The sequence below is a fragment of the Lathyrus oleraceus genome, chromosome 1 (assembly GCF_024323335.1).
Source record: "Lathyrus oleraceus cultivar Zhongwan6 chromosome 1, CAAS_Psat_ZW6_1.0, whole genome shotgun sequence".
Classification (NCBI taxonomy): Eukaryota; Viridiplantae; Streptophyta; class Magnoliopsida; order Fabales; family Fabaceae; genus Lathyrus; species Lathyrus oleraceus.
In genome coordinates this window covers 317,189,563-317,261,651 of record NC_066579.1, presented here as the reverse complement: position 1 = coordinate 317,261,651, position 72,089 = coordinate 317,189,563, and positions in this window count along the sequence as shown.

Genomic DNA, 72,089 nt, shown 5'->3' with positions numbered 1-72,089 from the left:
GCTGGCGAAACGCCTCTGCCGAGGAGAAGGAGACAACCGCTCCGTTGGGGGAAGGAACTAAATATCTTCAACACCAACCCTGCTAGGAGGAAACTATCCAAGAAGGAGGAAGCAAATATATCAGGCTCGGATCAGGAAACTCCCCTGGGGAAAGACTGCTGACGACTGAACTGGGGATAACCTGTAGGCGATCATGCTGGAGATAATCTGATGGCGATCCAACTGAGGGGAAGTCTAATGTGAGCAATCCTACTGAGAATGAGTGATAAGAAAACTTGCTGAGGGGAAAAATTGATGCGAATCCGCTGGGGGTAAACTATAAACCAACTTGCTGAAAATTTCCACTCATGCTGGGAATTCCTGCTCAACTCTGCGGGAGATATCCACTCATAATGAGGGAAGACCAACTTCCTCAAAAAGATAGCATATCAACTTTTATCACTCTATAGGGGATTTTAGGTCAGTCCACACAAGGGATGACAACCATATATTTGATAAAACACAGATGCTAGACTCAGACTCTCTGGGGAGTTGAGGATATTAGAAGACCAAGACCAAAATTCCAGACTTTCTGAGGAGTTTGGTGGTGTATCACCCTTCTCTGCGCTCACTGAGGAGACAAACCTGAAAGATGATGAAAAAGATACAAATATGCTAGGAATATGACCAAATATCTTACCCTTTTGGAGATCGTACTATCCTTGGGAGAGCACTGAAGACATTCCATTTATCCTTTCAGTCATTGTGAATGTTCACTTTGTTTAAAAACAGTTTATAAAAACTATATTTGTTTAAAATAATGATATTTATCAATTATAACATGCAAAAATTTGTTGAGCAGAAACAGATAAGAGTACAAAGAATTGGATAAAGGCTCAAATTTATTTGATGGGATGGTAGTCTGCAAATGGTAAGTGTAGCGGGGTATTCGTTACCTTTAGATTTATTGACTAAATCAGATGTAAACCATACAAGTCGAGTCTCCACCGCACTTCTATTTATCCAAAGGAATGGTTAGAAAGCGAACAAAAACCTAATAGTTTTATCGAATCAAAAATTAGTAAAAATGTCAGAGATCGGGGTAAGAGGGTTAGTTATGCAATGGGAAGGTGTTAAGCACCCAAAACATCATAGGTACTCCTAGGGAGCCCTTTTCACACTTGTTGTAAGGTTGGTATTTTGTGAAAAATTTGTTTGTGCAAACATGATTGGGGAGATGAGAGAAGAATATACAAGTTATTTACAATTTTTTGTGTTTGAATGGATAAACCCATTGCCTACATACCATCTTAAAAAAGATTAGGATCAAAACCTCATAGTTCGGGGTAAAAGTCTCAAAAAACAAGTTGGTGAATTGATTGGTCCAAAAGCCTTAAGGTCTTTTGTTATCCAAGGGAGAAAACTCAACCTAAAAACCACAAATCCACCATGTGAGGATAGCTTCAACATGCTAGTGAGGGGTTAACCCTATAATAAGCATGGAAGACTCATTGTCCATCACTAAGGATATAGGTGAGTATTACATCTACCTCAAGGATAACTCAAACCTAATAGCTATTGGTTATGAAAAGTTTTTGATAAGAAAGTGGCCATTGAAACCATAAAAGTATTTGAGTGGGTTATATTTACCAATGAAAAGTATTTACAAATATGGTCAAAGTTGACTTAAAGATTCAATTCAAAGTAAGTGTTATGAAAAGAAGGTTTGAAAATCAAAAGCATAATGCTTAGGTTTCTAATATTTGAAAACAAATGTTAAATGTTTGCACAAAAGTTTTGGCTTGGGTTAGAGTGGAGGGAAGAAGAAGAATGGCTAAAGTCCTAATCATACAAGAGATGAAGGAGAAGAAATAAGACCACAAATGGAGTTCCTCTCTTGAGATCATAATGATGATCCAAGTAGCTCCCATCCTTTGGAATAAGCAATCAAATAAGTGTAAGCTCAAGCAATCAAATCAATCAAGCAAGCTCTTAGAAGATCCCCAATGGCTCTTAGATCTCTCTCTTTAGAAGCTCATGACAATGGTTCTTCACTTAGGCTCAATGTTGTAATCCCTAACACAAGAACACACATATCAAAAAGTTCTATTAAACAAAAAAAGAATGAACAAGAAGGAGTTTAGAAATTGGTCCTCTCAAAGTTTCTTCAACATTTATAGCACTACAAAGGCTCAATGCCTAGTTGCTCTTTGACTTTTATAGCACTCTAAAGGCCCAATGCCTAGTTGATCTTTGACTCCAATTTTGCATAGGGAATGTCCTAAAGTCTAAGTCCTTTTTGTCCATTTTGGCATTTGGTTCACAACAATCAAACAAAACACAAGCACAAAAGTATATACACAATTATGTGCTCAAGTGAGCAAAAGGCAAATTGCATTAACATAAACATGTGCTCAAATGAGCAATGGAAAAAAGCAAATGAATAATATGCACAAGAATAGTAAATTTCATAAATATAAAGTGCAAGAAGTAAATGTTAATGGTTAATGGTTAGTGTTAGAGTTAGTGTGCCATAAGGCAATTTAGCGCTATGTTAAGCAATCGTAATTGGACTTATGTAGAAGTTACAACTATCTGAGGCCGGTCAATAATAATGTAGGCAACAACACAAGTTAGAGATTTTGATTAGTGAATCAAACTCCTACAACTTGCCATGCCAAAAAGAAGATGAGAAATGATCTTGTATTGATTTAGGTTCTTTGCTTGATTAGGAAGCAACCTATCCTAAATGCAAAGCCATTCACTTGATCCATGATCAAGTTGAATTCGATTTGAATCAAGGAAGGTTAAACCTCCCATGTATCAAGGCTAACCACCGATCTTTAACTCATTGATCAAAAAAGAAAAAGAAGAAGAAGAAGAAGAAGAAGAATATTAAAGTACATTAATGGAAATGAAATGAAATAATCAACAAGCATTGACCAAAGATAGAGAAGATCAAGGTCAAACAATAGTAAACAGAAGCAAAATGAAGATTAGAAGTCAAGAAACAAATAAAATATTTTTGGTATTTTTCAAAATTAAAATAATACTTGAATTAAAATAATAAAGAAAAGCCAAACTTCAAACTCACTTCAAATCAACTTTGAAAAGTCCAAGTGAATTATCCTAAGTTTAACAAGGTCAAACAAAGTTTGACAAAATTTTTTAGCATTTTTAGAAGTCAGAAACTATTTTTAATCAATTAAAAATGCATAAAAATAACCTAATTGAATTAAAATCTCAAATAAATCTCAAATCAATTAATAAATTGATGAGAATATTTTTCATAAATCTATCATCAATCAAAGAGGTTGGAAACATATTTTTGTATTTTTTGAATATCAAAAACTATTTTAAATGAATTAAAAATAAGCAGAAAAGAGAAAATTCCTAAAAAATATCAAATGATAGAATAAAAAATATTAAAAATCATTTTTAGAAACTAGAAATTAAAAGGAGAAAAATGCAATTGGTCTCACATTTTTTGGACCAATAATGAAGGAGATATGAATTTTTAAAATGAAATGGAGTTTAAAGAAATAAAAGGAAATAAAAATCAGAATTAAAAAATGTGAAAAAGCATGGAGCGTCTAATCTGATTTCATCAATTGACGTGGATCATCACGTGGCCAGGAAGCGCACGCTCACCATACACATGAGTCAATTGAATCACACACAGCCAATGGAAAAGTCATAACATGGGACGGATGAGATCTGATCTGGAAACACAAACGCATGGCTCAGATTGAATCTGCAGATTGGACGGTGACCTGCGCCACCGTCTTCTCCGGCCAGCTTCCGGCAAGGGTCAAATTTGCAGAGAAATAAATGTGCATGAAAAGCCACGATCCAGGTACCAAACGAAAGCTGGGGTGATGTACATCACCCCTGTGCCAACCAAATCCACTCTAGGTTTCTACATTGAGAGAAATCAGAGGTTGAATTTCTATGGTGTTCAACTGAACTTATTGGATTTTGAAAATTCAAAGCTCAAATCAACTGCCTCTATGTAGAGGACTTCATATGACACAGAAACAACAAGAAACAAGCAATGTATGAGTAAATTCGAAGAAAATAAAATCAGAAGTAAACCTCTGGTTTGCAGAGCTTGGAGACACAATTTCTTGATGTTAAGGCTTGTAGTATGCTCTATGAATCAAGGTAGTGAGGCTTAGGAACTTTAGATCTAAAATCAATCAATGCAATTGAAGTTTAGATCTGAAAATTTTTAGAGAAAAAATGGTAAGTTCCTTTTGAGTGTGGTTGAGGGATCAATTGTGCAGCATTTAGCGCGCCTTTAGGTTAGTGAAATGAAGAGCATGAGGCATGTATTTATAGCAAAAGCAATGGCTGAAAGCATGATCAAAACTTTGCATGGATGGAAAGGGCCTCCACGCATGGGCCTGTACATGCGCATGGAGGGCCCAATTCCACTTGGATTTGCAAGCTGATGCTAATTGGAATCAAATTGGTCATGCAGATTATGTATAATCATCTCAAGCAATGCAAATATAAATGGTTTCCAAAAATGCACCAATTTGTTCATGCTTTCGAAAATCCCATGTCCAAACATGAAACACAACCTTATGAGTAATGGTTGGAAAGCTTTTTGCATTAGGATCATTTGTTATGTTGATCAAAACTTCATTTGACAGTTGAAAATTGATGAAAAATGATCATGAAGTGTAGGGTGTAAAACATGTACATGTGAGATTTTGAAAAATGGCCAAACTTTAAGCACTTCTGTTTCAATGATGCAAGCTCCAAGTGACAAAATCTTCAACATCAAAGTTGTAGATCTTTTCAAGGAAATCAATTTGGACTTAAATTTTGCATCATTTGTATTTTTGACGAAGAAGTTATGGGCACATGAAGTTGGACTTTTTCACATTTCAATGCCGTTGGTCCAAAGTGACCTATAATGTTTTGCATTATCACATGTATTTCTTTTGGGATTTTGAAATTTTTCTCAACATAACATTTGAATTAGACATATTAAGCTTTCCAATTCATTTGATCTCACCTCAAAATCATGAAAAATGAAGGAGTTATGTCCTTGGGAAGTTAACCCAAAATTAGGGTTTCAGTCAAAATGACCTATAATGTCTTGAAATGGATGACGAACTTCCAAGATTCAAATCAATTTTTGATGAACATGAACGTTGTTCATATGGTTCTTAAGAACATTTTTTATCTTAGGGTCATCTCCATTTGACAAACACATTAAATGTTAGGTCTCAGTGTACTTCAAAATAGTCAGATGAATTTATTGATCAACTTCTCAAGTCTATACCTCATATCTTGATGAATTAATGATTGAGGACACTCATATAAGCTCAAATATGCATGAAATGATGAATTAAAGATATTCTCTTGATTGCATTTGATCAAAGGTTGAGGTTGCTTCATGAGTAAGGCACAATTGTTACATAGATGAATTAGGGTTTCCTTGGGAAACAAACCTCAAACCCTTTGGTTTGCTTTGATCAAAGTGATGAATTGAGAAACTTGGGAGGCATATTTGAAGGAGGAGAGCTTTGGGAACCATTTCCATGCTTTCCTTCATCTTTTCTTGGCCATATCAATGCACATAGGATCTCCTAGAAGCTTTGGATCTTGTGACTGCTCAAGGTACAAACAAAAGATGTTAGTGACATATTTTTGTGCTTTTGGTTGGTGAATAAAATGAGAAAAGAAATAATATACAATTCAAGTATGCTTGGTGATCTCAAACCAACTCTCTAAAGTTCCCACCAAAGGTAAGGAGCCAAGGTGCTTATGATCCTTGAGGCAAGATGCAAATGCAATGTTATGATGCCATGAGGGATCTTAGGGTCAAAATTAGGGTCTTACAGTAATACTCCATGGATCGTTACAAATTTGAAATTGGTGATATATATTGGAAAAAGGGCTACATTGAACATCATGACCATTTCTCCACCAACTCTGAATCCAATGTATCTGAAGCTTCAGTTGATGATGACTGAGCGAAAATCTTTGACAGATGACGGTTGTAGGACAAAGTCTTGTCAAGATGCAGTTACTTTCCAAATCCCTAATTTTTGCCTAGATTGCCCCAGGGTGAGGTACTCAATCTAGCGGGATATATATTCATTTTTTTATGTCTCTAACTTTTGCTTGGATCTCCCTTTCGGGTTTTCAAACCACTGAGACACTCATTTTTGCCTAAGTCGCCCTTTCAGGTTTTCAGCTTAGCGAGCTATTCTATTTTTATTTTAGGCGAAGTATTTCTTGACTGCATCTGAATTCACTGGACGAGTGAAATCCTCCCCATCCATAGTTGTAAGTATCAAAGCACCGCCTGAAAAGGCTCTCTTAACAACATATGGACCTTCATAGTTTGGAGTCCACTTGCCCCTGGAATCGGGCACGAAAGACAAGACTTTCTTGAGCACGAGGTCACCTTCTCGGAACACACGAGGCTTGACCTTCTTATCAAAGGCTTTCTTCATCCTTTGCTGATATAACTGGCCATGACACATGGCAGTCAATCTCTTCTCTTCAATCAAATCCAGCTGGTCATAACGACTCTGGACCCATTCAGCCTCAGTTAACTTGGCTTCTATCAAGACTCTCATTGATGGGATCTCAACCTCCACGGGGAGCACAACCTCCATGCCATATACAAGGGAGAAAGGGGTTTCCCCTGTTGAAGTGCGCACAGACGTACGATAGCCATGCAAAGCAAATGCAGCATCTCATGCCAATCTTTATACGTAACAACCATCTTTTGGATAATCTTCTTGATATTCTTATTAGCAGCTTCAACAACCCCATTCATCTTGAGTCTATAAGGAGAAGAATTATGCTGCGCAATCTTGAACTCACTACATAGCTCTTTCATCATCTTGTTGTTCAAGTTAGATATATTATCAGTAATGATCTTGTCGGGCACACCATAACGGCATATGAGTTGATTATTGATAAACTTTACAACCACCTGCCTGGTCACGCTTGCATATGATGCCGCTTCAACCCACTTGGTGAAGTAATCAATTGCTACGAGAATAAATTTGTGACCATTCGACGCCTTTGGCTCTATCATGCCAATCTGAGCAGAACCATGTCAAAATTCCTCTTATAAAGCACATCTCCATTGAGGTAGAGACTTCCAGATAATCTCCTCAAAGTCTTCTTGTCTTTAACAGATGCCCCAAGCGGGTAAATCTGACTCTGAAGAAAACACTTGATATCATAATACCAAGGCTTATCATCTTTCACTTCTTCAACTACAAATACATGAGCTGGTCTATCCAAGCGCATCACAGTGATATTGGGGACTTCATTCCAGAATATCACCATAATCATCGAAGCAAGCGTAGCAAGAGCATCTGCCATCCGATTCTCATCTCGAGGAATATGATGGAAGTCAACCTCGGTAAAGAAAATTGAAATCCTCCTTGCATAATCTCTATATGGGATGAGGCCAGGCTGATTTGTCTCCCATTCACCCTTAATTTGATTAACAACAAGGGCTGAATCACCATAAACATCTAGATGTTTGATCCTAAGATCAATACATTCTTCCAATCCCATAATACAGGCCTCATACTCTGCCATATTATTCGTGCATCTGAAAGTTAGCCTTGCTGTAAAAGGAAAATATGTTCCGTGAGGAGTAATAATCACTGCCCCAATACCATTTCCATATTGATTTAGAGCGGCATCAAACACCATGCTCCATCGGGAACCAGGCTCTTCCCCTTCATCGAGCGTAGGGTCATCACAATCTTTCATTTTCAAATACAGAATCTCCTCATCAGGGAAGTCGTACTGCACAGACTGGTAATCCTCAATTGGTTGATGTGCCAAGTGATCAGCCAAGATACTACCTTTAATAGCTTTCTAAGCTCGATACTCAATATCATACTTAGATAACAACATCTGCCAACGGGCAATCCTCCCGGTTAAATAAGGCTTCTCAAAGATATACTTGATTGGATCCATTTTGGATATCAACCAAGTCGTATGATTCGACATATACTGGCGTAAGCGCTTAGCAGCCCAATCCAAAGCACATCATGTCTTCTCAAGCATTGAGTATCGAGACTCACAATCAGTGAACTTCTTACTCAGATAGTATATAGCATACTCTTTCTTCCCTGATTTGTCTTGCTGACCCAGTACACAACCCATAGAGTCCTCAAGAACTGTTAAGTACATAATCAAGGGTCTCCCTTCCACAGGCAGAGACAGAATCAGAGGCTCAGACAGATACTCTTTGATACTGTCAAAGGCCTTCTGGCAATCCTCGGTCCAATCAGGACACTGATCTTTCCGGAGGAGCTTGAATATTGGCGCACATGTGGCAATCATGTGAGATATAAATCTGGAAATATAATTCAAGCGGCCAAGAAAACCTCGGACTTGCTCTCTGTTTTGGGCGCAGGCATCTCTTGTATTACTTTGACCTTTGCAGGATCAACTTCAATACCTCTTTCACTAACAATAAACCCCAATAACTTTCCGGAACTTACTCCAAATGTACACTTGTTCGGATTCAGACGGAGTTTGTACTTCCTCAAACGCTGAAAAAGCTTTAACAAGTGCTCTACATGTTCAACTTCCGTTCTCGACTTTGCAATCATATCATCAACATACACCTCAATCTCCTTGTGCATCATATCATGAAACAAGGTAGTCATAACTCGTTGATACGTGGCTCCGGCGTTCTTCAAACCGAAGGGCATCACTCGATAACAGAATGTTCCCCAAGGTGTGATGAATGTTGTCTTCTCCATATCCTCGGGTGCCATTTTGATCTGGTTATAACCGGAAAATACGTCTATAAATGAGAAGACATTGAATTTAGTTGTATTATCTACCAACATATCAATGTGTGATAGAGGAAAATCTTCTTTCGGACTAGCTTTATTCAAGTCTCTAAAGTCCACACACATTCAGACTTTTCCATCTTTCTTAGGCACGGACACAATATTGGCCACCCATTGAGGATATGTAGAAGTCACCAGAAACCCCGTATCAACTTGCTTCTGAACTTCTTCTTTAATCTTCACTGCCATATCAGGATGAGTTCTTTTGAGCTTCAACTTCACAGGCACGCACTCAGGCTTTAAAGGCAGGAAATGTTGCACGATATCAGTATCCAGACCAGGCATGTTTTCATACGACCAGGCAAAGTCGTCGATATATTCTCGTAGCAACTCAATCAACCCCTTCTTCGACCGTATGGATGAAACCACCACTCTGAAACAAGCCACGCTCATTGAAAGTGCCTGATGAGTACCATATGCCATCCCGGGATTTATTGTCTTCCAGCTTAATCATTTGTCCCAAACCAGTAGTTGCGCCATGCTCAATGGCCAACTTCGCATCACTGTAGGAAGCAAATGAAGAAGTTCCTTTCTTTAACGGCTCAACAAAAGATAAGGCTTGGAACGGAGTCCCAATCTCATCCTCAGCATCTATGTAAGAAAAGGAAGACAAATGGCTTACCAAGAGATCTTTCTCTCCCCCTACCACCACCAACTTCTTATTCTTGACGAATTTTAACTTTTGGTGTAGGGTGGATGTCACGGCCCCTGCCTCGTGAATCCATGGTCTGCGAAGCAAGCAGCTATGTGATGGGTGGATATCCATGACCTGAAAAGTGATCTAGAAATCACTAGGTCTGATCTTGATTGGGAGCTCAACCTCACCAATCACAATTTTCTTGGATCCATCAAAATCCTTGACTACCACTCCACTCTGCCTCATGGGAGGCCCCTGGTATGAAAGTTTCGCCATAGTGGATTTTGGCGGCACATTTAGCGATGATCCTGTGTCTACCAGTACATTAGACAAGGCATCATCCTTGGAGTTCATTGAAATGTGTAGAACCAAATTTTGGTCTTTTCCCTCCTCGAGATAATCAGCATCGCAAAAGCTCAAGTTGTTACAAGCAGTAATATTTGCAACAATGCTATCAAACTGTTCTATTGTGACATCGTGATCTACGTATGCCACGTCCAACACCCTCTGTAAAGCTTCACGGTGTGACTCAAAATTCATCAACAAAGATAGCACAAAGATCTTTGATGGCGTTTGAAGCAGCTGATCTACAACATTATAATCGCTCCTCTTGATGAGCCTCAGCATCTCATCATAGTCCTCTTTCAACATGCCATTCTGGCCAACAGGGGCAGGAGCTCTAGCAACGACGGCAGGTTTGTCAACAACAAGTGCCGGATTCGGAGAAGAAGAAGAAGAAGTCCCCACAGGACGGACAACATTATCAACAACATCAATTCTTCTCATGTCGACTTAGGGTTTCGGCGGCGCCGAGAATACACGACCACTGCGGGTGAAACCACTGACATCATAGATACTTGTAACAGAAGTGGAGGGAAAAGGCACCTCCTTCCCATCTTCTAATGCAACCGCATTATATTTGTAGGGGACAACCTTGTCTGAAGAGTATGGAACAAGACCAGCTGGCTTGATAACGAGAGTAGGAGAGGCCTTCTTCTTGCCGCCATCATATCTGACAACAACAGGTTCAAGTATTCTGAATACAGGGGATATAACATTAACTTCGTCCTCATCACGATTCTGAAGTATCTCGATTACACCGCGATCCAGCATCTCTTGGATGTCTTTCCTGACTTGGCGACATCCTCTCTCATTGGCAGTGCATACACGACAGCTGTCATGGTCATGCTCGTAGTGACTGTATCCACATAACAGTCTATGCATCTCGACCAATGATTGTCTGACATGGCTGATATATCGGACTTTGTACTTGCCAGGGCAACCCTGAACCATGTTAACTGCAGCCTTCCCATGCTCGGGCAATGGGTTCTTCTTAACATTAGGACCTACGTCCTCAAAGAACAAAATACCGCTTCTAACAAGGTCCTGAACCTTGGTCTTGAGAGGATAAGAGTTCTCCACATCATGTCCGGGAGCATCGGAATGATAAACACAGTGAAGCTCGGGCTTGTTCCACCACTGAGGGTTGGTCGGTACAACAGGTGGGTCACGTGGAGTAATCAGCTTCCTTTCAATCAATGAAGGATATAACTCGACATAGGTCATAGGAATCGGATCACAAGTGACCCTCTTCCTATCATAGCTAGTGCTGGTATTATTGTTGTTTCGAGGCTGGTAGGCCTAATATTACGGACGATGCTGTTGTTGTTGATATTACTGATGTTGCTGTTGCTGGTGCTGATAATGTTGATTTTCCCTGAATGCAGGCGCTATATGAGCCACCTGGTGCTGGTTACTGGCAGGGCGCACGGTCTTACTCTTCACGGAGGGTCTTCTTTGTTTAGTATGGGAGGACACGGCATGTGCCTCTCCATCTTTCTTCTTGGCAAACGCCGCATAACGTTTGACAGAAGAGCCTTCTTCTCTGGTCAGGCGTCCTTCCCTGACCCCTTCCTCTAGTCGTATCCCCATGTTCACCATTTCGGTGAAGTCAGAGGGAGCACTAGCGATCATCCGCTCGTAGTAGAAAGAGCTTAAAGTGATCAGAAAGATCTTCGTCATTTCTTTCTCTTTGAGCGGGGGCACGATCTGTGCATCCAATTCACGCCACCTCTAGGCGTACTCCTTAAATGTTTCCTTCTCCTTCTGGGACATAGCCCTCAGTTGGTCCCTATCATGAGCCATATCAATGTTGTACTTGTACTGCCTGACGAAAGCTTCGCCAAGGTCGTTGAAGGAGCGGATGTTCGCACTATCCAGACCCATGTACCATCTCAATGCGGCACCGGACAGGCTGTCCTGGAAATAGTGGATCAGGAGTTGATCGTTGTCAGTCTGAGTTGACATCTTGCGTGCGTACATCACAAGATGGCTGAGTGGGCAAGTGTTCCCCTAGTACTTTTCAAAGTCAGGTACTTTGAACTTGATGGGAATCTTGACATTTGGCACGAGGCACAGCTCAGCAGCAGATTTACCGAGGAGGTCCTTCCCTCTTAGAGTTTTAAGTTCCTTGTGCATCTCAAGGAATTGGTCATTCATAGCATCCATTTTCTCGTAGACATCTGGGCCCTCAAATGGCTCAGAGTGATAAATGGTGTCATCAACTCTCGGCAAAGTATGCAAAACTAGAGGTGGCACAGCAAGGACCGGGCTAGATGCCGACAGAGAAGCAAAAGTAGGGGCGAGACCCTCTGGAACAAAATTAGCGGGCATCCCCCAAGGAAACCCGGCTGGCATAGCAGGCGGAGCAAAATGAGCACTGGCAGTAGGCACGGTAGAGGAAACTACTTCTAAAATGACTGTCCTCTGGGGAGGAGTTGAAGGCGTTGGAGAAGACTGGCTTTGGGCGGCGAGGAATGACTCCATCAGGGCAGTGAACCTAGCCACTTCCTCCTCGAGTTCTCTGTTTTCTTGTTCAAGGTGATCCATTAGCTTTGAAGAGTTGGCTCTGGTGTTTTACCAGTGCGTCAGCTTGTCTTCAAAATAAATGAAGAACACAGAGGTAGACCACTGATCAAGAAGCCCTGAATAAAACCTGCTTATGCACATGATGCATGCAATGCTTGTGCATATGATTTATTTTTAATCAGAGGAACTTTTAGAGTTCTATTTGCAAATATTTGGAAATATTACTCTTTTAGACATATAATGGAATAATCATATCAATAATATTCTGGAAAAAATTTTACACCAAAGAAGTACAGTCTTGGTAACCAAATAGAATACAAGAGAGAAGGAAAATGAACATCCTATGGAACCCTAAAAACAATCGTCCAAAGCTCTCGAGACCGGAAGATAAGCTGCACGAAGCCTCTTCACCTCTCTCTCATAGGCTGCCTCCATATCTGCCTTCTCCTTGGCGAGTCGATCATACTTCCTCTTCCAAAACCTGGAAGACTGAGGAAGAAGAGAAGTCACCACATCATCAGGCTCATCGATAACCTGATGCTCTAGGAACTCTATCAAAGCATCCTTATCTCTAAGCTGGTTAAGTAGCTCCTCTCGCTCACGGACCCAAGCACGCAAACGGTCTTCATCTCTCAACTCCTCTACTCCTTGGTTAGGGAGGGTTGAAGGCCCAACCATAACCATAGGTGTAGGTCTCGGGTAATCATAGGGCATACGGTACTCAAAAGCTCTCTTCCTCACCCACGAGGTGTAGGGTTCCAAAGCTATACAATTCTTCTGACCAAGCTCTTTCCTTCCCTTCCTATGAATCTTGCGCCAAGCGCGGACCATCCTGCCCTTCAAGTTTTGGGGATCTTTACCCTCTTGAAAGAACACACCTTCTAACAAAATGTTATTAGGTTTATCCTTTAAGGGGAACCCAAGATGACGACATGCCAGAATAGGGTTGTAGTTAATTCCACCACATGTACCAAGAAGAGGCACATTGGAGAATTCACTACAAGAGTCAATAATCTGCACACCATCATACACACGGTTATACCTAAAGATATCGTCATTAGTGAGAGACATAAGTCTCGTGGACCACCGTAGACATCCTTTGTTCTCCTTGAAGGCGAGCGTCTGTGGCAAGTGCGAAATAAACCACTTGTACAACAGAGGCAAACAGCACACAATGGTACCACCACCCTTTGCATTCATCATATGCAAAGAGAAATAAGTGTCACCCAATAGAGTAGGAACGAGATTAAGAGTAGAGAAAATCCTAATGGCGTTCACATCCACAAAATTGTCGATGTTGGGGAATAACACTAGCCCATAGATGAGAAGTACAAATACGGCTTCAAAGGCGTCCTCACTCATGGCCTTCCCAAAATAAGTAGCTTGAGCAATGAGGAAATCAAATGGGAGACCTTGAATTCCACCTTTGGTAGTCATATGAGCACCAATATCAGATTCATCTATGTGCAACAGATCAACAATTTCCTGAGAAGAAGGAACTCTCTCCAAGCCACTGAACGGCAACTGGTCTAAGATAGGTATACCCACAAGATAGGCATACTCCTCAAGCGTAGGCAAAAGCTGGAAATCCAGAAAAGTGAAGTAACGGTACAGAGGATCATAGAACTGCACCAACACACTCATCAGACCTTCGTCCACCTGAGTAGCAAGAATAGACAGAAGCTTCCCATGGCGAGGTTTGAACTCCAAGGGATCTAATACATAGGATGTCAAACTCCTTAACTCTTTCAAGTCGGGTTGTCTGAAACTGTACTTCTTCGTATTCCTTCTTTGTTTATCCATGTCTGAAAATTTGCAAATAGACCTCTTAAGTTCCTTGAAAATTTTCTTGTTGTTAATGATATGGATGTATATGAATGCATGAATGCATGGATGCAACAATCATCCTTAATATCAATCATCCATTTTGGTGGATTATGGTTTACACCTTATTAACACCCAAGTTCCATTGATATTAAGGATATACGAGAACGGATCAACCGCGAATCAAGGGTTTGTTGCAAGTCACGAGCATGGAGTCTCGGTTAAGAACCACCCAAAGGGAGTGTACTATGGTTAAACCTGACAATCATGTTCTACAAGAGGTTCCCATAGTCATCATCCCATCTTTCGGATATTATCGGATAAATGACTACTCGTATTCCAAAAATATTCTCAAGAGAGACTCTTATGAGTGTAGTATCGCGTAACAATCGTATCAAATCTTACATTTGAATGACCTTCGCGCTACATCCTAAAATAGGCCAAGATGGGCTAGGTAATCTAAAGTCCTTGGTTTCTAAGGCATATATTGGAAAGAGTAATGCCTAACTACGACTACTCGTGTGACATTATTGATCCCAACATAACCTCCACCAAGTGAATGGACTTGCAAGTCAACTTCTAAGGAATAACTCCATACAAGTCAACAAGACTATGCCATTCTCCTATCATAAGTGCACTCGAGTTCGGGTATAGAACTCATCTCACAAGCGACCACCAAGCACACAAGCAATTGATATATATCAAGCAATTCATACATTACAAACAATACAGTCATCCCAAATTTGCACAAAAATATGTCACAAATAAACATAAACATACAATACAACAAAGGCAAAAAGTAGGCAAAACCCACTAGGAAAGCTCTTTCCCCAACAGAGTTGCCACTTTGCTGTAGCAGGGTATTCGTTACCTTTAGATTTATGGACTAAATCAAAAGTAAATCATACAATTCGAGTCGCCACCGCACTTCTATTTATCCAAAGGAAAGGTTAGAAAGCGAACAAAAACCGAGAAGTTTTATCAAGTCAAAAACTAATAAAAATGTCAGAGATCTGGGTAAGGGGGTTGGTTATGCAATGGGATGGTTTTAAGCACCCAAAACATCCTTAGTACTCTAAGGGAGCCCTTTTTGCAAATGTTGTATGGTAGGTTGGTATTTGTGAAAATATTTGTGCAAACATGATTGGGGAGATGAGAAAAGAATATACAATATTTACAATTTTTGTTGTTTGAATAGATAAACCCATTGCCTACGTACCATCACAAAGGTAGGACAAAACCTCGTAGTTCGGGGTAAAAATCTCAAAATAAGTTGGTGAATTGATTGGTCAAAAGCCTTAAGGTTTTTTATTATCAAAGGGAGAAAACTCAACCTAAACCACAATCTACCATGTGAGGAGAGCTTCAACATACTAGTGAGGGATCCACCCTATAATAAGTATGGAAGACTTATAGTCCAATCACTAAGGATAAGGTGAGGTTTACATCAACCACTATGATAACTCAAACCTAATAGCTAATGTTTATGAAAAGCTTTGGCAAAGTTGGCCATTGGAACCACAAAAAGAATTTGAAGTGAGTTGGATTTTACCAATTAGAAGTATTCACAAAAAGAAGTCAAAGTTGACTTAAGGTTCAATTCAAAATAAGTATTATGAAAAGAGTTAAAAAAAATCAAAGGCATAGTGCCTAGGTTTCTAATTTTGAAAACAATGTCAATGTTTGCACAAAAAGTTTGGCTTGGGTTAGAGTGGAGAGAAGAAGAGAATGGCTAGGTCCTAAACATGCAAAGATGAGAGAAGAGAAATAAAACCCTTGGATTTCCTTCCTTGAGATCATAAAGATGATCCAAGTTGCTCCTTTTCTTTGGACTTAGTAAGCAATAAGCAATTAACTCAAGCAATCAAGCAAAGATTCAATCAAGCTCTTAGGATCCTCCCATTTGGACTTGTCTCTCTTATCTTGGATGCTCATGACAATGGTCCTTCTAATTAGCTCAAGTTTGGGATCCCTATCACACAAGAACAAACAAATCAAAAAGTTCCACAATGCAAGAGAAAGTATGGACAAGAGTGAGTTTAGAATAGGAGTCCTTTCAATCCAACTTTCAAGATTAAGCATTCTAAAGGCATGAGGCCTAGTTGCTCTTCAACATATTTAGCATTCTAAAGGCCTGAGGCCTAGTTTCTCTTGAAATTCCATTAAGCATAGGTGAGGTCCTAATTCTAAGTCCTTTCTCCATTTTATATTGGTTCACACAAACAAAATAAATACAAGGCAATAATATATACACAATAATGTGCTCAAGTGAGCAAAAGGCAAATGGGATAAACATAAACATGAGCTCAAGTGAGAAAAGGGCAAAGGCAATATGAATAAATGAGCAAGAAATTAAATTGCATTAAAGTAAATTGCAAGAATTAAATGCTTGAATTAAAAGTTAGTCACTAGTAGTTAGGGTTCGTGTGCCATAAAGCAATTTAGCACTATGTTAAGCAATCGTAAGTGGACTAATGTAGTAGTCATACCTATCTGAGGCTGGTCAATAAAACTATAGGCAATTAAACACAAGTTAGACATCATGACTAGTAAGCCAAGCTCCTACAACTTGCCATGCCAAAAGAAAAGAAGAATGACCTTGTATGGATTTTAGGTTTTTTGCTTGACCAAGAAGCAACCTATCTTTGACACAAAGAAATTCACTTGATCTTTGATCAAGATGAATTTGATTTGGATCAAAGAAGGTTAAGCCTCTCATATTTCAAGGCTAACCATAAATCATTAACTCATTGGTCAAAAGAAAAAGAAGAATATGAAGATGGAAATGGAATGTACAAAGTTGAAATTCAAATGACATAACCAAAACACATTGATCAAACATGAATGGAATCAACATCAATCAATGGTAAACAGAAGTGAAATGAAGATTGGAAGTCAAGAAAGGTCAAACATATTTTTGGTATTTTTTTGAATTAAAATAATGCATAAAATAAAATGAACAAATAAATGTCAAACTTCAAATCAAATTCAAATCAACTTGGATAAGTCCAATTGGACCATCATAAGTCTAACATGGTCAAACAAGGTTTTACAAATTTTCTCAACATTTTTTGAAAACAGAAACTATTTTTAAACAATTAAAAATGAAGAAAAATAACGTAACTGGACTAAAATCTCAAATAAATCTCAAATCAATTAATAAATTGATGATAATATTTTTCATAGATTCATCATCATCCAAAGATCTTAAGAAAATATTTTTCGCATTTTTGAATATCAAAAAGTATTTTAAATGAATTAAAAACAATCAGAAAAGAAATAATTCAGAAAAAATATTAAATGGAATCACAAAAATAATTAAACATCATTTTTAGAAACTAGAATTTAAGAGAAATTTTTTGCAATTGGTCTCATATTTTTGTGATTCCAAATAAAGAAGTTATGAATTTTTGAAATAAAATTAAATAAAAGAAATTAAAACAGAAATTATAAAATAGCAAAAATCCACAAGCGTCGGATCAGCGCTCATTAATTGACGTGGCTGATCAGATGGTTATGAAGTGCGCGCTCATTGTGTGGACGAGTCAACATCGAAACATATTGCATTAAATAAAGTCATAACAATCAACTGCCAAGATTAGATCTGGAAGACTGGATCCAAGGGCCAAGGTTTGGACGCGTGGGGATGATGGTGGAAACCACCGTCTTCTCCGGTGAGAAGGCCTGAAAACACCAACAGTTGCAGGTTTTACAACCTCAACCATAACACGCGATCCATATACCATTTGAAAGTTGGGGTGATGTACATCACCCCTGTGACCTTAGTTTCTTCTTAAGATTCTTATGGAGGAAGAAATTTGAGGTTGAAATATGAGGTGTTCAATCTGAAGTTAACTAATTCTCAAAATTAAAACCATAAATCAATTGCCTCTCACATGAGGACTTCAGAAATGCCACCCAAACCAAGCAATGCACAATAATCAGAGAGATTCGAATCAAAATAGTTATGATATCAACCTTTGAAGTGCAACTTTTAAGAGCTTGATCCAATCTAATCCTTGAGTGCAACTTGATCTTGAAGTGACAATGAAGCAAGGCTAAAGAATTTAGAAGCTAAAGATCAACCACGGAAGTTGAAATTTAAGCTTGAAAAGTGAAGAGAAAATTCAGAATTCCTTTAATGAAGGGTTGGGGAATCAATTGAGAAGAGCTTCAGGCGCCTTCAGGTTGAGAAATGAGCAAGGCAAGGCATTCTATTTATAGCCACAGCTGATGCAAGGAAGTAAGAAACTCATGTGCATGTGAAGTTGGTTCCTCCATGCATGGGCCTATACAGGTGCATGTGAGGCCCAAAAGCAATTGCATTTGAGTGTTGAACACTAATGAATGAAGTTTGGACATGCAGATGGCAAGGCATTGGCTTGTGCACAAAGATTTCACTTGGTTCCCATAAATGATCACAAAACTTCGCCTCTTCGAAAATGCCAATTGGAAAATTGAAACATAATCATGTGGGTAATGGTTGGAAAGGTCTTGACATAAGGAACAAATATTATTTTGAACAAAAATTCATTTGGAGTTTGGAAAATATTGAAAATTGGCCATGAAGTTCAAGGTACAAAACATGTATTTGAAAAATTTGCCAAAATGGAGCAACTTCAAGCCCTTCTGTTTCAATTATGCAAGCCTCAAATGACAAAACCTTAAACATAAAAGTTTTAGATCTTTTCAAGACAATCAGTTTAGACTTAAATTTTGCATCATTTGGATTTTTTATGAGAAAGGTATGGGCACTTGAAGTTGGACTTTTTCACATTTCAATGGCTTTGGTCCAAAGTGACCTATAATGTTTTGTATTATCACATGTGTTTATTTTAGGATTATGAAACTTTGTCCAACATAACATTTGAATTAGACGTCTCAAACTTTCCAATGCACTTGGTCTCACATAAAAATCATAAAAAATGAAGGAGTTAGGTCCTTGGGAAGTTGACCCAAAATTAGGGTTTCAGTCAAAATGACCTATAGTGTTTTTGAAATGAATGATGACCTTCCAAGTTTCCAATGGATTTTTTATGAACATGAAAGTTGTTAATATGGTTCTTAATAACATTGTTTCTCTTGGGGTCATCATCATTTGACAAACACATCAAAAGTGAGGTCTCAGTGGATTTCAAAATAGTTAGATGAATTGACTGATCAATTTCTCAAGTCCAAACTTCAAATATGGATGAATCAATGATTGAGGACACTCACATAGGCTCATATATGCATAAAATGATGAATGAAATAACTTACCTTGATTTTATTTTATAAGAGGTTGAGGTTGCTTCATGAGCAAGGCACAGTCAATGCATAGTTGAATTAGGGTTTCCTTGGGAAACAATCCTCAAGCCCTTTGGTTTATCTTGATCAAATTGACAAATTAAGATACTTGGGAGACATATATATGATGATTGAGAGCTTTGGGAACCATTGTCATGCTTGCTTTCATCTTCATCTGGCCATATCAATGAGCATAGGGGCTTCCTATGAGCCTTGGATCACATGACTGCTTAAGCTTCAAAACAAACGAAGTTAGTGACATATTTTTGTGCTTTTGGTTAGTAAACAAAATAGGAAATGCAATAATATACAATTCAAGAATGCTTGGTGGTCTCAAACCAACTCACACAAGTCACATCCCTAGGGTAAAGGAGCCAAGATGCTATGATCCTTGAGGCTGATGCATAGAGCAATGATATGATGCCATGAGGGATCTTAGGGTCAAAATTAGGGTCTTCCAGATAGGGTCTAGGGAGACCTAGTTTTGATCAAATGAATTCATCTGGCCAACCACCATTAACCAACTTGCTAGCTGGAAATTCTCTTGACTTTTTAGGCTCACGATAGATCATATATGCATAAGATGATGAATTTTGAAGTGTCCCTTGAGAAACTTGATCATTTGGTGAAGGATCTTGTTGAAGAAGTTACACAAGATACCTAGATGAACTAGGGTTTCCAAGGCAAACCAATTACAAATTATTGAAGAATACTTGATCAAAATAACATGTAGAGATCATTGGGACTCATATATGATGCTTAAAGCTCTTGTGGATCATTCCTTGGTTATGCTACTAGCAATGAGGGTCTTAAACCCTAGATGTGAACTTGATAGATCAAGATGATTATGCCCTACCTACAAAAGAATTAGGCAAATTGAAATACATATTTTTGGTATTTTGGTTAGTAAAATGATAAAATACAAGTATGATACAATCATATGGTGCTTGGTGATCTCTCCCAAAACAAACCCAATGAAAGAGGGGTAAGGAGGATGCTAAGGTATGATCTCAATGCTAATGCTTATGATGTAATTGCATGAGGGATCTTAGGGTCAAAATTGGGGTCTTACAACTGCTAATTGCTTATTGATTATTGCTTGATTCAAAGTCCAAAGGGAAAATGGGTTTTCTATATGACATTCTTGTCTGTTGGATTGCATCCCATTGGTCAGATCTTTTCAACTCTCAACTTTTAATTTTATGCTTAGGGTAGCCTCTTCATCTTCTCCCACTTCTTAAATTTCAAAATCACTCCCCCTTTTCAAAAACTTTCTTTGCTTATGATTTCAAACTTAGACCTTATTTTAAATAGAAACTTTGGCCTTATGCCAATGAATTTTCAAACTTTTTCTTAAATCAAATTTGTAAATAAACTTAATCATATTGACTTAAAATTTCGAAATACAAAAATAACTAACAACTTCACTCAATTTTTGTCCCTTTGTGCCCTTTTCATTTAAACTTTTGTTAAAATCAATTCACTAACTTTGAAATTGTTACCACGAACTACGAGGTTTTGATCCCTCATTTTTATGTTAGTACGTAGGCACAAGTCCGAAGGTCTTGTCAAACACAAAAATATAATTAATGAATTCTTTTCTCACCCCCACACTCTAGTTTTCTCAAACATCTTTTATACCAAACCAACATGCACACATAAAAAAGGGCTCCCTAGGAGTACCTAGGACACTTTGGGTGCTAACACTTTCCCTCCGTGTAACCAACCCCCTTACCTGTAATCTCTGGCATTTTATTAGTTTTTATTTAAAAACTTCTTATCTTTGGGTTTTGTTCGTACTTTTCCCTTTTCCTTTGGAAACAATAAAAGCGTGGTGGCGAATCTGGTTTTATTGGCTTTAAGCTTACCCATAGCTTGCTGTTCATGAATTTACCGCTACACGCTCTAGGATGTGAGTCGACTCAAACTTCTTAGACTATTAAAAAATGATTTTTGAGACATATTTTTATCATTTGAAACCATTATTTTATGAACCTAAGGTACTAACGATGATCAAGTGCTTTATTCAGGTTAATGAGATGCTCCTATATGCATGGACACATATCACTTATACTTTGAGCATGTTGGAGGATGAATGAGTTTTATGATATGACGACACCGTCCAAAGCACACGTTTTGAGCAACTAGAAAGGTTTGACATCATTAAAATCAGGCCTAGTAATCTTTGCCCTCACAGAAACTTGCTGAGGAAGTCGCACAAGATACCTAGATGAATTAGAGTTCCCAAGGCAAACAAGCTTCAAACTCTTGATGATTTCTTGATCCAAATGATAAGTGTAGAACACGGGCATCCATATATAATATTTAGAACCATTGGGAACCATCTCTTGATTGTGATCCAAATGATAAGTGAAGAACACAGGCATCCATATATAATATTTAGAACCACTGAGGGTCTCAAACCCTAGTTGTGAGCTTGATGAGGTATTGGTGGATGCACACACTACCTACAAAAGAAACAAATCTATTCATAGACATATTTTTGGCATTTTGGTTAGTAAGCAAAGAAAAATAAAGTATGATACAATCAAATGTGCTTGGTGATCTCTCCCTATGCAAACCTAATGAATGAGGGCTAAGGAGGATGCCAAGGTGTGATCCCAAAGCCAAAGCAAATGATGGTATAACATGAGGGGTCTCAGGGTCAAAATTGGAGTCTTACACATGACTTCTGCTATTGAAGTTTCTATGGCTCAACCTGTGATGTCAGTACCACCTCCCGTGGTTCATGTTGTTCCTTATGTTGAAGAACTTGTCTTTCATGCTGACCAAAGCGAGACAATTCGTGTTTATGAAATAATGGACGAGTTCCAAGATCAGTTTCAGGCTATGCAGAAAGAGATTTAAGCTTTGAGGGGGAAAGATCTATTTGGGAAGAATGCTCATGATTTGTCTTTAGTTTCTAATGTGAAGATTCCACACAAGTTTAAGGTTCTAGATTTCAAAAAGTATAAAGGAAACTATTATCCTCTGAGTCATCTGGTGATGTACGCTCGTAAGATGTCGATTCAGGCTGACAACCATCAATTGCTGATCCACTATTTTTAGGATAATTTGACTAGTGCTGCTCTAAAATGGTATATGAGGCTCGATAGCACTCAGATCCGAACATTCAATGACCTAGGTGAGGATTTTGTTCGCCAGTACAAATATATTGTCGACATGGCACTAGACAGGGATCAAATCCGTGCTATGTCCCAAAAAGGTAAAGAAACTTTCAAGGAATACACGTAGAGATGGCGCAAGATCGCTACATAGGTTAGTCCTCCATTGGAAGAAAAGGAAATGACAAAGTTGTTTTTGAAGAAGTTCAGTCCATTCTATTACGACCGAATGGTTGGAAGTGTGCCTAGTGACTTTACTGAAATGGTAAATATGGGCTTAAGATTAGAAGAAGGTGTCCGTGAAGGACGATTAAAAGAAAATGGTTCGGGCGAGAGTTCCAGAAAGTATGGTAATGGTCTACCCAAGAAGAAAGGATATGATGCCAACTCTATCTCACAAGAGAAACGTAAGAGGCTTCCAAGGAACAGTCAACGTCATCAGCATGTGGCGTATAAACTCCAGTTATTAATTCTGCTTCGTTCGTTTAAGTAGCACTGAGCCATTAACCGCATCTTCAACAACATACAAATCAACAAAATCAACAGAATCGTGCCCAGAGGCCTGCACAATTTGACCCAATTCCAATGACCTATACATAATTATTTCCTGCTCTAATTCAAAATAATTTGGTACAAACAAGAACCCCACCTGCTGTTCCTAAAGAGCTTCTGTGGTGGTATAAGCCTGATCAATATTGTGCATTCCACCAAGGAGCGCCTGACCATGATATTGAGAATTGTTTCACTTTAAAAGTTAAGGTGAGAAGGTTAATGCAAAGTGGTATCATGTCATTTGAAGACTCTAGTCCCAATGTACAAGCTAATACGTTACCCAAACATGACAATGCAACTGTGAATATGTCGAAGGATGTCCAGGAAAGTACCGAGTTTTTGACATCAATCTAATTAGAAGATCCTTGGTTGAAATGCACGCTACTTTATGTGAGTTGAGCTATTATGAGCATGACCATGCTTCCTGTCAAGTTTGTTCTAGAGATCCCCAAGGATGTGTTATTGTGAAAAGAGACTTACAAGAAATGCTGGATCAAAACCTTATTCAAGTTACAAGGGATAGAAATGAAGATGATCATGAGATAAACGTCATAGTTCCCTATTTTAATCTCCCATAACCGGTTGTGATTGCATATGATGCTCAGAAGACTGTTGTTTCTCCGTTGGTTATTCATTTGGCGGGTCCTACGCCTTACGAGTCTGATAAAGTTATGCCTTACAAGTATAATGCTACCATAGTGGAAGACGATAAAGAGGTGCCTATTCCTTATTTTTCGTCTGTTGTGAACATTGTCGATGTAAGTGGTGTGACCCAAAGTGGTCGGATATTTATTGTTGCAACTCCTAAGAGAACTGAAGATGTGGTGATAGAGAAATCAACTCCAGAGAAAACTCCTATTATGCAAGTCAATCAATCCAACAGTGTGAATCAAAATTTTGATCAAGATGAAGTGTTGCAATTGATTAAGAAGAGTGATTTCAATGTGGTAGACCAGTTGTTGCACACTCCGCCCAAGATATTCATATTATCTTTACTAATGAGTTTAGAAGCTCATCGAGAGGCTTTGCAGAAGGTCTTGTAGCAAGCCTATGTGGACCACGACGTGACGATCGGTCAATTTGATGGAATTCTGGCTAATATTACCGTATGTAACAATCTGAGCTCCAGTGATGAAGAGTTGGCCGAGCAGGGGAGGAACCATAATTTGGCTTCGCATATCTCTATGAATTGTTAGGAAGATGCCTTGTCCAATATGGTGGTGGATACTGGTTCTTATCTAAATGTTCGGCCTAAGTCCATGTTGTCTAAACTTACTTATCAAGATGCTCTGATGAGATTCAATGGAGTTATTGTGAAGGCTTTCGATGGCTCAAGGAAGTCTGTAATTGGGGAAGTTGATCTCCCAATAAATATAGGTTCGTTCTTATTTTAGATCACTTTTTAAGTGATGGATATTCATACCGCCTACAATTGTCTCTTAGGACGTCTGTCGACTCATGAGGCTGGGACAGTTACATCAAGTTTACACTAGAAGCTGAAGTTTGTAAAGAATGAGAAGTTAGTAACTGTGGGTGGAGAGCATGCCATGTTGGTGAGTTATCTCTCTTCATTTTCATACATTGACGCCGACGAAGCTGAGGGGACGTCGTTTCAAGCCCTTTCTGTTAATAATATTGTTGTTAAGAAGAATGAGGAATCCATGTCGTCATTGAAAGATGCCCAACATGTGTTAAAGAATGGTCAATCTGCTAAGTGAGGACAAGTTATTGAGCTTGCTGAGAAGAACAACAAAGCTGTTTTAGGTTTTTCACCTGGTGCAACTGTAAGACCCGAATTTTGACCCTAAGATCCCTCATGTCATCTCATCATATGCATTGGCATTAGGATCACACCTTGGCATCCTCTTGACCCCCCATTCATTGGGTTTGCATTGGGAGAGATCATCAATCACATTTTATTTTATCATACTTCATTTTTTCTTTATTTACTAACCAAAATACCAAAAATATGTCAATGTATGGTTTAACTCTTTTGTAGGTAGTGTGTGTGCTCACCTATGCTCTATCAAGCTCATATCTAGGGTTCAAGACCCTCAATGCAAGGAGCTCAATCAAGATAAGGTTTACATTGGCTTTAAGTATTAGATATGGACCCCCATGATCTTCACATGTTATTTTGATCAAGAAATCATCAAAAGTTTGAAGCTTATTTGCCTTGGAAACCCTAGCTCATATGGGTATCTTGTGTGACTTCTTCAACAGGTTTCTTCACCAATTGGTCAAATATTTCAAGGGATACTTCACATTTCATCATCTTATGCATATATGATCCTCCATGAGTCCCAAAAGTCAAGAGAATATCAAGCTATCAAGTTAGTTCATGGCGGTTGACTAGAGGAAATCAACTGATCAAAATTGGGATTTCATCATCTTAATCGATTTTTAATTGTTTAATTGTGAATAATTTGTGTTGAGCTATTTTTATTAACTTGTGAAGTTTGACTATTGTGTTTAGGCCTTGGTCAAGGTTGATTTGACTTTGTTGGATTAAAATCATTGGATTTAGGGGATTGATGAAATGTACACTTCATCTCCTAAAATGAATGAATGATTTTAATTTGATAAAAGTCCTCACATGACCAATTTGTGTTTGTCTCATTTCCCCTCCCTCTTCATCTTCAATCCCATTCTATCCCATCCATTCAATTGACCAATGATATCTCTATATCCTAAGGCTAATTAATTCATAAACTAATACAAGTATGGATGAGATTAGGTCCACCCTTTTGCCATTTTCTTTTTAAGTGTGATATATTTTAGGAGTGTGGTTTATTATACCATATCTCTAACATGTATTAACACTAAAATTTCTATTTCCCGGCCTCAGATAGTTGTGACTTCTATATAAGTCCAATTACGATTGCTTAACATAGCACTAAATTTTGACCCAAAAGCATAGCATTCTAGTACGTGAGATTGTAAGTCTCCCCCCTTTCATGGTATTGTGTGGAAGCTTGGCCTTTTTTCCTTCCTTTGGAAGATGTCTTGGTTCAAGGATCCATGTCTGTGAATAGAGGGTTGAGTGTTCTCCAAAGAATGACTTAAACAATTGAAAAGCAAAAACAATACTAACGTTTAATCAACTAACATTTTACTAACTTTAATTTCAAGTCATTTACTTTATGCACTTTAAATTCAAGACCTTTATCATTTTCCATTATTCATATCATTTAACTTATTTATTTTAATGTCATTTTTACTTTGCTCACTTCAGCCATATATTGTGAATATATTATGGTTGTATATACTTGTTTGTGTATTTGGTTTGTATTTATGGTCTTAGGACCTTAATGTACATAATAACAACAAAAACCATTAAAAAATGTTTGTGTGGACTGTTGGATTTGATCTGAGACTTGGACTTAGAATTAGGCAACACACCCTATGCAAAAGGACTTGGCCAATGCCAACTTTTCTGAAGCCAATTCATTGTGAATTGAACTTTCATCTGATGCAAGTATTGAGATCCCTTTTGAGTTCATCTGCTACATGGTCTGGATGCAAATGTTACTTTGAACCTGTGTCTAATGCTTCTTTATGAGCTATTCAAGGAGTATTTCATTTGATACATGGGAGATTATGAAGAAGACTATGAATTTGCTAACTTGGATGTGGCTATCTTTATTTGATGCCTTTCTTTTCATCTTGCTATTTAAGTATTGATATAGCTTGATTTCAAGGTCCAAAGGAAAATTGGGATTCTATATGACATTCTTGTCTATTGGATTGCATCCCATTGGTCAGATCTTTTCAACTCTTAATTTTTAAATTGTTGTTTAGGATTAGTCTCTTCATCTCCTCCCACTTCTTAAATTTCAAATCTCTCCCTTCTTTTCAAAAACCTTCTTTGCTTGTGATTTCTAAACTTAGACTTTATTGCAAATTAAAAACTTTGGCCTTATACCATTGTATTTTTTAACTTCTTTTTCTTAATCAAACTTGTAAATGAACTTAACCATACTTGACTTAAAATTTCAAAAAGATAAAAAGAACTCACACTCATTAAAACTCTTTTAGGCCTTTTGTGCCTCTCTTAAACTTAGTTTTATTGTTAAAAGCAATTCACTCACTTTGAAATTGATACCACGAACTACGAGGTTTTGACCCCTCATTTTTATGTTGGTATGTAGGCACAAGTCCAAAGGTCTTGTCAAACACAAAAATATGATTAATGAATTCTTTTCTCATCCCCACATTCTATTTATTACAAACATCTTTTATGCCAAAACACATACGCACATAAAAAAGGGCTCCCAAGGAGTACCTAGGACACTTTGGGTGCTAACACCTTCCCTCTGTATGACCAACCCCCTTACTTGTAATCTCTGGAATTTTATTAGTTTTGATTTGAAAACTTCTTATCTTTGGGTTTTGTTAGTACTTTTTCCTTTTCCTTTGGAAACAATAAAAGCGTGGTGGCAGCTCTGGTTTAATTAACGTTAAGTTTATCCATAGCTTAATGGTCATGAATTTACCGTTACAGAAATTAGGTGGCGACTCTGATGGGGAGTAGTCTCCAGTGGGTTTAGCCTACTTTTTTATGTTTATATAATTGTGTGTTTGATGTTTCTATATTTGTATGTGTGATATAATTTGCTTGTTGTTCTTGGTGATCTCTGAGTGGTGAGATAAGTTCTAACCCGAACTTGAGTGCAATTAAGATAGGAGGATGGTATTGTCATGTTCGACTTGTGTGGAGTAGTCCTTAACAAGTTGGCTTGAGACCCATCTACTCAGTGGATGCCCTTTTGGAGTTATGAATGTCACACAAGTTATTTGTGGTTAGGCATTACTTTCTCTGATTTGGGGTCCGAGAAGCTGAGGACCGTAGAACATTTAACCCAACTTGGCCTATTTAGGACGTAGTGTGGAGACTGTTCAGGTGTAGACTTGATAACAATTGTTACACGATACTACACTCAAACGAGTTTCTCTTGAGAATATTATGGGTTGATGAGTCAGTCATCCTAACTTGTAATATTCGATAGATGGAATTAAGACTCTGGGAACTTTTTAGAACATGATCTACATGTTTTTATCCTTAGTAAACTCCTTTGGGATGGTTCTTAACCCGACTCCATGCTCGTGACTCACAACAAACCCTTGATTTTTGGTTGATCCAATCAAGTCTTATCAATATCAATGGAACTTGGGTGTTGATAAGGTGAAAACCATAATCCACCAAAATGGATGATTGATCTTGACAATGACTTGGTTCATCCCTTGACCTTTGTTTGCTTACCTTGTGTGTGATCCCTTATTTGTGATTGTTGCATTCATGAATTCATGTGCATCATAACATTCATCACACGAAAAATAACTTCAAGGAACTGAGGTTTTATTTGGAAATATTTTTAGACCATGGATTGTAGACGAAGGAACACTAAGAAGTACAACTTCAGATGTCCGGATTTGAAAGAGTTAAGGTAGCTATCATCTTTTCTACTAGATCCTTTGGACTTCAAGCAACATCATGGGAAGCTTCTATCTGTGTTGTCTGCTGATGTAGTGGAAGGACTCTTGAGTGTGTTGGTTCAGTTCTATGATCCTTTCTACCGTTGCTTCACTTTTCCCCGATTATCTGCTTATGCCTATGTTGGAGGAGTATGCCCATCTCTTGGGAATACCTGTTTCTGACAAGTTGCCTTTTAGTGGATTGGAGGGGATTCCTAGATCTCATATTATAGCTGAAGCTCTTCATCTGAAGAAGTATGAGATTGAGGCTCATTGGGTGAAGAAAGGAGGAATGTTTGGGTTAACTTCTGAGTTTCTCATTGGGAAAGCTACCGCCTTTGCTCAAGCCGGTAGTGTGGACGCTTTTGAAGCCATCTTTGTGCTGCTCATCTATGGTTTAGCCTTGTCCCCTAACATTGACGGTTTTATTGATGTTAACGCCATTAGAATCTTCTTAATTGGGAATCCTGTGCCTACTCTGTTAGGTGATATGTATTTCTCTTTGCATCTAAGGAATTCTAAAGGTGGTGGAACTATTGTATGATGTGTTCCTCTTCTGTACAACTGTTTTATTTTGCACTTACCTCAAACGCCTGCTTTTGTGGAGAACAAACAATGTCTACGGTGGTCTCAGAGACTTATGTCTCTCACTAATGACGATGTAGTTTGGTATGATTCTTCGTTGGGTAGCTTGGAGATTATTGACAGTTGTGGTGAATTCTCTAATGTGCCTCTCATTGGTACACAAGGAGGAATCAACTACAACCCTGCTTGGGCTCGCCGTCAACTTGGGTTCCCCTTGAGAGAAAAACCTAATAACACTCAGTTAGGAGGTATTTTTTATCAAGAGGGTAAAGATCCCCAACTTTTGAAGCAGAAGATGATTCACGGTTGGCATAATGTGCATAGGAAAGGAAGATCCGAGCTTGGTCCATGCAACTCTGTAGCTTTGGAAGCTCACACTCTTTGGGTGAAGAAGAGAGCTTTGGAGTTGAAGATGTCATATGCTTGTGAGAGACCTATGTCTATGGTTGTGGTTGAGCCATTAAGTCTCCCTAACCAAGATGTAGAGGAGTTGGAAGATGAATTTTCCAAGATGAAGCAAGAGAAGGATACGTGGGAAGAGCGGTTCCATGCTTTGAGCCGAAAGCATGAGAAGTTGCAGCTTGATTCTAAGGACAAAGATGCACTCATCGAGCTTCTTGAAGAACGAGCAATAAAGAGACAGAGAGAACCAGAGGGTTCATCTTCCTCTAGTAAGCCTCAGCCTTCCGTTGCTTGGAAGAAGATTGTAGATCAACTTGTCCTTGAGAAGTCTCAGATGAAGACTTCTTTTGAGTCCGAGGTCCGACGCATCCGAAGGAAGTACGTGCCTGCAGCCAGACCATCTGACACCATTATTAGGGGATCCTTATGATGATTAGTCTCCTTTTCTCTTATATTTGTATTCTGGTTTCTGAAATTGTACTCAGTGTAATCCTTCCAAATTATATGAATAAAAGAGATTTTTATGGTCAATCAAATTATTACAATTGTTATTATTATATATTTGCAAATAAAATAGTATTTTCTTTGAAGATAAAAATAATCAAAGTATTGCCTTTCATGCATCATTTGCATAAACATGTTTTTTCTTCCGCCAGATGTCTTATTGGTTATTCTTCTGTACCTCAGCCAAGCTAACTCATCGATACAATACTCACGCCAATCATCCGAGAATCATGGAACACCTGGAACAAGAGAACCAAGAGTTGAAGGATGAGATTGCTCGCTTGACTTCCATGATGGAGTCTGTTCTAGCTGCTCAGAGTCAGTTTTCTCTAACGCGTGCAACTCCTCTTCCCCAGAGGACTGTCATCTCAGAGGTTTCTACCTCGATTGTGCCTGCCATTCAGTTTGCTCCAACTATGCCTGCCGGATTCCCGTGGGGAATGCCACCAAATTTTGTGCCCGAAGGGTTTGCGCCTAATTTTGCTTCCATGCCGACATCTAGCCCGGTCATATATGTGTCACCTCCAGTTGTTCACACGCTGCCTCGCATTGAGGACACTATCTACCATTCCAAGCCGTCTGAGGTTCCGGATGTTTATGTGAAGATGGACGAGATGAAAGACCAATTCCTTGAGTTGCGAAAGGAGTTGAAGACCTTAAGGGGAAAAGATTTGTTTGGTAAGAGTGCTGCGGAACTTTGCTTAGTGCCAAATGTCAAGATCCTGATGAAATTCAAAGTCCCTGAATTTGAAAAGTATAAGGGAAATACTTGCCCGCTTAGCCATCTCGTCATGTATTCCAGGAAAATGTCGACGCAAACTGATAATGATCCGTTATTGATTCACTACTTTCAGGATAGTCTGATTGGTGCCGCTCTGAGGTGGTACATGGGATTGGATAGTGCAAGTGTTCGCACGTTCAATGATTTGGGTGAGGAATTTGTGAAACAGTACAAATATAATGTTGATATGACGCGAGAGAGAGACCAGTTGAGATCGATGTCTCAGAAGGACAAAGCGACGTTTAAAGTGTACGCCCAGAGGTGGAGAGAGCTTGCTGCTCATATCAATTCTCCGTTGGAAGAAAAAGATATGACCAAGATCTTCCTCAAGGCCCTGAGTTCGTTTTACCACAAACGAATGATTGCTAGTGCCCTCAGTGATTTTACCGAAATGGTAAATATGGGGATGAAATTAGAAAAAGGTTTCCGAGAGGGACGTTTGTCTAAGGAAGAGGTATCTTCGAGCAAGACGTATGGTAACAGTTTTGCTAGGAGGAAAGAAGGTGAAACTAATACAGTGTCAGTAGGAAGGCAGAGGAGGCCTCATGTTAGAAGAAATCCGCAACCATGTCAGCATCATCATCAAGTTTCATCCGTTATTCCAGTGTTTTCCAATAATCAATCTATGCCAGTTCAACAACAACATCAAAAACATCCACAACAAAGAACAAACAACTACAACAACAACACCATCAATAATCGACAACAACAACAGAACTTTGAGAGGAAAAAGGTCTCTTTCGAACCTATTTCTATGACCTATGCTGAATTATACACGTCTTTGGTTCTCAAGAACCTTCTCCAACCAAGAAATCCGCCACAAATTTCAGAACCACTTCCATGGTGGTATAAACCAGAACTCCATTGTGCCTTTCATCAAGGGGCTCTTGGTCATGATATCGAGAATTGCTACCCGTTGAAATTTGAGGTCCAGAAGCTAGTGAAGAGTGAGATGGTGTCCTTTGAGGACCGTGCGCCCAACGTGAAAGCTAACCCATTTCCTGCTCATGGTAATCCCTCTGTTAATATGGTAGATGAATGTCCAGGAAGTTTCCGAGTGTTTGATGTGCGACGTATTCATCGATCTTTGGTGGAAATGCATAAGACCTTGTGTGCGATTAGTGATTGTGAGCATGACCACGACAATTGTGCGATTTGCAACGTGAACCCCCGTGGGTGTTCAGTTGTCAAGAGAGATATCCAAAAGTTGATGGATGAGAATGTAATCCATATTCAACAGTCAAGGGATAAAGATGATGTCAACGTGATAGTACCAGTCTTTAAGACCTCTGAGTGGGGGGTAATTCAGTTTGACAATAGAAGCAGTAACAACGTCAACAGATCGGTATCACCATTAGTGATACAGTTAGCGAGTCCAGTCCTGTATGCATCCGATAAAGTTGTTCCCTATCAGTATAATGAAACAATTATGGGGAACGGTCAAGAGGTCCCGTTGCCTACGACTAATTATGTTGTGAACATTGCTGATATAGCAATGTAGCGGTCATGTGTTTGGTCCTGTTTTCCTGAAAGATGTAGAGGATGTTGATAAGAAGGTTGAAATGCCTGTAGCAAATTCGGTTAGTACTACAAAATGTCAGTTTGGTGAATCCGGTAGTTTGAAGCCTAATGATGATTATGAGGTGCTTCGTTTGATTAGGAAGAGTGAATTCAGTATTGTGGAGCAGCTTCTCCAAACTCCTTCCAAAATTTCAGTGTTGTCTCTGCTCATGAATTCTGAAGCACACAGAGAAGCATTGCAAAAGGTATTGGAGCAAGCTTATGTGAAACATGATGTAACAGTGGATCAATTTGACCACATTGTGGCTAACATTTCTTCCTGCAATAATCCGAGCTTCTGTGATGAAGAACTCCCCGAGGAGGGTAGGAATCACAACCTAGCATTGCACATATCATTGAATTGTAAGGAGGATGTGCTGTCAGACATGATGATTGATACCGGTTCTTCGTTGAATGTACTCCCTAAATCAACTATGTCCAGATTATCATATCAAGGAACTCCAATGAGATACAATGGCGTGATCATCAAAGCTTTTGCTAGTTCTCGCAAGAATGTTATTGGTGAAGTGGACCTTCTGGTGAAGATAGGTCCGAGTGATTTCTAAATTACTTTTCAGGTAATGGATATCCACCCGGCCTGCTGCTTATTAGGAAGGCCATTGATACATGAGGCAGGAGCTGTGACATCCATTCTGCATCAAAAATTGAAATTTGTGAAGAATGGTAAGCTCTTCATTATGGATGGAGAGAAAGCTCTGTTGGTAAGTCATATGTCATCTTTCTCATATGTTTAAGTTGATGATGAGATTGGAACCCTGTTCCAAGCTCTATCTATTGCTGAGGAGAAGAGAGTTGGGGCACCTATGTCCTCTTTTAAAGATGCTCAGAAGATTGTTGAAGATGGTAGTTCTGATCAGTGGGGCCGGATGATGGAGGTCGCCGAGACCAAGAATCGTGCTGGTTTGGGATTTCAGCAAGGGTAGTCTGTGATCAAATTTGAAGATGTGCAACCTAGTTTCCGTTGCGGAGGGTTCATTAATGGTAATAAACAATACTCAACTACAGTGATCGATGATGATGAAGATAAAGACTGCACCAATTTTGTGACGCATGAAAAGCTTGCAACAATTGGATCGTTGTTGATGTTCCTGTTATTATTCATCGCTCTAAGTAATTGTTTTAATATTTTTGAAAATCCTTCTCCTATGCTGTAGCGGGGTATTCATTACCATTAGAGATATTGACTAAATCTAAGGTAAACCATACAAGTCAAGTCGCCACCGTACTTCTATTTATCCAAAGGAATGGTTAGAAAGCGAACAAAAACCTAAAAGTTTTATCGAATCAAAAACTAGTAAAAATGACAGAGATCAGGGTAAGGGGGTTGGTTATGCAATGGGAAGGTTTTAAGCACCCAAAACATCCTAGGTACTCCTAGGGGGCCCTTTTCACATTTGTTGTAAGGTTGGTATTTTGTGAAAAATTGTTTGTGCAAACATGATTGAAGAGATGAGAAGAGAATATACAAGTTATTTACATTTTGTGTTTGGATGGATAAACCGGTTGCCTACGTACCATCTTAAAAAAGATTAGGATCAAAACCTCGTAGTTCGGGGTAAAAATATCAAAATGAGTTGGTGAATTGATTGGTCCAAAAGCCTTAAGGTCTTTTGTTATCTAAGGGAGAAAACTCAACCTAAAACCACAAATCCACCATGTGAGGATAGCTTCAACATGCTAGTGAGGGGTTAACCCTATAATAAGCATGGAAGACTCATTGTCCATCACTAAGGATATAGGTGAGTACTACATCTACCTCAAGGATAACTCAAACCTAATAGCTAAAGGTTATGGAAAATTTTTGATTAAGAGAGTGGCCATTGAAACCACAAAAAAGGTATTTGAATGAGTGGTATTTACCAATGAAAGTGTTTATAAAATATGGTCAAAGTTGACTTAGAAGTTCAATTCAAAATAAGTGTTATGAAAAGAAAGTTTGAAAATCAAAAGCATAAGGCTTAGGTTTCTAATGTTGGAAAACAAGTGTTAAATGTTTGCACAAAAGTTTTGGCTTGGGTTAGAGTGGAGTGAAGAAGAAGAATGGCTAAAGTCCTAATCATACAAGAGATAAGGGATAAGAAACAAGACCACAAATGGAGTTCCCCTCTTGAGATCATATTGATGATCCAGTAGCTCCCATCCTTTGGAATATGCAAGCACAATGATAGTAAGCTCAAACAATCAACACAATCAAAACAAGCTCCTTTTTGGAGATCCTGAAAGTATCCGGTATCTTCCACTTTGGATGAACATGGCAATGGTTCTTCAATTTGAGCTCTCATAGAATTCCCTAGCACAAAAGCACACACATCAAAAGTTCCATGAAGTAAATCAAGAATGGACAAGAGTGAGTTTAGAGATTTGGTTCTTCTAATCCATCTTCAACATTAAGGTCCTTTTACTCCAATTTCCATAGGGAAAGTCCTAGAAACTAAGTCCACTTGTCCATTTCTTTGCATTTGGTCCACAACAATCAAAACAAAACACAAGCACAATAATATATACACAATTATGTGCTCAAGTGAGCAAAAGACAAATTGCATTAACATAAACATGTGCTCAAGTGAGCAAAGGGGAAAAGCAAATGAATAATATGGACAAGAATGGTAAATTGCATAAATGTAAAGAGCAAGAAGTAAATATTAATGGTTAATGGTTAGTGTTAGTAGTTAGTGTGCCATAAGGCAAATTTAGCGCTATGTTAAGCAATCGTAACTGGACTTATGTAGAAGTCACAACTATCTGAGGCCGGTCAATAATAATGTAGGCAACAACACAAGTTAGAGGTCTTGATTAGTGAATTAAACTCCAACAACTTGCCATGCCAAAAAGAAGATGAGAAATGATCTTGTATTGATTTAGGTCCTTTACATGATTTAGAAAGCAATCTATCCTTAATGCAAAGCTATTCACTTGATCCATGATCAAAATGAATTAGATTTGAATCAAGGAAGATTAAACCTCCCTAATCAATGCTAACCACCAATCTTTAACTCATTAATCAAAAAAAGAAAAAGAAGAAGGAGAAGAAGAAGAAAGAAATGAAGAAAATAAAGTGCATTAAATGAAATGGTATGTATCAATCAACAAGTGTTGACCAAAGATAGAGGTGGTCAAGGTCAAACAAAAGAAAACAGAAGCAAAATGACTATTAGAAGTCAAGAAATAAACAAAATATTTTTGGCATTTTTAATATTTAAAATAAAACTTGAATTAAAATATTAAAGAAAGGTCAAACTTCAAACTCACTTCAAATCAACTTTGAAAAGTCCAAGTGAATTATCCCAAGTTCAACAAGGTCAAACAATGTTTGACAAAAAATTTCAGCATTTTTAAAAGTCAGAAACTATTTTTAATCAATTAAAAATGAATAAAATATAACCTAATTGAACTAAAATCTCAAATCAATTAATAAATTGATGAGAATATTTTTCATAGATCTATCATCATTCAAAGAGGTTGAGAAAATATTTTTGTATTTTTTGAATATCAAAAACTATTTAAAATGAATTAAAAATAATCAGAAAAGAGAAAATTATTAAAAAAAAAGCAAATGATAAAATAAAAAATATTAAGAATCATTTTTAGAAACTAGAAATTAAAAGAGAAATAATGCAATTGGTCCCATAATTTTCGGACCAATAATGAAAGAGATATGGATTTTAGAAAATAAAATGGAATAAAAAAATAAAATAGAAATTAAAATCAGAATAAAAAAAATGGAAAAGCGTGAGCCCTTGGATCTGAGCTCATTAATTGAGCTGGCAGATCCAAGCATCCACAAGCGCGCGTCCAACGTGTTCCAAAGTCAATGCAACCACATGGACATTAAAGAAAAGTCATAACAATGTGTGGAGGAGATTAGATCTGGAAACTGAGATGGACGGCTCAGATCCAATCTGGAGACCAGACGGTGGCCAGCGCCACCGTCTTCTCCGGCTAGCTCCGGTGAAGGCCAAAAATTACAGGGATTCAAATGTGCATCAAAACGCATGATCTAGGTACCGTTCAAAAGGTGAAGTGATGTACATCACTCCTATGCCACTCAATTCCACTCTAGATCCCTATTAAGAGAGAAATTAGAGATGGAACTTTGGTGGTGTTCAACTGAACTTGCTTGATTTCAATAATTAAGAACACAATGATGATGCCTCTATGTAGAGGACTTCAGACAACACAAAATCAAGGCAAATGGAGCAATGTATGAGGAGATTCGAAGTAAAATGCAGTTGAGCAAAACCTTTGGATTGTGAAGAATTGAGTCACGATCTTTGATTCCTTTTGCAAACTGAAGCTCCAATGGATCAAGGTAAAAAGGTCTACGAACTTTAGATCTTAAAAAAACAGTCAAGGAAACTGAATTCTAGATCTGAAATTTTTAGAGAAAAATGATATTTGTTCCTTTGGTATGGGTGGGGATTCAATTCAGCAGGGATTTAGGCGCCATTAGGTTGAAGAATGAGAGCTCACATGCCATGTATTTATAGCCAAAGCCATCTGAAAGTGCATGAACAAAGTGTGCATGGGAGAAGAGGGCCTCCATGCACAGGCCTGTACAGGCGCATGGAGGGCCCAATTCTGATTGGAATGGATTGCTATACATCACCAAATGAGAAACGGACGTGCAGATTGAATTTCCAAAAATGCACCTAATTCTTCATGTCTTCGAAAATGAGGCTTCCAAACTCCAAATGCAACCTTATGAGTAATGGTTAGAAAGCTTGTTGAATAAGGAACAAATGCTATGTTGATCAAAACTCCAATTGGGCCTTGGAAATTAGTGAAATTTGAGCTTGAAATGTAGGGTGCAAAACATGCATATGTAAAGTTTCCAAATTTGGCCAATGTTCAAGCCCCTCGATTTCAATGATGAAAGCTCCAAATGATGCAATCTTCTACATTAAAGTTGTATATCGTTTCAAGACAATCAATTTGGACTTAAATTTTGCATAATTTGGATTTTTTATGAAGAATTTATGGGCACTTGAAGTTGGACTTTTTCAGATTTCAATGCATTTGGCCCAAAGTGACCTATAATGTTTTGCATTATCACATGTATTTCTTTTGATATTCTTCAATTTTTCTCAACATAAAATTTGAAGTAGACACATTAATCTTTCCAATGCATTAAGTCTCATCCCAAAATCATGAAAAATGAATGAGTTATGTTCTTGGGAAGTTGACCCAAAATTAGGGTTTCAGTCAAAATGACCTATAATGTCTTGGAATAGATGATGACCTTTCAAGCTTCAAATAAAATTTTGATGAACATGAAAGTTGTTCATACTGTCCTTAAGAACATCTTTTCTCTTTGGGTCATCTCCATTTGACCAACACATAAAAAGTTAGGTCTCAGTGTATTTCGAAATAGTCAGATGAATTGACTGATCAACTTCTCAAGTCCACAACTCATGTCTTGATGAATTGATGATTGAGGGCACCCAAATAAGTTCAAATATGCATGAAATGATGAATTAAAGAACTTCCCTTGATTTTATTTGACCATGGGTTGAGGTGGCTTCATGAGCAAGGCATAGTTGATGAACATATGAATTAGGGTTTCCTTGGGAAACAAGCCTCAAGCCCCCTTGATTTGCTTTGATCAAAATGATAAATTGAGATACTTGGGAGGCATATTTGATGGATTAGAGCTTTGGGAACCATTTCCATGTTTGCTTTCATCTTTTCTTGACCATATCATTGCACAAAGGATCTCCTAGAAGCTTTAGACCTTGTGACTGCTCAAGCTACAAACAAAAGATGTTAGTGACATATTTTTGTGCTTTTGGTTAGTGAATAAAAATGAGAAAAGAAATAATATACAATTCAAGCATGCTTGGTGATCTCAAACCACTCACAAGAGAGATCCCACCCAAAGGTAAGGAGCCAAGGTGCTTATGATCCTTGAGGCTATGCAAATGAAATGTTATGATGCCATGAGGGATCTTAGGGTCAAAATTGGGGTCTTACAGATGCCCCTATTTAAGATCATTCTAGCCGGAGAAGTGAAGGTTAAAATCTTCGTCTCGACGAGGTAGAATGGGTTAAAATAATAACCAAGAGACGAATTTTGGTCCCTAGGAGACCTCATGATGCAAATGTATGTATGCAAAAGGGTAATACTTTGTGGGGATATGTATCCACAAAGAAGAAAAGAAATCCGGAGAAACCGACAATCCATATGAGTAATTCACTCCATTGGACAGAGACTCTGGGACTCCTATGGGGATAGAAAAGAGATAAATTGCGCGAGCAGGTCACGACTTAGAACTCGTTGAGAGACACGAGAGGGGTTCCAATGGAAATAAATCAATGGAAGGACTCAAGTTGACTCAAAGATGCATGTATTAGGGAATATGCCAATACAGCAAAAATTATCCATAGAGGATACTTCAGATGAAAATCCGGACTCAGATGGGAAAAATCCGCTAAGGGACTTCACTGGGGAAAATCCAAACAGGACTCATCTGAGGAAACAATAGGACGAGGTATTATCGGTTACTGGGTAATAAGCTCAAGGAGACATGTGATCAAAACACCGATATAAGGGCGAGAGAACAACATGCGCAGGGAGAATGAATATCTAAGACCGGTATGAGGGTGAGAGGTATCAAACATCCGAAATCGTCTGAGGAAAAACTAAAAAGGTATATTTCAACTCAGGAAAATCTGACTCCACATGGGACAAAAGTCATAATAGGGAGGAGAAGGGAAGGAACACCAGGGATACCGGTTACTGGGCATATAATAGGTGACCAACCAAGGCGTGAATTGGGGAATATTTCCAAGACACTCATCATCCAAAAGAGGGCTAAAAAAAAGCATACTCGATTATAGGATGGGCATTCGATTCCACAAAAAGGAGATACGAATCTTACTCGACTGGGGAAGAATAAAAGACTTTGACCAAAGAGTGCATGAGATATATTATCTATTACCGTCCGAACGTAGATAATATACTCGCATGGAAGATTATCCACAACCGGTTACTGGGCTAATAAAGGATAAATCGACCGAAAGAAAAGGGGCATCACGACACCAAAAACTAGGTATAAAATGATGACCGAAACAAAGGAGAAACAATCATTACCGACAATCGGCAAATGAAAGATGAGCCGCTGGGGATACATTGACAAAGGCAACGATCCAGGAGATATATCACCGGTTACTGGGAGATATGCTCGAAAAGGGGTGAAGGAATATCAATACCGAATATTGGATAAAGATAACTGTCAAGGAGGGGATTACATCTACCAGATACTAGGTAGAAAACCACGGAAGAGTAACCGTCACCGGTTAGGATGAACAAAATAAGGTTAACTCTGCAAGGGGATAAAAATAGGGTTTACAACTACCGGTATAAGGGTAGAAAACCACAGACTCCTGTTGAAAAATCTTTGATGAATCTCCGGTAGAAACCGGCATGTACGAGAAAGCTCCTTATTCCTTTTATATTTGTTGGAGGTGGTAGTTTCTCGATAACTTCCACCTTAGCTTTGTCAACTTCTAACCCTTCGGAGGATATCTTGTGTCCGAGTACAACACCTTCGGTAACCATAAAGTTGCATTTTTCCCAATTGAGCACTAAGTTGGTCTCCACGCATCTTCCCAAAACCACATCAAGATGTTTTAAGCACAAATCAAAAGATGATCCATAAACAGAGAAATCATCCATGAACACCTCAATGCATTTTTCTATTAAGTCCGAGAATATCGCTTGCATACACCGTTGAAATGTTGCCGGTGCATTACATAACCCAAAAGGCATTCTTCGGTAAGCAAAGATGCCAAAAGGACATGTAAAAGCTGTCTTCTCATGATCCGCCGGATTGACCGAAATTTGGTTGTACCCCGAATACCCGTCCAGGAAACAGTAGAAATTTTTGCCTGCTAACCTTTCCAACATTTGATCCATGAAAGGTAGTGGGAAGTGATCTTTCCTTTTAGCTTGGTTCAACCTTCTATAGTCAATACACATCCTCCACCCGGTTACCGTTCTTGTTGGAATCAACTCATTTTTATCATTTTTGATGACCGTCATGCCACCTTTCTTGGGAACTACTTATACCGGACTCACCCATTCACTATCGGAGATAGGATAAATCATTCCAGCTTCCAAAAGTTTGACAACTTCTTTCCGAACTACTTCTTTCATCGATGGATTTAGACGCCTTTGAGGTTGTGCAACGGGTTTGAAATTCTCTTCCATCATGATCTTATGCATACAATAGGCCAAACTAATACCCTTCAAGTCGGATAACACCCATCCTATTGCACCTTCATTCTTTTTCAGCAGTTGTACCAATTTGTATTCCTCTTTTGTGGACAAGGTGTTGCTAATGATCACCGGTTTAGTACACTCGTCACCAAGGAACACATACTTCAAGTGTGAAGGTAGCATTTTCAACTCTAGTTTTGGTTCTTCCATTCTCTTTGTCGCATCCAAGTCTTCATTTGTTTCTTCATGATAAGCAAGCTCCCCACAAGACTCTAATTCATGCAACATTGCTTCAATCTCTTTTTCTTCATTTTCGGTCAACACATTGTAGGCTCCGATAAGAGATCTTTCTAGAGGATTAGAAATATGAACTTGATTTGAGACCTCCACTACTTCCTCTTCTATTGCATCGATTCGGAAAGAATCATGCTTGTCATTTGGATGCTTCATGGCTTCAAAGAGATTAAAGAAAGGTCACCTCTTCATCTTGCACTCTCACCTTCATTAGTCCATCATCAATGTCAATCATCATCCGGGCTGTTTTCATGAATGGCCTTCCAAGAATTAGAGGAACATCACGATCTTCATCCATCTCTACTATCACGAAATCTACCGGAAGCAAGAATTTGTCCACTTTCACTAACATGTCTTGAGCAATTCCATATGGTGAAGTGGTAGATTTGTCGGCTAGTTGTAAAGTCATCCTTGTCGATTTGATCTCACCATTTCCCAATCTTTTAACAATGGATAGGGGGATTAGATTGATGATAGATCCCAAGTTAATCAAACCATTACCAATGTATGTGCTTCCAATGGTTACCGGTAAAACGACTCGGCCCGGATCGGATTCCTTCCTTGGGAGAGTCTTTTGAATGATGGCACTACAACGTGCATCAAGCAAGATGGTTTCGTTTTCCACGTGTCTCCTTTTCTTTGTAAGAATGTCCTTCATGAACTTTGCGTACCGTGGCATTTTCTCTAATGCGTCGGCAAATGGAATATTGATTTGAAGTTGTTTGAATATGTCCATGAACCGTGCATAATGCCTAGCATTGTCCTTCTTCGATGGAGCATGCGGATAAGGTAGATGTTGGGTTGGAATGATGCTCACACCTTTCTCTCCTTTCTTCTTCTTTCTTGGTTCGGCATCCTTTTTCACCTCCAATTCAGTTTGCTGCTCTGTTGGCAAATCCTACTCTTTTCGCGGCGCGAACTGAAGAGTTCCAGCCACTTTCTCCCTTCCACCAACCATATCCTCTTCTTCCAGCACCCTATCCATATCATTCTCTACTGTAATTTCCTCACTTTTTTCACTTGTCAACTTTTTACCGCTCCTCGTGACAATTTCTTTACAATGCTCCTTTGGATTGGTTTGAGTGTTAGCGGAAAAGGAAGATCCTGTGTTTTGTTCCGACAGTTGCTTCGCAAGTTGGCCTACTTGATTTTCCAGATTCTTAATTGCTGCTTCGTTACTCTTCTGATTTGCCATGGAATCTTGCATGAATTGTTGAAGAGTGTCCTCTAGCTTGGAATTTCCTCCTTGCGATTGTTGGCCTTGAGAGTTTGGGTGTTGATAGGGACTTTGTTGCTGAAAATTTGGATTGTTGAACCTTGATGGTTGATAGCCTTGATTGTTTCTTGGTTGATAACCTTGATTGTTAGGAGGTTGTCTTTGATAGCCTTGATTTTGGTTGTTCACATAACTCACTTCTTCTAGTGGAGGACAAAAACCAGTAGAATGATCTCCTTGACATAATTCGCAACATGCTACTTGATGTCGAACTTGAGACCCTTGAATTTCCTTCATTTGCTGTGGAAGCTTGGCCATTTGTTGAGTAAGCAACTCCACTTGTTGAGAGAGTAGCTTGTTTTGAGCAAGAATGGCATCATTGATATTTAACTCAAGAACTCCCGGTTTACGTTGTGAAGGGCTACGGTCATGTTGACTTTGGCGATCATTGAGTGTCATCCGATCAATAATGACTTTAGCTTCTTCAGCATTCTTTGACATAAGAGAGCCACCTGCGGTAGCATCCAAAAGTGTCTTGTGAGTTGATTGGAGCCCATTTAGAAAAATATGGATTTGAGTGAGCTCATCAAAACCATGACCCTTGCATTTTCTCGACATTGACTTGAATCTTTCCCAAGCCTCATTTAGAGACTCGTTGCTTCCTTGAGTGAATACCGCAATAGCCGTTTTGGCTTCCATGAATCGGGATTGAGGGAAATATCTTTCTAAGAACTTTTCTTCTAACAAATTCCAATCCGTCATCACTCTTGGTGCTTGATCAAGGTACCACTCCTTTGCCTTTCCCACTAAGGAGTGTGGGAACATCCTCTTGAATAATGCCTCTTCACCCGTTTCATCAATTCCCGTAGAACCCGCAATCTCATAGAATTTGATGAGATGGGTATACGGATCTTCATGGTCCATTCCAGTGAATGGATTTGCATAGAGAAGTTGGAGGATTCCGGTCTTCATCTCCGTATTTCTTCCTCCACGGGCAAAATTGAGCATTCCTTCTTGGACTATTAGCGGACATTTCGGTACGATTGTCATCCGCCATGTTTCCGTCACAAGCCTCTACAACCACTTCTTCGATTTGAACAAGTGCGGAAGTAGATGCTTCTTCTCTCCGGTTCCTCTCTTCGGCTAGTTTCCCTCTTCTTCGTGTTTTGCTATTGAGCTTCCTAAGTGTTCTTTCAATTTCGGGATCGAATTGAAATTGCTCCTCGGTAGCTTTTCCTCGCATGCACTAGAATCTACAAAACTAACAAACCAAGTGAAACACAAGAGGGATAGTAATAAAAGTAACAAAACTTAAAACAATGAATTATTGCAATGCTTGTAATATCGAACACCAATCCCCGGCAACGGCGCCAATTTGTTGAAAAGTATATCTTCGGCAAATATTTTTATATCGTATCCACAGAGATTGGTTGTTATTACCGCCGTGCTATAATCCAAATTGTTATAAGTTTAGGAAGTAACTAAGTTGTTTTGTTTGAAAGGTTATCTTTTGAGTAAAATATCACTAAAAACAATAAAATGGTTTTAATCAAATGTAAAAGCTTGGCAAGATTGGAGTTCACTATTCCAAGTGCTTATGATTCCTTATGATAACTATATAGATTTAAGATTATTGATGATGTTCAAGTATCCTCTCAATATCATTTATGTCTAAATGATATTGTGATAATCACTATATTGATCCTTAGACGATCTCTCCACCTAACTATTAATATAGCAATCTTTAATGGTTGATACAAAAGAAGAGTAATGAATAAATCTATCTCTACAACTTATTCACTACTTGAAAGTATATTTTCTGTCAAGACTTAAATAATCTCTTTCAACAACTATTCAAATCTGATATTCAACTTAGGGCAAAAATATCATTCAATACATCAACAATCTTTTATCATATATAAGAGTCAAATGAAATACATACACAAATAGGAATAGCTACTACCTCCAATCTTGACAAAATGGGGTTTAGCTCCTCATCATCATCTTGGGAAGCAAAATGCAATGGAAGAAAAACTCTGTTTTTCTCTCTTACAAAAAATCCAAACTATCAATGAATGTGTGAAATAATAATGATGAACAATTTCCATTCTGATTTTCTAAAAGGGTTTACATTTCCTAAAATGATCATTTTCATCCAAAGCAAAAAAGCTCCCCTAAGGCAGACACCAAAATGGCAAAACCAGCTGGCCTTGAAAAACAGCACCCTTGGCCAAAAATAGCTTGTTGGATTCGTAGGCTTCGCGGCGCGAAGGGGGTTCGCGGCGCAAACTGAAGCTACCTCAGCTTCCTTGCTTTGCAAGCTTCATCCAAATAGTCTTCCAAGTGATGTTCTTCAAAATTAGGCCTCCAAATTGCATTCAACACTTCTTCCAAATTATAATTGTGCATTCCAAAGCTCTCTTGCCCAAAAATTCTACAAAACTAACAAATATGTGAAATAACTATTCAAAACAACATAAATTAAACCTAATTGCATTTATACAAAATAGTGAGAATAAAAGTGTGTAATTACATCAAAACATGGTAAAAGGGACCAATAAAATGATATAAAAAGTAGTACTAATTGGTCCCTAACAACTCCGCCGGGGAAAAGATGGATAATTACTGGTTACTGAGCAATCATTCATCCAAACTACGGGGAAGCGCAGGAAAAAAGACACGAGAAGCCAATCTAGGATCAAACTAGAGAGGCACGATGAAACAAGACTTATCCCTATGAGGATATAACTCAATGGGGAATTCCATCCCAATATATATGTGTTGGGAGGAAACAGAAACAACCATCATCCACGAGGATATAACTCGGTGGGGACTATGGAAGAAAGGATAAACACTTTCTGCTTATGGGGCTGACTCTACATGGAGAGATCAAACACAAACATCTGCTTGGGGAAGCAAATTACCAACTAGCAGGAGATAACAAACAAAGATATATGGCAAAGAATGCAACATGGATATCTGAATGTTAAAATTATGCATATATGCGTGGTTTACGTATGATGAATGCTGACAAACAGACATTTCTAACACAAACAGGTCCAATGAACGATGAACAAACATCCGGTACTACATCTTAAGAGAGGAAGCCAGGCCCAGTGGAAAATATCCAATCTGATGAGGGGCAAGAGATACCAGGAAACAAAGATCTCTGCAGGGGAATGAATATCAGCCATTCTAGCTGGGGACAGGATCATCACACAGATGAACTCCGCTGTAGAAGAAACTCTACTGGGGAAATTATCAGAGGAGGGGATGGATCTTTGGGGAACAACCATCAATCAGAAACTTCCAAAGATCACCAAATACTGCCATACCAAAGAGATCACATCTGCTGAGGACGAAGGATCACTACTCTGCTGAAGGAAGGAGGGATGGATATCTTTACCAAACCCTTTGCTCGGGAGAAAAACCACAAAAGGGCCCCGGAGGAAGAGGACACAAGCATGCCAGGAATATGAACAAATGTCTTACCCTGTTGAGAATCATACCATCTTTGGGAGAGCACTGAAGACATCCCCAGTATCCTTTTTATCATTGTGAATGTTCACTTTGTTTAAAAACAAGTTATGAAAAATTTAATTATTTAAAAACAATGATATTTCTCAATTAAAACATGCAAAATATTTGTTGAATGAAAAAACAAATAAGAGTGCAAATAATTGGATAAAGGCTCAAATTTATTTGATGGAATGGTAGTCTGCAAATGGCAAGACTCCATAGATCTTTACAAATTTGAAATTGGTGATATATATTAGAAAAGGGCTACATTGAACATAATGACCATTTCTCCACCAACTCTGAATCCGATGTATTCGAAGTTTCAGTTGACGATGACTGAGCGAGAATCTCTGACAGATGACAGTTTGTAGAACAAAGTCTTGTCGAGATGCAGTTACTTGCCAAATCCCTAATTTTTGCCTAGATTGCCCCAGGATGAGGTGCTCAATCTAGCGGGATACATATTCATTTTTTTTTATGTCTCTAACTTTTTCCTGGATCGCCCTTTCGGGTTTTCAATCCACCGAGACGCTCATTTTTGCCTAAGCCGCCCTTTCGAGTTTTCAACTTAGCGAGCTATTCTGTTTTTATTTTTAGGCGAAGTATTTCTTGACTGCATCTGAATTCACAGGACGAGTGAAATCCTCCCCATCCATAGTTGTAAGTATCAAAGCACCGCCTAAAAAGGCTCTCTTGACAACATATGGACCTTCATAGTTTGGAGTCCACTTGCCCCTAGAATCGGGCGCGAAAGACAAGACTTTCTTGAGCACAAGGTCACCCTCTTGGAACACACGAGGCTTGACCATCTTATCAAAGGCTTTCTTCATCCTTTGCCGATATAACTGACCATGGCACATGGCAGTCAATCTCTTCTCTTCAATCAAGTTCAACTGGTCGTAACGACTCTGAACCCATTCAGCATCAGTCAACTTGGCTTCTATCAAGACTCTCATTGATGGGATCTCCACCTCTACTGGGAGCACAACCTCCATGCCATAAACAAGAGAGAAAGGGGTTGCCCCTGTTGAAGTGAGGACAGATGTACGATATCCATGCAAAGCAAATGGCAGCATCTCATGTCAGTCTTTGTACGTAACAACCATCTTATGGATAATCTTCTTGATATTCTTATTAGCAGCTTCAACAGCCACATTCATCTTGGGTCTGTAAGGAGAAGAATTATGATGTGCTATCTTGAACTCGCTACACAACTCTTTCATCATCTTGTTGTTCAAGTTAGATCCATTGTCAGTAATGATCTTATCTGGCACACCATAACGGCATATTAGTTGATTCTTGATAAACTTCACAACCACCTGCCTGGTCACGTTTGCATATGATGCCGCTTCAACCCATTTGGTGAAGTAATCAATTGCTACGATAATAAATCTGTGACCGTTGGACGCTTTCGGCTCTATCATGTCAATCATGTCAATTCCCCACATGGAGAAAGGCCATGGTGATGAAATCACATTCAGAAGTATCGGGGGAATATGAATCTTATCCGCATAAATCTGACACTTATGGCATTTCTTCACATATTTGCAGCAATCAGACTCCATTGTCAGCGAGTAGTAGCCTGCTCTCAACATCTTTCTAGCCATGACATGTCCATTGGAATGAGTACCAAATGAACCCTCATGGACCTCAGTCATTAACAAGTTTGCTTCGTGTCTATCCACACATCTGAGCAGGACCATGTCAAAGTTCCTCTTGTAAAGCACATCGCCATTGAGGTAGAAACTGCGTGCCAATCTCCTCAAAATCCTCTTGTCTTTAACAGATGCCCCAGGCGGGTAAGTCTAGCTCTGAAGCAAGCACTTAATATCATAATACCATGGCTTATCATCTTGCACCTCCTCTGTTGCAAATACATGAGCTGGTCTGTCCAAGCGCATCACAGTGATATTGGGCACTTCATTCCAAAGTTTAACCATAATCACCGAAGCAAGTGTAGCAAGAGCATCTGCCATCCGATTCTCGTCTCAAGGAATATGATGGAATTTAACCTCATTAAAGAACGTTGAAATCCTCCTCGCATAATATCTATATGGAATGAGGCCAGGCTGATTCATCTCCCATTCACCCTTAATCTGATTAACAACGAGGGCCGAATCACCATAAACATCAAGATGCTTGATCCTAAGATCAATACATTCTTCCAATCCCATAATAAAGGCCTCATACTCAGCCATATTATTTGTGCATTTGAAAGTTAGCCTTGCTGTAAAAGGAAAATGTGTGCCCTGAGGAGTAATAATCACTGCCCCAATACCATTTCCATATTCATTCACAGCGCCATCAAACACCATACTCCATCTGGAACTAGGCTTTGGCCCTTCATCAAGCGTAGGCTCATCACAATCTTTCATTTTCAAATACAGAATCTCCTCATCTGGGAAGTCGTACAGAACTGACTGATAATCCTCAATTGGTTGATGTGCCAAGTGGTCAGCCAAGATACTACCTTTAATTGCTTTCTGAGCTCGATACTCAATATCATACTCAGCCAATAACATCTGCCAACTGGAAATCCTCCCAGTTAAAGCAGGCTTCTCGGAGATATACTTGATTGGATCCATCTTGGATATCAACCAAGTTGTATGATTCAACATATACTGGCGTAAGCGCTTAGCAGCCCAAGCCAAAGCACAGCATGTCTTCTCAAGCATTGAGTATCGAGACTCACAATCAGTGAACTTCTTACTCAGGTAGTAGATAGCATACTCTTTCTTTCTTGATTCGTCTTGCTGACCAAGGACATAACCCATAGAGTCTTCAAGGACTGTTAGATGCATAATAAACGGTCTCCCTTCCACAGGCGGGGACAGAATCAGAGGCTCAAACAAATACTCTTTAATACTATCAAAGGCCTTTTGGCAATCCTCGGTCCAATCATGAGACTGATCTTTCCGGAGGAGCTTGAATATTGGCGCACATGTGGCAGTCATGTGGGATATGAATCTGGAAATATAATTCAAGCGGCCAAGAAAACCTCGGACTTGCTTCTCAGTTTTGGGAGCAGGCATCTCTTGTATTGCTTTTACCTTTGCAGGATCAACCTCAATACCTCTTTCGCTGACAATAAAGCCCAATAACTTGCCAGAACGGACTCCAAATGTACACTTGTTAGGATTCAGACGAAGCTTATACTTCCTCAAACGCTGAAAAAGCTTTAACAAGTGCTCTACATGTTCAACTTCCATTCTTGACTTTGCAATCATATCATCAACATATACCTCGATCTCCTTGGGCATCATATCATGAAACAAGGTAGTCATAGCTCATTGATACGTGGCTCCGGCGTTCTTCAAACCGAAGGGCATCACTCAATAACAGAATGTTCCCCAAGGTGTGATGAATGTTGTCTTCTCCATATCCTCGGGTGCCATTTTGATCTGATTATATCCGGAAAATCCGTCCATAAACGAGAAAACATTGAATTTAGTTGTATTATCTACCAACATATCAATATCTGGTAGTGGGAAATCATCTTTTGGACTAGCTTTATTCAAGTCTCTATAGTCCACACACATTCGGACTTTTTCATCTTTCTTAGGCACTGGCACAATATTGGCCACCCATTGAGGATATGTAGAAGTCACCAGAAACCCCGCATCAATTTGCTTCTGAACTTCTTCTTTGATCTTCACTGCCATATCAGGGTGAGTTCTTTTGAGCTTCTGCTTTACAGGCATGCACTCAGGCTTCAAAGGCATGAAATGTTGCACAATATCTGTATCCAGACCAGGCATGTCTTCATAGGACCAGGAGAAGACGTCGACGTATTCTCGTAGCAACTCAATCAACCCCTTTTTAACAGATTCTTCCAGGAGGGCCCCAATCTTCACTTCTCGCACACAATCTTCAGACCCCAAGTTGACTGTTTCCAGATTCTCAAGATACGGCCGAATGACCTTCTCTTCATGCTCAAGTAGACGGGTAATCTCGTCAGGAATCTCTTCAACATCATCCTCTTCCGCCTTAAATACAGGGAATTCAAAGTTGGGAGATGGTGTTGGACCATTATGTTCAATGGGTTTGATTAACCTGCATAATGATTTTGGATATAAAAGGTTTTAGAATTCAAACAAGGCAAATCATTATGCAGATGAAAAGATTGATTTTACTCTTATTTTTAGGGTTTTATGTGATCACCAATTTCATGCAAAAGCGAAAAAGGAAAATAATTGGAAAAACAAACATTTAACATGAATTTATTGAATGAAAATATCATTGTATTTATGCGCCAACAATGTCATCACTTCTCCTTTTGGCATGGGAGAAGGGTTTTCAAACACAATGAACATTACTTTGACTTATGGATAACTGTCGGAATATCAACAGCGACCCAATTATTGCAGATCCCTCCAGGGATGATGAAGTTGCTAGAATCCTCTTCATCCTCTTCCAAAATGGCAGCAGCCTCTTCATCTTGACCGGTGTGGATGAATCCACCACTCTTGAACAGCCCTTGCTTGTTGAAGACACCGGAAGAATAGCCTATGACAGCCCGGGATTTGTTTTCTTCCAACTTGATCATTTGCCCCAATCCAGCAGTTGCACCATGCTCAATGGCCAACTTTGCATCTTTATAGGAAGCAAATGAAGAAGTTCCCTTCTTAACAGGTTCATCAATAGATAAAGCTTGGAACACCGTTCCAACTTCATCCTTAGCATCTATATAAGAGAAAGAAGACAAATGGCTAACCAGGAGAGCCTTTTCTCCCCCTACCACCACCAGCTTCTTATTTTTCACAAACTTCAGTTTCTGGTGTATGGTGGATGTCACGGCGCCTGCCTCATGAATCCATGGTCTGCCTAAGAGACATCTATACGATGGGTGAATGTCCATAACCTGGAAGGTAATCTGGAAATCACTTGGTCCAATTTTGACTGGGAGATCAACCTCTCCAATCATAGTTTTGCGAGACCCATCGAAAGCCTTCACAACTACCCCACTCTGCCTCATGGGAGGCCCCTGATATGATAACTTTGCAAGAGTGGATTTTGGCAATACATTCAATGATGACCTAGTGTCCACCAGCACATTGCACATGGCGTCGTCTTTGCAGCTCATAGATATGTGTAATGCCAAGTTGTGGTCTCTTCCCTCCTCGGGGAGATCAACATCACAAAAACATAAATGGTTACAAGCGGTAATGTTTGCAACAATACTGTCGAATTGTTCAATCGTGACGTCATGATCCACATACGCCACATCCAACACCTTCTGCAGAGCTTCTCGGTGTGGTTCTGAATTCATCAGCAAGGATAATACAGAGATTTTGGATGGCGTTTGAAGAAGCTGATCTACAACGTTGTACTCACTTCTCTTGATGACCTCAGCATCTCATCACAGTCTTCTTTCGTATTGCCACTCGGGCCAACAGAGACAAAAGTTTTCAACGTAGAGGTAGGTTTAGCAACAAGTGCCGGATTCGAAGCGTTCACAGCATTCCCAATCGGGCGTTCAGCATAATCAGCGGTATCATTTCTTCGAGCATCAGCTTGCGGCTTTGGCGGAGCCGAGAAAACACGACCGCTGCGGGTCAGGCCGCTGACGTCGGCAATATTAACAATAGATGAAGAGGGCAGGGGCACCTCTTTCCCATTCTCCAATGCTACAGCATTGTAGCGATAGGGGACCGCCTTCTCAGAAGAATATGGTACATGGCCGGATGGCTTCATGGTCAAAGCAGGAGAAACCTTCTGCTTGCTACCATCATACATGATGATAACAGGCTCGGGGATCCGGAATACTGGAGAAATTACGTTGACTTCATCAGCATTTTCGTCAACATTTCTGTTTTGAAGGATCTTAATGACTCCTTCATCCAGCATTTCTTGAACATCTTTACGCACCTGGCAACAACCTCTTTGATTAATAGAACAGACTCGGCATCTATCGTGGTTGTGCTCGTAATGACTATAATCACACAGCAAACGATGCATCTCAACCAGAGATTGTCGAATATGACTGACGTATTTGACTTTGTACTTGCCAGGGCAGCCCTGGAGCATGTTAACAGATTTCCCATGCTCGGGCAATGGGTTCTTCTTCACGTTAGGACCTACGTCCTCGAAACACAGAATACCACATCTTACAAGGTCTTGAACCTTGGTCTTCAAAGGGTAGCAAAGAGGGATATATTTCAGGCTTATACCACCATTGGGGGTTAGTAGGTATAGCCGGTGGGTCTCGTGGCATAATCAACTTCCTCTCTATCAAAGAGGGATATATTTCTGCATACGTCATCGGAATAGGATCGAAGGTGACCCTTTTCCTCTCGTAACTTGTGCTGGTTTGATTACTATTTCGAGGCTGGTAGGCCAGCTATTGAGGACGATGCTGCTGTTGTTGATATTGCGCATGTGGTTGTTGCTGATTATTGTTGTGATGCTGAAATTGTTGATTATCTCTGAAGACAGGTGCTATATGAGCCACCTGGTGCTAGTTACCGGCAGGATCATCACGGCCTTCCTCTCCATCTTTCTTCTTTGCAAATGCCCCATAACGTTTGGCAGAAGAGCCTTCTTCTCTGGTCAGGCGCCCTTCCCTGACTCCTTCTTCCAAACGCATCCCCATGTTCACCATCTCGGTGAAGTCAGAAGGAGCACTGGCAATCATCCTCTCATAATAAAAAGAACTCAAGGTCTTCAGAAAGATCTTGGTCATCTCTTTCTCTTCTAGCGGGGGCACTATCTGTGTTGCTACCTCTCGCCACCTCTGGGCGTACTCTTTGAATGTTTCCTTGTCCTTCTGGGACATGGCCCTCAATTGATCCCTATCGGGAGCCATATCCATATTGTATTTGTAATGCTTGACGAAGGCCTCGCCAAGGTCGTTGAAGGATCGGATGTTCGCACTGTCCAAGCCCATATACCAACGCATGGCAGCACCGGACAAACTGTCCTGAAAGTAGTGGATGAGCAGTTGGTCATTGTCGGTCTGAGTCGACATTTTCCTGGAATACATGACCAGGTGGCTAAGAGGGCAAGTATTTCCCTTGTATTTTTCAAAGTCATGGACCTTGAATTTCACAGGGATCTTCACATTAGGCACCAAGCAGAGTTCGGCAGCAGACTTGCCAAAAAGATCCTTTCCTCGAAGGGTTTTCAATTCCTTGCGGAGTTCAAGAAATTGATCGTTCATAGCGTCCATATTTTCATAGACATCTGGGCCCTCAGACGGCTCAGAATGATAGATGGTGTCGTCTACTCTGGGCATAGTATGCACGACAGGAGGAGGAACAGCAAGGACCGGGCTAGATGCCGGCAGAGAACCAAAAGTGGGGGCAGTACCCTCAGACATGAAATTAGGAGGCATCCCCCACGGGAATCCGGCTGGCATGGCCGTTGGAGCAAGGTGTGCGCTAGCCACCGACACAGTTGAAGAGACAATCTCAGAAATGACTGTCCTCTAGGGAAGAGTTGAAGGTGTCGGAGAAGACTGGCTCTGGGTAGCCATGAATGACTCCATCAGGGCAGTCAATCTGGCCACTTCGTCATTCGGCTCGCGCTTCTCTTGTTCCAAATGATCCATCAGTCTTGAAATGTTGGCTCTGGTGTAGTACCTGTGAGTCAGCTTGTCTTCAAAATAAATGAAGAACACAGAGTTAGACTATAGAACAAGAAGCCTGGAGCAAAACCTGCTTATGCACATGATGCATGCAATGCATATGATTTAATTTTTATACCAGAGGAACTTTAGAGTCCTATTTTCAAATATTGAAAATATTAAACATTTATCACATATGGAAATATCACATCAAATAATATTTGGAAATATTCTTTCATCAAAGAAGTACAGTCTTGGTAACGAAATGCAATACAAGAGAGAAGGAAAATGATCATCCTATGGACCCCTAGAAGCAATCATCTAAAGCTCTGGACACAGGAAGATAAGATGCACGAAGCCTCTTCACCTCCCTCTCGTAGGCTGCCTCCATATCTGCCTTCTCTTTGGCAAGTCGATCATACTTCCTTTTCCAAAACTTGGAAGACTGAGGAAGTAGAGAAGTCTATGCATCATCCGGATCATCAATAACCTGATGCTCAAGGAACTCTATCAAAGCATCCTTCTCCTTGATCTGCTGAAGCAACTCCTCTCGTTCACAGATCCAAGCACGTGAATGGTCTTCGTCTCTCAACTCCTCTACTCCTTGGTCAGGGAGGGTTGAAGGCCCAGCCACAACCAAAGGTGTAGGTCTCGGATACTCGTAAGGAATGAGGTACTTGGAAGCTCTCCTCCTAACCCAAGAAGTATAAGGCTCCAAAGCGATACAATTCTTCGGACCTATCTCCTTCCTTCCATTCTTATGGATCTTGCGCCAAGCGCGGACCATCCTGCCCTTCAAGCCTTGGGGATCTTTACCCTCCTGAAAGAAAACACCCTCTAACAGAATGTTATTGGGTTTATCCTTTAAGGGGAACCCAAGCTGACGACGTGCCAAAATAGGGTTGTAGTTAATCCCACCACATGTACCAAGAAGAGGCACATTAGAGAATTCACCACAAGAGTCGATAATCTGCACACCACCATACACACGATTGTACCAAAAGATATCATCATTGGTGAGAGACATAAGTCTCGTGGACCACCGTAGACATCCTTTGTTCTCCTTGAAGGCGACCGTCTGCGGCAAGTGTGAAATAAACCACTTGTACAACAGAGGCAAGCAGCACACAATGGTACCACCACCCTTTGCATTCCTCATATGCAAAGAAAAGCAAGTTTCACCCAACAGAGTCGGAACGGGATTAAGAGTAGAGAAAATCCTAATAACGTTCACATCCACGAACTTGTCGATGTTGGGGAATAACACTATCCCATAGATGAGAAGTACGAATATGGCCTCAAAGGGGTCCTCACTCATGGCCTTCCCATACATAGTAGCTTGAGCAATGAGGAACTCAGAAGGGAGACCTTGAATTCCACCTTTGGTAGTCATATGTGCACCAACCAGAGATTCATCCATATGCAACATAGCAGCTATCTCTTGAGATGTAGGAACACTCTCTAAGCCACTAAACGGCAACTGGTCTAGAATAGGTATGCCCGCAAGGTAGGCATACTTCTCAAGCGTGGGCAAAAGCTGAAAATCTGGAAATGTGAAGCAACGGTACAAGGGATCATAAAACTGCACCAATACACTCATCAATCCTCCGTCCACTTGAGTAGTCAAAATAGATAGAAGCTTCCCAAAATGAGCCTTGAAACCCAACGGATCTAATACATAGGATGTCAAATTCCTTAGCTCTTTCAAGTCGGGTTGTCTAAAATTGTACTTCTTCGTATTCCTTCTTTGTCTTTCCATGTCTGAAAATTTGAAAATAGACCTCTTAAGTTCCTTGAAAATTTTCTTATTATTGATGATATGGATGCAAATGGGTGCATGAATGCATGAATGCAACAAACACACTCAAGGATCAAGCGAAGCACACCAAACAAAGGTCATGGGATGGATCATGTCATCCTTAATATCAATCATCCGTTTTGGTGGATTATGGTTTACACCTTATCAACACCCAAGTTCCATTGATATTAAGGACACATGAACGGATCAACCATGAATAAAGGGTTTGTTGTGAGTCACGAGCATGGAGTCTTGGTTTAAGGACCACCCAAAGGGAGTGTACTAGGGTTTAAACCTGCCAAACATGGTCTACAAGAGGTTCCCATAGTCATCATCCCATCTTTCGGATATTATCGGATAAACGGCTACTCGTATTCCAAGAATATTCACAAGAGAAACTCTTATGAGTGTAGTATCACGTAACAATCGTATCAAATCTTACACTTGAACGACTTTCGCACTACATCCTAAGAATAGGCCAAGATGGGCTTGGTAAACTAGGGTCCTTGCCTTCTAAGGTCTATATTGGAAAGAGTAATGTCTAACCACAACTACTTGTGTGACATTATTGATCCCAACATGACCTCCACCAAGTGAATGGACTTGCAAGTTAACTTGCTAAGGAATAACTCCACACAAGTCAACAAGACTATGCCATTCTCCTATCCTAAGTGGACTCGAGTTCGGGTATAAAACTCATCTCACAAAGATCACCAAGCATACAAGGAATTAATATTTAAGCAATTCAATCATTACATACAATACAGTAATCCCAAATTGCACAAAAATATGTCACAAAACAATATACAATACAATACAACAAATATGAAAAGTAGGCAAAACCCACTAGGAAAATGTCCCCAGTAGAGTCGCCACTTTTTTGTAGCGGGGTATTCGTTACCATTAGAGATATTGACTAAATCTAGGGTAAACCATACAAGTCGAGTCGCCACCGCATTTCTATTTATCCAAAGGAATGGTTAGAAAACGAACAAAAACCTAAAAGTTTTATCGAATCAAAAACTAGTAAAAATGTCAGAGATCGGGGTAAGGGGGTTGGTTATGCAATGGGAAGGTTTTAAGCACCCAAAACATCCTAGGTACTCCTATGGAGCCCTTTTCGTACTTGTTGTAAGGTTGGTATTTTGTGAAAAAAAATTGTGCAAACATGATTGAAGAGATGAGAAGAGAATATACAAGTTTATTTACATTTTGTGTTTGGATTGATAAACCCATTGCCTACGTACCATCTGAAAAAAGGTTAGGATCAAAACCTCGTAGTTTGGGGTAAAAATCTCAAAATGAGTTGGTGAATTGATTGGTCCAAAAGCCTTAAGGTCTTTTGTTATCCAGGGGAGAAAACTCAACCTAAAACCACAAATCCACCATGTGAGGATAGCTTCAACATGCTAGTGAGGGGTTAACCTTATAAGAAGCATGGAAGACTCATTGTCCATCACTAAGGATATAGGTGAGTATTACATCTACCTCAAGGATAACTCAAACCTAATAGCTAAAGGTTATGGAAATTTTTTTATTAAGAGAGTGACCATTGAAACCACAAAAAAGGTATTTGAATGAGTGGTATTTACCAATGAAAAGTGTTTATAAAATATGGTCAAAGTTGACTTAGAAGTTTAATTCAAAATAAGTGTTATGAAAAGAAAGTTTAAAAATCAAAAGCATAAGGCTTAGGTTTCTAATGTTGGAAAACAAGTGTTAAATGTTTGCACAAAAGTTTTGGCTTGGGTTAGAGTGGAGGGAAGAAGAAGAATGGCTAAAGTCCTAATCATACAAGAGATAAGGGATAAGAAACAAGACCACAAATGGAGTTCCCCTCTTGAGATCATATTGATGATCCAAGTAGCTCCCATCCTTTGGAATATGCAAGCACAATGATAGTAAGCTCAAACAATCAACACAATCAAAACAAGCTCCTTTTTGGAGATCCTCAAAGTATCTTGTATCTTCCACTTTGGATGAACATGGCAATGGTTCTTCAATTTGAGCTCTCATAGAATTCCCTAGCACAAAAGCACACACATCAAAAGTTCCATAAAGTAAATCAAGAATGGACAAGAGTGAGTTTAGAGATTTGGTTATTCTAATCCATCTTCAACATTAAGGTCCTTTTACTCCAATTTGCATAGGGAAAGTCCTAGAAACCAAGTCCATTTGTCCATTTCTTTGCATTTGGTCCACAACAATCAAAACAAAACACAAGCACAATAATATATACACAATTATGTGCTCAAGTGAGCAAAAGGCAAATTGCATTAACATAAACATGTGCTTAAGTGAGCAAAGGGGAAAAGCAAATGAATAATATGGACAAGAATGCTAAATTGCATAAATGTAAAGAGCAAGAAGTAAATGTTAATGGTTAATGGTTAGTGTTAGTAGTTAGTGCGCCATAAGGCAAATTTAGCGCTATGTTAAGCAATCGTAATTGGACTTATGTAGAAGTCACAACTATCTGAGGCCGGTCAATAATAATGTAGGTAACAACACAAGTTAGAGGTCTTGATTAGTGAATCAAACTCCAACAACTTGCCATGCCAAAAAAAGATGGGAAATGATCTTGTATTGATTTAGGTCCTTTGCATGATTTAGAAAGCAATATATCCTTAATGCAAAGCCATTCACTTGATCCATGATCAAAATGAATTAGATTTGTATCAAGGAAGATTAAACCTCCCTAATCAATGCTAACCACCAATCTTTAACTCATTGATCAAAAAAAGAAAAAGAAGAAGAAAGAAATGAAGAAAATAAAGTGCATTAAATGAAATGGTATGTATCAATCAACAAGTGTTGACCAAAGATAGAGGAGATCAAGGTCAAACAAAAGAAAACAGAAGAAAAATGAATATTAGAAGTCAAGAAATAAAAAAAATATTTTTGGCATTTTTAATATTTAAAATAAAACTTGAATTAAAATATTAAAGAAAGGTTAAACTTCAAACTCACTTCAAATCAACTTTGAAAAGTCCAAGTGAATTATCTCAGGTTCAACAAGGTCAAACAAAGTTTGACAAAAATTTTCAACATTTTTAAAAGTCAGAAACTATTTTTAATCAATTAAAAATGAATAAAAAATAACCTAATTGAACTAAAATCTCAAATAAATCTCAAATCAATTAATAAATTGATGAGAATATTTTTCATAGATCTATCATCATTCAAAGAGGTTGAGAAAATATTTTTGTATTTTTTGAATATCAAAAACTATTTAAAATGAATTAAAAATAACCAGAAAAGAGAAAATTATTAAAAAAAAGCAAATGATGAAATAAAAAATATTAAAAATCATTTTTAGTAACTAGAAATTGAAAGAGAAATAATGCAATTGGTCCCATAATTTTTGGACCAATAATGAAAGAGATATGGATTTTAGAAAATGAAATGGAATAAAAAAATAAAATAGAAATTAAAATCAGAATTAAAAAAAATGGAAAAGCGTGAGCCCTTGGATCTGAGCTCATTAATTGAGCTGGCAGACCCAAGCATCCACAAGTGCGCATCCAACGTGTTCCAAAGTCAATGCAACCACATGGACATTAAAGAAAAGTCATAACAATGTGTGGAGGAGATTAGATCTGGAAACTGAGATGGACGGCTCAGATCCAATCTGGAGACCAGACGGTGGCCAACGCCACCGTCTTCTCCGACTAGCTCCGGCGAAGGCCAAAAATTGCAGGGATTCAAATGTGCATCAAAATGCACGATCTAGGTACCGTTCGAAAGGTGAAGTGATGTACATCACTCCTATGCCACTCAATTCCACTCTAGATCCCTATTAAGAGAGAAATCAAAATGCAGTTGAGCAAAACCTTTGGATTGTGAAGAATTGAGTCACGATCTTTGATTCCTTTTGCAAATAGAAGCTCCAATGGATCAAGGTGAAGAGGTCTAGGAACTTTAGATCTTAAGAAAACAGTCAAGGAAAATGAATTCTAGATCTGATATTTTTAGAGAAAAATGATATTTGTTCCTTTGGTATGGGTGGGGATTCAATTCAGCAGGGATTTAGGCGCCATTAGGTTGAAAAATGAGAGCTCACATGCCATGTATTTATAGCCAAAGCCATCTGAAAGTGCATGAACAAAGTGTGCATGGGAGAAGAGGGCCTCCATGCATGGGCATGTACAGGCGCATGGAGGGCCCAATTCTGATTGGAATGGATTGCTATACATCACCAAATGAGAAATGGACGTGCAGATTGAATGTTAATGGTTTATGTAATGTGTTTGAAATGAATTTCCAAAAATGCACCTAATTCTTCATGTCTTCGAAAATGATGCTTCCAAACTCCAAATGCAACCTTATGAGTAATGGTTAGAAAGCTTGTTGCATCAGGAACAAATGCTATGTTGATCAAAACTCCAATTGGGCCTTGGAAATTAGTGAAATTTAAGCTTGAAATGTAGGGTGCAAAACATGCATATGTGAAGTTTTCAAATTTGGCCAATGTTCAAGCCCCTTTGTTTCAATGATGCAAGCTCCAAACGATAAAAGCTTCTACATGAGAGTTGTATATCTTTTAAAGAAAATAAATTTGGACTTAAATTTTGCATCATTTGGATTTTTGATGAAGACGTTATGGACACTTGAAGTTGGACTTTTTCACATTTCAATGCATTTGGCCCAAAGTGACCTATAATGTTTTTCATTGTCACATGTATTTCTTTTGCGATTTTTCAATTTTGCTCAACATAACATTTAAAGTAGACACATTAATCTTTCCAATGCATTAAGTCTCATCCCAAAATCATGAAAAATGAATGAGTTATGTTCTTGGTAAGTTGACCTAAAATTAGAGTTTCAGTCAAAATGACCTATAATGTCTTGGAATGGATGATGACCTTCTAAGCTTCAAATCAAACTTTGATGAACATGAAGGTTGTTCATATTGTCCTTAAGAACAGTTTTTCTCTTGGGGTCATCTCCATTTAACCAACACTTAAAAAGTTAGGTCTCAGTGTATTTCAAAATAGTCAAATGAATTGGCTGATCAACTTCTCAAGTCCACAACTCATATCTTGATGAATTGATGATTGAGGGCACCCAAATAAGTTCAAATATGCATGAAATGATGTATTAAAGAACTTCCCTTGATTGTATTTGACCATGGGTTGAGGTTGCTTCATGAGCAAGGCATAGTTGATGAACAAATGAATTAGGGTTTCCTTGAGAAACAAGCCTCAAGCCCCCTTGATTTGCTTTGATCAAAATGATAAATTGAGATACTTGGGAGGAATATTTGATGGATGAGATCTTTGGGAACCATTTCCATGTTTGCTTTCATCTTTTCTTGACCATATCATTGCACAAAGGATCTCCTAGAAGCTTTAGACCTTGTGACTGCTCAAGCTACAAACAAAAGATGTTAGTGACATATTTTTGTACTTTTGGTTAGTGAATAAAAATGAGAAAAGCAATAATATACAATTCAAGCATGCTTGGTGATCTCAAACCACTCACAAGAGAAATCCCACCCAAAGGTAAGGAGCCAAGGTGCTTATGATCCTTGAGGCTATGCAGATGAAATGTTATGATGCCATGAGGGATATTAGGGTCAAAATTGGGGTCTTACATATGCCTAAGGTAGAAGTGAACATTGTCATGCATCTTTCAATTTGATCATTAATAAAATACGATTCTATTCATCCACATCTATGATGTTTTATTTTTACTTTTTGCTTTTCTAAAAATGGTAATCACAAAAATCATAAATAAATAAATAATAATTGTCCATCTGCATAATATTTGGTCACAATTCACTTCTCTAAAATCAAAATATCAAATCATTATGCAGTTTGGTTTCTAAACCCATTGAATACAATGATCTTACTCCTTCTCCAAACATTGAATTCCCTGTGTTTGAGGCTGAGGAAGAAAGTGATGAAGAAGTATCTAATGAATTTTATCGTCTACTTGAGCACGAGGAAAAAGCCATTCAGCCGTTCGAAGAGCAGATTGAGTTAGTCAACTTGGGTTCCGAGGATGATGTGAAGGAAGTCAAGATTGGGTCTCAGCTGTGTCCAGAGGTTAATAACGGGTTGATTGATCTTCTTCGAGAGTATTCAGATGTGTTTGCTTGGTCCTATCAAGATATGCCTGGTTTGGATTCTGAGATTATGGATCATAGATTGTCGTTAAAGCCAGAATGCCCGCCAGTCAAGCATATGTTGAGGAGGACTCATCCCGCTATGGTAGTGAAGATCAAAGAAGAAGTGTAGAAGCAAATTGATGTTGGTTTCCTTGTTATTGCTAAGTATCCGCAATGCATGGCCAACATTGTGCCTGTTCCGAAGAAAGATGGAAAAGTCCGCATGTGCGTTGATTATAGAGATTTGAACAAAGCTAGTCCGAAAGATGATTTACCCTACCACACATTGATATGTTGGTAGACAATACAGCTAAATTCAAAGTATTTTCATTTATGGACGGATTCTCCGGTTATAATCAGATCAAGATGGCACCCGAGGATATAGAGAAGACCACATTCATTACACCCTGGAGAACATTCTATTATAGAGTGATGCCTTTCGGTTTAAAGAATCCTGATGCAACTTACCAGAGAGCTATGTCCACTCTTTTTCATGATATGATGTATAAAGAGATCGAAGTCTATGTTGATGATATGATTGCTAAATCCAGTGATGAAGAAGAGCGTGTTGAGCATTTGTTGAAGTTATTCCAGCGTTTGAGGAAGTACAAACTCCGCTTGAATCCCAATAAGTGTATTTTTGGTGTTCATTCTGGTAAGTTGTTGGGCTTTACTGTCAGTGAAAAGGGTATTGAGGTTGATCCTACCAAGGTTAAAGCAATACAAGAGATGCCTGCACCCAAAATTGAGAAGCAAGTCAAAGGTTTTCTCGGCCGCTTGAACTATATCTCAAGATTCATTTTGCATATGACTGCCATGTGTGCGCCTATATTCAAGCTTCTTCGGAAATATCAGTCTTGTGATTCGACCGAAGACTGCCAGAAAGCCTTTGAAAGTATCAAAGAGTATTTGCTTGAGCCTCTGATTCTGTCTCCACCTGTTGAAGGAAGACCATTGATCATGTATATGACTGTGCTTGAGGAAAGTATGGATTATGTTCTTGGTCAGCAAGACAAAACTGGAAAGAAAGAGTATTCTATTTACTACCTCAGTAAGAAATTCACCGACTGCGAGACTTGGTAGTCTATGCTTGAGAAGACTTATTGCGCATTGGCTTGGACTGCTAAGCGTCTGCATCAATATATGTTGAATTATATCACTTGGTTGATATCCAAAATGGATCCAATCAAGTATATTTTTGATAGCCTGCTTTAACCGGGAGGATTTCCTGTTGGCAAATGTTATTATCTAAGTATGATATTGAATACCGGTCTCAGGAAGCGATCAAAGGTAGTGTCTTGGCTGACCATTTGGCTCACCAACCAATTGAAGATTACCAGTCAGTGTAGTATGATTTTCCTGATGAAGAGATCTTTTACTTGAAAATGAAAGATTGTGATGAACCATTGCTTGAAGAAGGGCCAGAGCCTGGTTCCCATTGGGGCATGGTATTTGATGGAGCTGTTAATCAGTATAGTAATGGCATTGGGGCAGTGATTATTACTCCTCAAGGCACTCATTTTCCGTTTACAACTAGATTAACCTTCAAGTGTGCAAACAATATAGGGATGAGTATGAAGCTTGCATTATGGGGCTTGAAGAAGCCATTGATCTCAGAATCAAGTATTTAGACGTCTATGGAGATTCAGCTTTGGTTGTGAATCAAACCAAAGGTGAATAGGAGACGAATTAACCTGATTTGATACCATATAGAGACTATGCGAGGAGGATTTCAACTTTCTTTACAAAGGTTGAATTTCATCATATCCCTCGAGATGAAAACCGGATGGAAGATGCTCTTGCAACGTTGGCTTCAATGATTATGGTGAAGTTTTGGAATGAAGTTCCCAATTTGACTATGATGCATCTTGATAGGCCATCACATGTGTTTGCTCTTAAAGAGATCAAGGATGAGAAGCCGTGGTATTTTGATATCAAGTGTTTTCTCCAAAGTCATATTTACCCGTCTGGGCATCTTTGAAAGATAAGAAGACTTTGAGGAGATTAGCCGGCAACTTCTACCTGAATGGTGATGTGCTTTAAAAGAGAAACTTCGATATAGTTCTGCTCAGATGCGTGGATAGACACGAAGTAGAATTATTGATGACAGAAGTCCATAAAGGTTCCTTTGGTACTCATTCCAATGGACATGCTTTAGCTAAGAAGATATTGAAAGCAGGTTACTATTGACTAACAATGGAATCTGATTGTTGCAAGTTTGTGAAGAAATGCCACAAGTGTCAAATATACGCAGATAAGATTCATGTTCCTCCGATACTGTTGAATGTCATTTCCTCTCTGTCATAAGGTGAACTGACTTCGTGTGGTTTTGCTATGGAAAGCAAATGTCGCGGATAGCAAGAGTCGCCACCGACTTTTCTTTTATCCAATAAGGAAAGGTGGAAAAGAACAGGAAAGACCTTAATTAGATTTTGGGTTCGGGAGGTACATTATACAAAGGGAAGGTGTTAGCACCCTTTGTATCCATGGTTATCCACGGGCTCTTAATTGCTTGATCACTTATGTTTGTCTGAAAAGAAGTGTTTGTGAATTGCTTAAAAATGTTTTGAAAAGAGAGTTTAACTTTGCAATGATTCTTGTACGAATGTATACAAAGTATTTATCTCGTTTAATTTTGAAAGCGGTTTAGAAAAATATAACTTGGCAATGATTCTAGTACGAATGTATACCAAGTGGTGATTTTCTAGTAGTTGCAAAGTGTGAGGTATGAAAAAATGTTTTAGGTTGTGAGCCAGCAATTAAGAGTTATACCTACCCAAGGTCTTTATGGGCATTTCCTATCCTTATGAGGGTAAAACTATCCTTACTATTGAGAATTAAGTAGTTTTATCCTTTGGATGTAAAAGGGTCATCGTAGGGTCATCGATTGGTCATTGAAGGCAACATTTGTAAGGATACCTTAGCATTCGAAGGGACGATCATCATTTAACCGTAGGCTACAACGACGGGTCATCGAGGGACAAAATCATATATTCGCAGGCAACATCCGAGGGACAATGATTTATTTTATAGGGACATGATGATTCAATCGAAGGGTCTTTGCTAAGTGTATCCCCACATTCGCGGGACATGACCATAATACCGTAATACCATAAGGCAACAAAGAGAGGTCCAAGATCACATATTCAAAGGCAATATTTTACAATCAATTAGGTAGTTGTAATCAATTAGGTAATTAGGTCCACATTATAATCAATTAGGTAATTAGGGTGAATCTCCACAAGGGTATCCCACAAATAAAGTGGAATACCTAGCAAGCTACCTTTTCGGGGATACGTGAGCCCTTACAAAATTCAGCAAACAGGTCAGAATACCAAATCAGGGTGCAATCGAGAATTGCACCAAACAAAAGGAACACAGCGGTAGGAATGTCAGGCAAAATAACACATGGTTGGAATAAAACAGATCCGATAAGCATAGAACAGAACAGAAAAATCGGCGACTGTCACGTTCGCTCCTGCTTCGCCTAGCGAAGGCTTAGCGAATGCTCGCTACATGCTCGCTTAGCGATGTGCTAGCGAGCGGCTGCGGGTTCTGGTTTTAATAACAGTACAATTCCAGAAAGCTCCAAACCCTATGGCGTCCATTACAGAAATTACATGGTTAAACATTCAAGATATCCATACTTAAATCCACATGCAAAATCTAAGACATATTTATAAATTCAATCATAATATCACATGTGAATTGAGAGCATAAAACGGTAATGGTAGTGCAAACCTGTTGGCAATTGAATTGCAACGTTGAATTGGCGGATCACCCTTAGGGTCGGTGCTGGATTGAGTTGGGCGGAGGTAACCTTTGTGCAGATGAGTTTCCCTCAGGGTTTCCTTTAGGGTTGCTATGAATTCTCTGGGTTAGCCTCCAGGGTTTGTTGTCTGTGAGTGTTTGCCTTTCTCCTCCGTTTTCGTTCTCTCTTTTTTTCTGAATGAAGTCTTGGTATTTATAGTGATTTTTGTGACCTAATGGGCTCAGAATGAAGCCCAAAATTTCTGGTATACGCAAGCTTCGCTAGGCGAGTGGTGTAGCGAAGGGTTCGCTAGGCGAAGGATTTGCTCGCCTAGCGAGCATGCCAGTTTGAGCCATTTTCTGGATTTGGCCATCTGTGAGCTGGGTCTTTGTTCCTTTAAGGTCAATGTCTTGAACAATGAGTTGGAGTGCCTTGAAGAATGTCTTGAAAGATTAACGGGCAATTTTTGGGGTATGACAGCTGCCCCTGTTCAATATTCTTGAACCGAGAGAGTTAGAATGGTGTGTACGCCATTCGTGGTCTGGAGGTGGAAGATTATTGAACACTAGAATGCCCCAAAAATTTGCACTTGTTAATCAACGGTTAGTCTTGATGGAGATGGGCTTAAAGATGCCATCCAGGAAGTTTTATGTTGAAAGATCAGAATGGGTCATACGCTGCTGGGGATAAAGGATCAGAATGGACCATGCACTAGATCGTATCTGAATTGCAGAATGAACCGTCTATTAGGCTGCCTCTGGAGAGGTAAAGATCAGAATGGATCGTACGCTAGATCGTATCTGAGTAGCAGAATGAGTTATCCATTAGGCGGGTGACTTCGCTCGGGATGAAAGATCAGAATGGATCGTACGCTAGATCGTATCTGAGTTGCAGAATGAGCCGTACGTTAGGCTGTATCTGACGAAGGTAGAATCAGAATGGATCGTACGCTAGATCGTATCTGAGTTGAAGATCCAAATGGGTCGTACGTTAGACCGTATTGGAGTTGCAGAATGAGTCGTACGTTAGGTTGTATCTGAAAAGGGGTCAGAATGGATCGTACGTTAGATCGTATCTGAGTTGAAGATCCAAATGGGTCGTACGTTAGACCGTATTGGAGTTGAAGAATGAGTCGTACGTTAGGCTGTATCTGAAGAAGAAAGTAGTTGTACGCTAGACTACACCCCGGAATGTACCGTACGCTAGGTAGTATCTGAGGATTTGAAGATCCAAATGGGTCGTACGTTAGACCGTATTGGAGTTGCAGAATGAGCCGTACGTTAGGCTGTATCTGAAGAAGAAAGTAGTTGTACGCTAGACTACACCCCGGAATGTACCGTACGCTAGGTAGTATCTGAGGATTTGAAGATCCAAATGGGTCGTACGTTAGACCGTATTGGAGTTGCAGAATGAGCCATACGTTAGGCTGTATCTGAAGAAGAAAGTAGTCGTACGCTAGACTACACCCCGGAATGTACCGTACGCTAGGCAGTATCTGAGGATTTGAAGATCCAAATGGGTCGTACGTTAGACCGTATTGGAGTTGCAGAATGAGCCGTACGTTAGGCTGCATCTGAAAAAGAAAGTAGTCGTACACTAGACTACACCCCGGAATGTACCGTACGCTAGGCAGTATCTGAGGATTTGAAGATCCAAATGGGTCGTACGCTAGACCGTATTGGAGTAGTTTGAAGGTCAGAATGGATCGTACGTTAGATCGTATCTGAGTTGAAGGAGTCATCTGTTGAGCTGAATCAGAATGAACCGTACGCTAGGCTGTATCTGATAGTATTTGTATATGTTGTATTTGCAATGAATATCTGGGGTGGGCTTAAAGATGCCACCATTAGGAGGATATCAGAGTGCTTGTCATAATGAATGTTCATATGGATTGTATCTGAGAGGTGTAGTTAAATCTTGAATGTAATTGATAAAGATGTCCGTCTGAATGGACCTTTGTTTTGACTGTATCAGGAGGATAATTAACCTGAAAAATAAAAGTTAGCTTCATGCCATGTCATGATGCATGAGACGTTTTATGCTTGCGAACATGGTATGCATGCGTATGCTGTGAAATGATGTAATGAATTATGCGTGGGGAAAATAAATCCCAATATTCTGGTAGGAGACATTTGTATCGATGACCCTCTCTTAGCTAGGGATACTTGATTTCTGTCTGATGGTAGAGATATTTAACAGAGCCTGGCTGGGGGATGGAGGAGATGATCCGTCTGTCTAGCGATGCCAATTTCTTCTGGGGAATAACTGGCTTTGCTGGGGAGTAGAATTGGCAACGGATTCATTGGAAAGCATGGTTAGACCTTTCCTCGATCCTGAAGTCTTGTAGTAATCGCTATTTTTATTTTATGCATGCATTTTGGTAAACATCGATCATATTCAAATGCATATATCAATTCAAATTAAATCAATGGACGTTTATGCAAGCAAAACAGAGAAAGTAAAACAAAGCATCTTTTTGGAAATGAAATTGTATTGATTTTGAAAGAGGGCCTATAAACAGGCAATTTGAGCACAAGGAGACAGAAATCCTAGTAAGAGGAAATCATCGAGACAACAAAGAAAAGCTATGAAGAAAAAGTCCTATTGATTTTAATTCTGCCATTGTCATTATGTCTTCAAGCATCTCATCTCCTACTGTCGGATAGAAGTGATTGGCTTGTTCAGTCCCTTGAACTTGGATGAAGCTGTCTGAGAACGGGACATAGTCATACGCTTTTAATCCCTAATTTTTGCCTGGACCGCCTTTTCAGGTTTTCAGTCCACCAGGATACCCTTTTTTGCCCAAGCCGCCTTTTCAGGTTTTCGACTTGCCGGGTGTACATTTTTATATGTTTATCCCTAATTTTTGCCCGAACCCTTTTGGTTCGCCGGGATGCCCTTACTTTTGCCTAGGTACGTCGACCTAGCGGGTCTCTTTTATGCGTCGTTTTTTTTGACTATGTCTGCGTTCACGGGATGTGGGAAGTCTTCGCCATCCATTGTAGCAAGTATCATGGCTCCACCAGAGAATACCTTCTTAACTACAAATGGCCCTTCGTATGTGGGAGTCCATTTGCCCCTGGGATCACTTTGTGGTAGAATGATACGCTTGATCACCAAGTCACCGATTTGATACACCCGTCTCTTGACCTTCTTGTTGAATGCCTGGGTCATGCGCTTCTGATATATCTGCCCATGACAAACAGCCGCAAGTCTCTTTTCATCAATCAAATTTATCTGATCGAGTCGAGTCTGAATCCATTCATCCTCATCTAAGCTTGCCTCTTTCATGATTCTTAGAGAGGGAATCTGAACTTCCACTGGTAAGACGGCTTCCATTCCGTAGACTAAAGAGAAAGGAGTTGCCCCTGTCGAAGTTCGTACTGAGGTGCGATAACCATGAAGAGCAAATGGTAACATCTCATGCCAGTCTTTGTATGTTACTGTCATCTTTTGTATAATCTTCTTAATACTCTTATTAGCAGCCTCCACGGCGCCGTTCATCTTTGGCCGGTACGGAGAAGAGTTATGGTGTTTTATTTTGAACTGCGTGCAGAGTTCAGTAATCAGCTCGTTGTTCAAATTGGTACCATTATCAGTGATAACTCTTTCAGGGATGCCATATCGACAAATAAGACTATTCTTGATGAACCGTGCCACCACATTCTTGGTGACGGAAGCAAATGAGGCTGCCTCTACCCACTTTGTAAAGTAATCAATAGCAACAAGGATGAAACGATGTCCATTAGGAGCAGTAGGTTTAATCTCTCCGATCATATCAATGCCCCACATTGCAAAGGGCCAAGGGGCGGTCAACACGTTTAATGGAACAGGAGGCATATGTACTTTCGGAGAGGGCAGGTTTCTCAAATATATATTTGATAGGATCCATCTTAGAAATCAACAAAGTGGTGTGATTCAACATATACTGTCTTAGTCTGCGAGCAATCCAAGCCAAATCCCAGCAAGTCTTCTCAAGCAGTGAATATCTTGTTTCACAGTCGGTACACTTTTTACTAAGGTGGTATATTGCATGCTCTTTTCGACCAGACTCGTCATGTTGCCCCAACACACACCCCATCGAATTTTCTAACATGGTCAAATACATGATTAGAGGTCTTCCTTCAACTGGTGGCATCAGAATTGGAGGTTCTTGGAGATACTTCTTGATTTTGTCAAAAGTTTCTTGACATTCATCATTCCGTATTGTCTCTTGATTTTTCCTCAGTAATTTTCTTGTCTACTTCAGTACCCAGATTTACAATTTCAACTGATTCCTCATGCGGCTGTATGGTCTTTTCTTCTTGCAGTACCAGTCTGGCAAGTTCTCCAGGTACTTCACAATCTTCCTCACTTCCATCGTCGGTTTGGTAGATCGGATTTTCGAAGTCATAATTAACAGTAGCAGAACTATTATCAACAGGATCCAGAGTGGATATGGATACACAATTTGTTACGTGAGTGTGTGCAAGAAAACATAGCTTGTTTGAAAAATGACAGGAAAGATAAAGAGCGCAATATTTGAATGCAAAAAAAAGTCCATTGATTTATTGAATGTGAATATGCTTATGAAAATGACAAAACATTTAACCAAATTTGATATACTAAATAAGCAATAACAATTACTCCTGACTAAAGGAAATCGGGATAGTGTCTTCAGCCTTCCAATTATTGAGTCCGTCACCAATTGTTGGGAAAATCCAGCTATCCCAGTCACAATCGCTATCAGCATCTTCTACAGCATTAATAGTCTTGCCATGATTAGGCATAGGAGCAGTGATGACATTAGGAGTCTCCGGAGGATCAGAGGTAGCCGCCTGTATCTTTCCACTTCGAATGCCGCTTTCAACATGTTCACCTGTCAATATAAGTTCAGCGAAACCCGATGAGGAACTTCTCAATAGATGGCTGTAGAATGGGCTAGTCAGTGTGCTCATGAACATGTCCACTAATTCTCGATTAGTCATAGGGGGTTTGACTCTGCCAGCCAAGTCTCTCCATTTTTGAGCATATTCTTTGAAGCCTTCTTTAGATCCCATAGTCATATTCTGCAACTGTAGCCGAGTAGGCGCTAGTTCAGAATTATACTGGTAGTGCTTGTAGAAAGTTGTCGCTAAATCGGTCCAGGTGCGGATGTTAGAGCTCTCGAGCTGATAATACCACTCCAACTGTGTGCCAGACAGACTCTCTTGGAAGAAATGGATCCATAGTTTCCTATCAGTGGTATACGGCTGAATCTTTCTCACGTAAGCTCTCAGATGCATCTGAGGACAAGATGCCCCATCATACTTAGTGAAAGCGGGGACCTTGAATTTGCGGGGAATGACCACATCAGAGACCAGCCCCAAGCTTTCGAAATACAGACCGGGCGCCTTCTGACCTTCCATAGCTAGCATACGTTCTTCTAGCAACTTGTACTTATCATCTCTTGGAGAGTACAGTTCATTCTCATAATCTTCATCTTCATCCTCCTGGCTGAAAGGATCAGCCTTCTCATCTTCTGAATCTATCCCCTCTTCTTGATCCTTCGGAAGTCTAATCTTGACTCCTGCAGCCTGTCCTTTAAGCCTTCTCCCCGGGTTAATGTAACTCACAGGTTTCTGGTCTTTCTTCTTCTCGAGCAAGAGAGCCTTCAGTTCTTCCTGCCCCTTGGATAAGCTCAGGATCAATTCCTGGAATTTAGCATTTTGAGCCTGGAGATCTTTGACAGTTTGTTCGAGAGCCATTTTTCTATTTAATAGGAAGACCGTGAGAACATAGACCCTTTAGAATACCTGTTATGCAATGTTATGTTATGCTATGCAATGTATGAAATGTTTTCAAGGACTTTTGGAATTTAACTTTGCCTAAACCACCAAGAAAGGAACTTTTATTAATAATTTGTTAATCAACATTTATTACAAAAAATAATAAAATACAATGAAAGCTCAAGTCTCCCAGGGACGGCTTCTTTTCGGGCGAAGATATGCATTGAGTCTTCGTTCCTCATTAAGCTGGCTGGTGAGTTCTAACACTTTCTTCCTTTCAGCACAGAAATGAGTTTCAAAAGTATCCCTTTCCTCTCTCAACTAGATCCAGGATCTCTTCAATTCTTCAACATTGGTAGGCATATCTGGGTAAGGAATGATCTGAGAAGTACCTCCTTCAACTTCTGGTTCAACAATCAGCGGTCCGACTGCAAGATATGGCATGCCGAGTTCACGAGCTCTTGCGCGTACCCATCTGAGATAAGGTTCCATAGGAATAGAGTTTTTCTGTCCTAAAACGCTTCTTTTCACCATGCCCCAAGCTCGTACAAATCTTTGACGGAGACCTTGGGAATCGGTGTCATAGTCAAACACAGCGCCTTGGATAATTATTTCATGTGGACCATCTCTTCGAGCACAACCAAACTGACGTAGGGCTAAAGCAGGATTATAAGTAATACCTGCCCTCATCCCCAGGAGTGGTATGTTAGAGAATTCTCCACAACGGTCGATGATGATAACATTTTCTTCGAGATGAGGACACCAACGGATGTCTGAATGGGAAAGCGACATTATCCTTTGAGACCACTTCAAATACTGCTCATTCTTCAAGACTGATTGAGGAAGGTGCGAAATAAACCACCTAGATAATAAAGGTACGCAGCACATGAGAGTCCCTTGGCTTTTCATAGTACGAGTGTGAAGGGAATGCAAAATGTCTCCCAGCAAGGTAGGCACAGGGTTATGAGTGAGAAATATCTTAATAGCATTTATGTCTATGAATTGGTCTGGATTGGGAAACAACACCAAACCATAGATTAGTAATGCTAGGACATCTTCGAAAGCAAGGACATTCATAATTTTTAGGAATTCTCGGGCCTTACTTATCAGAAATTTGGCAAGTAAACCCTTAACTCCACTTCTTGTTACCCAGTTGGTTTCAATGTCTGACTTTGTCATGTGTAAAGCTGCGGCAAATTCTTCAGACTTCGGAATCTTTTCTAAACCACTGAAAGGTGTTTGATCAAGAATAGGTATCCCAAGCAGCCTGGAAAACTCTTCTAATGTGGGTACCAACTGATAATCTGGGAATGTGAAGCAATGATGTTTAGGATCGAAGAACTGGAATAGGACTCTCATCATATCTTCTTTGAAACCAGTGGTAACCAAATTGAGGAGAGAACCATGTTTCTT